This window comes from Crinia signifera, chromosome 4, assembly GCF_055691185.1.
Source record: "Crinia signifera chromosome 4, ASM5569118v1, whole genome shotgun sequence".
In the NCBI taxonomy this organism is placed as follows: Eukaryota; Metazoa; Chordata; class Amphibia; order Anura; family Myobatrachidae; genus Crinia; species Crinia signifera.
This window is the reverse complement of record NC_139220.1, coordinates 33097572-33169660: the sequence shown is the minus strand read 5'-3', so window position 1 is coordinate 33169660 and position 72089 is coordinate 33097572. Positions and strand designations below refer to the sequence as shown.

Sequence of the window (72089 nt, the reverse complement as noted above, 5' to 3'; positions counted from 1 at the left end):
TTTTGCATGTACAGTACATATACAATATGAGCATATTATACAGTACAGTTGTAGCGAAAAAGACATATAGGGGTTGCTATGGGCAACATCCAATCTTCAATAGAACTCCCATCTTAGTAAATTTAGCCCATAGTATATTCACGGTGCACACAAAGGCGACCATAGCAGTGGGTATGGGTGGCCATCCATCTGCGGGATTATGTCAGACTCCTGCCCTTGTGGATCTATAGCTGCATTTTTCCATAAAAAAAGGTAAAAAATGTATAACTACTAAATGGAGGCATTAAACTACTGTAGGTGCCAAATAGAAGGCTATTGCTAGGCCAACAACCTTCCGGGAGATTATAATTTAGAGCTCACTGTATTATAATATTTACTTGTTGCCCCAATGAAAGTTATATTTTCCCTTAATTATTTTTTTTATTTGAATGCTGATTGGGAGCAACTTAATTGTTCATTGCAGTATACTGTATTAAGCAAATGCAAGACGCTGCTGGCAGATCCATGGCCGGCGAGAAGGTACTAATTACATGGGCCTAGGACTGATGGAGGCCCTGGGTCAGACGCATCTCCGCCCCTTCCTACCTCCCGCACAACAGCAGCAGAGTGAGAGCTCAGCACAGCACATGCTGTAGTGTGCTGTGCTGTAGAGAGGTTGCTGCTGCTGAGCCTCTGCGCCGCCTGCTCGGCAGCTGTGCTTGGATAATTATTAATGTATTTTCCCGATAGCCACACCTCCCACAATTAGGTCATGCCCCAAAAATGTTACCCACAGACCTCTCAGCGGCACCGAGCACATCTAGCAAAAGCAAACATGTCAAGCACAACCGAGGCACAAAATATGCAGCCTACATACATAAAGTATAAGAACCATTGCTATACTTTAATGAACTAACCACATAGAACCATTTAAGTGATTTAGGGTGGGATGCTCTAAAACAGAAATGTGGTAAAAACCACGTCATCAGGGTTTTTACCTAATTTCCATATTCTCAAACCCCCCTCCGCAGAGACAGCAAAAGCTGTAGAAGCCTATGGGCTTCTTACCGCAGCGCTGTGTAAGGGATCCATCACGCATCCCTCCCAGCATGCCCCGCGGCCGGCCCCAACGTTATGCGCATGCGCAGAGGGACTCCGGAGTCTCAGACCCGGAAGTCCAGTGCTGGAGCCGCATCACAAAGGGACAGCTCTTATCGAATGAGCTGTCCTTGGCAGTCAAATGCATGGGTGATGTGGATTGGCGCTGGATTCAGTTTTCAAATGTCAATCTTAGGTCGATTACTTTGTAGACAATGATCTTCCTAGGAAACACACAATGGCCTTGATGAAGACAGCAGGAGCTGTCGAAACGCGTCAACGGTAGAGAGTGACTGATTTCTGGTGTCCTTGGTATCCACTTTTAAGCCAACTCGGTCATCTACTTGTTTTTTAATTAAAGATTGCTAGTTTTACTTTAGATGGCTTCCCTTCTCTTTTTATGCATTCAACCTCAATATTCAAGGATCGAAGGTTGGAAGCAAAAAGATACCTTGATAGGATTACAGCCACGATTTGTTGTGTGAGTACGGTACGCATCTGCTTATCATTGGATGATCATTCATTTGGGTATTAAGGCCTACACTCAAGTTCACGTGGTGGTCCAGTAAAAAGATACCTTTATGCACTTGGTACCAACCAGCTCATTGTGAGTTGGGTACGTTATTTTTTTCTCTTTTTTATATTCCATCGTTGAGACAAGGGAGATCATTGGCCACAAAGTAATCACCCTAAGATCGACATTTGAAAACTGAATCCAGCGCCAATCCACATCATCCATCCATTTGACTGTACCGTAGCAATGATTTCCATGGTCGGATTGCTCGAATTGCATATTGAGCTGTCGTTTACGTTAATAATTGCATATGTTAGAGTATATGCGATTATTAAGAATGCGGTACCTGGCGGAGGGGGGCAAAAACAGGCTGCAGATATTAGAACATCCCACCCTTATTGTGAATTGTGCATACCTCCCAACATTTTAGTTGAGGAATCGGGAGCGATCACTTTTTGAAATTTCACGTACACATTGGAAGATGTCCGATAATCATCTGTTTAAGTGTTTCGGGCTTCTGCACCCGATACTTAATCGGGCCATTTTCTACCAATCAGTATGCTTTTAATATACTTATTAAATCCTTTCAGCTCTTGTAATGTAAAAGTGTTTCGACTTCTGATGACCCAAGTAAAACTCAAAAATAGTTTTTAGGTATCTGGCAGATTTATTAAATCTGGAAAAGTGATGAAGTGGAAGGGGATCATATACTAGCTAAGGTACTTATATGTTAGTTGGGTGCCCACTAAGCTATTTGCTTCGTTTTCCGCATCCAGCTCCTTACTGTCATGTTACAGGGTGGTTTAACAATGACCGTTAGGGGTTGATTGGCTGCTATTTTATCATCTTCAGTTTTCTCACTTCTCCATGCTTAATACATCTGGTCCCGCTATAACAGAACTCTGGTATTTGACAGACCTTGGTCAGGATAATTCCAGCGCTGGCTGTGTTATTGACTAGTGAAACTCTTTGGAGCCGTATTTTAAATACATATATACACAAAGCTCACACAGCCATTTTTAATCTTTTCATGTTTACTAATGTTTTGAATGTGTGGCTACAGCAATCCCGTACAGTACATCTAATATAAATGGAAACTCTTCTATAATTAAACTCACATACCAAATTGGCTTTATACTGTATATGTATACATACTGTATTATGCAATAAAACCATAAATTTAAAATACCTTTAACCAGTAAAGTTTTTTTTTTGTCTTTTGCTGAGTGCTATACTATTAAATTGTCCTTGCATTCCTTTTGCCTTGTTTTCTGAGGTCATACAGCTAAGCTGCCCCCTGCAGGAGAGGGTGGCCAGACAACAGTTATGATGGGCTTGGCACAATGATCTTACTATCGTGACACAGCCTGCCTGCTGTACAATGCCAGGATTGTCCCCAAAGTAGAGACAATGCCACAATGACATAATCCAATGTGAATTGCTATGGCTTCTTTAAAAGCATTGTAGGCACTGGGCAAATGTACTGGAGCCACTTTCCACCCATTCTTGGGAATAAATGAAAGAAAAACAAATCATAAATTACCCGTCCTGCAGTTGCTATCTGTCTCTCCGCATGTTTCCATACAGTGAATAGCTGTCAGCGCTTTGATTGGTGGATAGCTCCTGCAATCCACCAATCAACATGGTGACATCTGTTCACTGACTAGCTGTAGGCTGGGAGGCAGGCAAAGACTGTTGTACTCGGATTGGTGGATATCTCCAACCATCTACCAATCAGCAAGCTTCACTTACAATACAGTATTTATTGTTTGTTTACCTATGGCCAATAAAAATATATGTGCAAACTCTACAGTTAAGCAAATCATTTAACAGACACTAAAAATACAGACAGGGGCCGAGCGCAGCACTACTCCATACTAAAATTCTGTCAATTAAACCAAGGCAGTCATCCGTGAGTGCGGCAGCTAGCCCGATACAAAGATCCAGTGCACAGGTAACCCCAAAAATCCTTTAAAAACTATAGCATACCAAGAATGCTGGAACTTGTGGTCTCCCAACAACTGGAGAACATTGATTGCAAAATAATCTTGTCAAAGTATTAATTTTTTTTTTTTTTAAAAAGCTTTATTAACATAGCAAAATAGAAAACAGAATAAATAGCACCCAGTTAATACCATTTTGATCAAACTATGGACTGATACTGATACCTCCAGTGGAACCCAGCACTCAGACTCCATAGCGCTGCGCTGCACTGTGCGGATGCTGGCAGAGAGGAGGAGGAGGTGGCCCAGAGGTTGGAGGCTGCACAAGACCCTCCTTCTCACTAAAAACATTTTTTATTTTGCTAGACACATACGGATTTCAAATACTAAGGATAAGCGCCAAAAACTAGTTTATCCACATAGACCTGTAAGGTACTGTATTAACTGAGTACTTGCTTATTATTATTATTATTATTTACTAATGCTCTCTCTCTCTCTGTTTCCTGTCCTACATATTATAGATATTTGCCAACCATGTTACTGTGCAAACAACACATACAGGATCGCTTTCAAATCAGAGCATCCATAAGCGCCAAAACCGTGGGTGCTACGGGGCCCGAGCACCCATGGAAAGTGAGGAGCACCCACGGGCCATGGCCGGAGCTCACCCGGCCGGAGCTGCTTGCCGTCAGGGATCCTGGCAGTGCCGCAGCGGGGTCCCAGCAGCGGATATGCCGCCAGCAGCGGGGGGTCCCTGCAGCGGATGGGAACTAGTAACGGTATTAATACTGCTGCTAGTTCCCATCTTCCGCAGGGACCCTGCTGCTGACGGCATATCCACTGCTGGGACCCCGCTGCGGCGCTGCCAGGACCCCCTGCCTACCTCCATCCAGGACTGGGGGGGCACCCTTGAGCACCCACCGGCAAAAACGTAAGCCGGCGCCCCTGAGAGCATCCCCTGCAAAGGAGTACAATCAAGAATGTTGAAGCTGGTTCCCCTTTCACTTGAGAAGAATGAAATCTATGATATCACTGCATTCACCGTACAATGAATAATATTAGGTCTAGAACGATACATGTATTATGTATGTTATGGGTTGGATAAAGCAAATTTCACTGTACATGACACTTTGGGGCCAATTCAGACGTGTTCGTACAGATGTGTAAGCCTACGTATCCGCCTGCATTGTATCACAGGGATTCGGACGGCAGGGTGGATGTGTGTTCGGCGGAACAGCGTTTACCTGCTCCCTAGGCAGCGAATTTATGCAGCTTAGCAAGCAGGTCTGAATTGCCCTTTATCCAGATGGAACGCCATACAATGACTTGTGTTTTTCTTGTCAGCATTAAAAGTCAGTCCTTCCCCTACCATCAACTACAAGTGGAGCTGAACTACTGGAGTAAAACACCTTTACCTACACACACATATTCCCTAATAGCAAAACTGTGGCAAAGCATGATGGGACTTGTAGTTTCACAACAGCTGGGGGGCCATAGGACATGCCTGATTTAAATGGTTAAAGCCATAAAAAAGTAATTTAATCATTAAATAATAATAATAATAATAAATATACCCCTGGATCTCAATCTGGTGTATTTCTGGGCCTGACAAGTGTCATTGTTGAAAGGCTTTTATTTCCCTGTAATAATATTCACTGCATAACACCACAGAGGCCCGGTTGCCATAGTCACCCTGCAGAGGTTATTAATTCCTCAGAAGGAAGCAGGGGGCTACTGTGTTGTTCTTGGCAAAGGCCTAACAAGGCAGCTAACTAGAAAGCAACTAGAATTGTCAACGTGAGCCCTCGGAGAGTTTGCATAAATAATAAGTAACATGTAAAACGGAGCGAGAAAACTCCGGGAAAGTTCCATGTATTTCCTGCCTTACAGTCGTAGCCATAAGGAGCAGGAATAAAACACTACGAAAAAAATGTGTTTTTATCCTTAAACATATTTGCCCCCCAAACATCACAGTATGCTCACAAGTGATCTAAGGAAAATAATTAGCACAAAGGTAAAAATAACGAGGATTTTTTTCAGGGTCGTGCTTCAATAAATTACACTTAAGTACGAGAAAAACAAAAACCCCATCTCACTAGCTAAGCACTAATGTAATTACTGTATCTGCTGGAAACATGAATAAAAATCAACAGCTACAGTACATATTTATCATTAAACTCCACACAGTCATAGGCATTCATCCACACTCACACCACTTATCTATGAAATAATGACGCGTTCAACTGAATTGGGCTTAAAGGGGACGGCTTATTTATTTTGAGCAGGGGCGGCCTATTTGAAACTAACTGACATTTACGTCCCTGCTCTAACTAAGGTGGCGGGCAAAGAACGGCATGGCAATAAAACACATCAGCTGGTAAAATAAAAAAGTAATGAAAATAATAAACTCCGGATCCAAGGGCCTCCTGCCCTTTTGCCTAGGACCGGCCAACTGCCAGCGTCCTTGGCAACAGACAACTTTATATGCGGACTTTTCCCAAAGGGCCATCTGCCCTTAAGGCCAGGGGTTGACCTTCTGCCTCTGCCCCTGACCTCGCATATATCACTAAGGCAGAGCTCACCACTCTGCCCGAGCCAGAAAAATTGGGCCACCTGCCCTGACACACAAACTGTCCGCAAAAATTTTGCCTATCCGAAGTAAATGATTAAGGGCCAGATGTGGGCCCACCTGGATCGGTGATGCCCACATCCCGACATCAACCACCAGCTAAATGTAAATACCGCTAGAATTTAAACTACCGTTCTTTCCGCCACAATAAGCAAAGAGAAAGCAAAGAGAAAAAACTGCTAAAGAAAAACTCCTAAAATTAAATAAAACTAATAATTGGGGCGAGAGGGAGGGCAACGATTCCAGAAGAAAGAGGCAGAATTTTCTGGAAGCAAGATCATCTATCAATCAATCCACGCCTCTGACTTCAAACCAGCCTATCAATGATCTACATGCAAATCAGACACCTGCCAATCAAGCAAGCCAAGCCCCCCAGCCCGACTCCAGTGTGCAAGCTAAGTCTAGTAAGCATCTATTCTTGGGTCTAAAGCATATGGGTGACCGGCTGAATCCCCCCTGCTGCCCCCCCCCCCCCCCACCCCTCCCTCCCTGAAGCCTAACCCTCCCCGCCGCTTCCTACCCTGCTGCCCAAACCAAACTACTGCCAACCTCAGCCTAACCCTGACCCCCCTTCTAAGTGACTAACACTGACCATTCATAATGCTGGCACTGATGAAATGTCAAAACGAACAGAATGTTGACAAAATGGTCCTGGTGGTCCGTTGGTGACTTATCTTACCACGGCTCTAGCATTGTCTTCTGGGTCCAGCGCTGATGCCCTTATAACTACTGGCTTACCGTAGCCCTAACCCCTACTCCTCCCCATAGGATACTCCCTAACCCTAACCTCCTATTCCACATTGGTTCCTAAGCCTAGCCTTTCCGATCCCTGCAGAATGTCGGCATTTCAGATGTTGGCACTACGAACATGTCAACATTATTCAGATGCCAACAGGTTTGATCGAGGAATTTCAACAAAGTTGACATCATAACTGTTGGCATTGTGATTTCGGCATTATGACTGCATTCCCTCAAAGGGCCTGATTCAGCAAGGCTTGCTAAGCAGCGGTCATTTGCTGAAATGCTGCCCTCCGCCTGGCCAAATGCCCATCCCCCCCTAAAGTCTAAACTGACTTTTATTTCCGGCAGAGTCCGCCGAAGAGGGGCTAGGCACTGACGTCATATGACGCCAGCCGCCTGCCCCCAGCAGGCATTGGTCCCTTTGGGTTCCCAGGCGTTTTCCTGCTCCAGCCCTGTTTCCACCCCCCGGCCCTCCCTCACTGTAATGAATGACCCGGCGGGTGTCAAGGGTTTGCACATGTGCAGAAAAGCATATGCGCAAACCCTCACCATTGGGGCTCGGGCCGAATTCGGATCGCTGTGAGCGATCCTGAATTGGCCCCAAAATGTCTGTCATACAGCAGGCACACAGAACCAGTGAGCCCTATCTATTCCTGCTCCAATTTGCTTAGTACAGGCATGTCCAAACTACGGTCCTCCAGCTGTTGTGAAACTACAAGTCCCATCATGCCTTGCCCCAGTTTTGCTAGTAGGGAATGCTAAAACTATGGCAAGGCATGCTGAGATGCGTAGTTTCACAACAATTGGAGGGCCACAGTTTGGACATGCCTGGCTTAGTACATCTCAATAGCAGCTATGTTGTTGCTAACTTTATTTATTAATGGGTGAAAAACATCAGGTTCACAATAAATCCATGAATCGTGGTGCACACAATGAGCAGTTGTGTACTCGGACATAAGCGTTAATGTGCGAAACTGAGAGCTGATTTACAGCACAGTCACCATCATCAGGTTCCACTGCGTCACCATGGGGGCTAATGGCTGAGGCACTAATGTCTTCCCTGCAGGAGATTTCAAGGGCATCATCTGCACAAGTGACAGAGAAGAGTTAAAAGCCTCTGAGGGGGAACGAGCACTTAAATAATTAATGTTGCAAGAGGGTAGATTGAGATGTCAGACTCCTGCAATGTAAGTGATGAATCGCTGCGGCACTACCACCAAATATATAATAAATAGATGGGGGAGGATGGAGGGAACACGCGGCATGCCCAGCCCTCCAACAGCACCGTCCTTGTGTAACAGCAGCTGCACAAATACACTGATAAATAATCCCTCACCATTGTAATAACAAATGATGTTAGCAATGGAGAGGCTTATAGTAAATCCAGTGCAAGGCTTTTATAGAGTACATTTATATTATACGGCTCTCAATGTTGCTGTGATATGGCTGCTAGTGGCCGTACAGCACGGCAATGTCGCACCCGCAGAACGGAATCGCTACGCTAGGCCATGCGCGTCTCAGGGAAATACATGATTCTAAGGTGCTTGGATTTGGAATGGAGCAAAGAAGCAAGTGGTTTATTAGGCCGACAATATACTGTAATAAGTCAGTAATATACTTTAATATTCCTGCAATATACTGTAATAAGTCTGCAATATACTGTAATATTCCTGCAATATACTGTAATAAGTCAGCAATATACTGTAATATTCCTGCAATATACTGTAATAAGTCTGCAATATACTGTAATATTCCTGCAATATACTGTAATAAGTCAGCAATATACTGTAATATTCCTGCAATATACTGTAATAAGTCAGCAATATACTGTAATATTCCTGCAATATACTGTAATACAGAAGGAGCCGGCCTCAGCTTTGCGAGGGCTGGCGATACAATAGCCAGCCCTCGTCAGCAGCCAGGCCTCGCAATCCGTCGGAAGGGTGCATCCGACAGAGTTACGTGCTGCCGTCCACTGCCGCTGGTCCCCGCCACCTCCCTGCACCCCCCCCCCCAACCCCGCCCGTCTCCTTGAAGCAGAGATGGACAGGGTTTCCGCTGCCCAGCCCCAGAGTGACTGAGACTGTGCATGTGAGTCGCTCACGCATCCCAGTCGGATGGAGTCCCTCTCAGCCAGCGCTCGCCAACGGGGACATTCTGCCGGGTGCTGGAGATGAATGAGAGGGGCTCTGTCAGAAACATACTGTAATATTCCTGCAATATACTGTAATAAGTCAGAAACATACTGTAATATTCCTGTAATATACTGTAATAAGTCAGAAACATACTGTAATATTCCTGTAATATACTGTAATAAGTCAGCAATATACTGTAATATTCCTGCAATATACTGTAATAAGTCAGAAACATACTGTAATATTCCTGTAATATACTGTAATAAGTCAGAAACATACTGTAATATTACTGCAATATACTGTAATAAGTCAGCAATATACTGTAATATTCCTGCAACATACTGTAATAAGTCAGCAATACACTGTAATATTCCTGCAATATACTGTAATAAATCAGCAATATACTGTAATATTCCTGCAATATACTGTAATAAGTCAGCAATACACTGTAATATTACTGCAATATACTGTAATAAATCAGCAATATACTGTAATATTCCTGCAATATACTGTAATAAGTCAGCAATATACTGTAATATTACTGCAATATACTGTAATAAGTCAGAAACATACTGTAATATTACTGCAATATACTGTAATAAGTCAGCAATATACTGTAATATTCCTGCAATATACTGTAATAAGTCAGCAATATACTGTAATATTACTGCAATATACTGTAATAAGTCAGCAATATACTGTAATATTACTGCAATATACTGTAATATTCCTGCAATATACTGTAATAAGCCTACAATATACTGTAATATTACTGCAATATACTGTAATAAGCCTACAATATACTATAATATTCCTGCAATATACTGTAATAAGCCTACAATATACTGTAATATTCCTGCAATATACTGTAATAAGACCGAAATATAAACTAATACGCCATCAACTTACACTAATAGGCCTTCAATATTCAGTAATTATCCGGCAACATACTGTAACAAACATACCTCCCATCATTTGTTACTTTGAAATCGGGAACTGCCACGCCATAGGCTTGTCCGATCCTAAAGGGGTGGAGCTATTATCCAGTGGGCGTGACCTGGCATATAAGGGTGTAGCCTAGCACCGCGACCCCTGTTTTCATCACTTTGGGCCATGCCTAGTGCACCCTCACTGCTCTGAAGAGATGTCATGCACATGCATACAGCCTCTCATCAGCGATCACCGGCTGCTCTGCAGAGTGTATGAGAGCTATGTGTGTAGGCCTCAATACTCTCTCTGCACATGTTACATCTGCCCCACCTGCAGTGCAGCACGGTTTTGTCCATTTGGGAAAAAATGTGCTTTGCGATCAGGTTTTAATTAGGCCCAATATTTTCATTTGCGGCAAAGTTCTCTCATTTAAGTGTTACAGGGTGGAATTATAACCATATAAAATGACTCTATTTCCTATTTACTTCCATAGCAAACCCGCCTTCCGAAGCCAGGTCTCAGTGGCTTGTGTGTGACTAAGGAGCGTGGGAAGGTAATGACATAAATAATAGCCAGCAAGGTCTTTAAAACGAGAAGCGAAGAATGCCAGAATGAGCGCTCTGTACTGGCAGGACAAGTACATTCTTCAGTATCTCAGTGTTGTCTGCCTCCGTACGACTCTCACTGTGCCCGGGAGCTTGCAGTCAAATGCACAAGAATAGAGGCCTCTGTTTTACATATATTGGGAAATCTTGACCAGTTTGACCTTTGCTTGGCCATTGTAATATCTAGATGACCTTGTGGCAATTTTCAGGAGGCCTGCAATCCGTGACTCAGTTTGTGCTTCCTGTCCGCTCTGATCCACGGATACATAATTATCCGGTAAGGGCTGACGTAACTCAACACTGCAAAACTCAGCTGTTCTATTTCACAGAACACTTGTGAATATCTCTGTAAGGAGACTGTTGTTCTGTGCCCACGGCAGCCTTGAGTGGGCGGATTTGTGAACCAACCTTCCTTCCTTAGCTCCCAAACTTCTATATAATTATTTCTAGAATTAGCTCCAGGAAAGATTCTTTTTTTGTGAGGTTTCGAAACCATGAAGGAGAATGGCAGTTAATGGCAAGGATGGCAAATGATTAAATGAAGATACACACAGCAGATCTCAATAATTGTCTATAGGAGAGGAACACTGAGATAAATATGCGATAATAAGTGTATGAGTCAGAGGCTAATGATGCGTAGATAGGATTTCCTTTAACCTTACGGATAATGCATGACAGCAGACTATATTGAGTTACAGTATTATTAAAAGAAGTCTACCAGGTTATGTAAGAGGAAACACTGGCATGTGTGAAAGAGTTGGGATAGTAGAGAGCAGTAGGTATGGCAAACGACCATCGATGATTCAAAATCATCGATGGTTTATGGTCGATGTAGAGCAGTTTTCCCTCGATGGGGGAGAACCAGATGGTCTCTCTCCATAAATGTCAAGCATAAAGGGCCTTATTCTAGTTCACTCTTTCTGACAAAATCCTTCTTAGATGGACAAAACCATGTGCACTGCAGGGGGGCAGATGTAAAATGTGCACAGAGAATTAGATTTGTGCGAGTTACTGTATGTTGTTTCTGTGCAGGGTAAATACTTGCTGCTTTATTTTTACACTGCAATATAGATCTCACTTTGAAGTAAAACCCCACCCAAATCTAATTCTCTCTGCACAAGTAACATCTGCCCCACCTGCAGTGCACATGGTTTTGTCCATCTAAGAAGGATTTTGTCAGAAAGAGTGAACCAGAATAAGGCTACAAATTTTGCAGCCTTCTGAGTCAATCAGAATAAGGTCCTTAGTGTGTGACTTTACCCCCCCCCCCCCTAATTTGGCTTCTCTCCATGGTCATTGCTATTTCCATGTACATTTCATCACTGACATCTTTTTCTCTAATGATTCCAAGTTAACCTTCACACTGGAACACTTTCATCATAAACAGACAAGAAGTTTAGATTTCAACAATGTATTAAAACTGAAATGTTATGATCTATTATTTTATAAATGCAGCTTCGTGCTGAAATAACATAATCCAGTTCCCTTAAATAAAGGAAAAATGACTTGTTTCAGCAAGTAGCAATGTTTGCACATATCAGCGATTATATGTGGGGCTGCTGGATGAATCCATGTTGCGACAAACAGGGCGCCATTGGTGCAGGGGCGGATTGGGTTAGAAAACCAGCCCGGGAATTTTTTGGAAGCAGCCCTAATAGGGGGCGGGGTCTGCTGAGAGGCGGGGTCTGCTGAGAAGGAAGGATGCTCCCTTCTCAAAAGCAAGAGCTTTAGAAAAAACATTAACAAATCTTTTCCTGGAATCTTACGGTATAGATATGGATACCACCATGCAGGGTGCATATGTGCAGCAAACTGTCTCACACATATATAAATCGACAAACTGCGGCAGTTGATGACTCAAATCATGGTGCATCAAAACACTTAAATACATAGCACAATATTACTACAGGGTAGTAACAATTTAACATATATTGCCTTATGACTGCTGTATAACTATGGTTTCTCTGGGTAAATTAGCCCCTAAGGCAATATGACACAATGGGGCAGATTTATCAAGCCTGGTGAAGTGATAAAGTGGAAGGTCATAACGCACCAGGCAATCAACTTATAGACTGGGTTTAAGAAATGACGGGAGTTGATTGGCTGATGGGTTATCACCTTCCACTTTGTCACTTCACCGGGCTTAATAAATCTGCCCCAATGCCCCAAGTAATAGTAATCCGACAGTAATGTTGCCGAATTGATTTGCATTGCAGAGCTTGGCCTTGGTAGCCATCTTCAGTTAAGAACAGAAGGACAAAAGGAAGTAAAGAGTTTGTATATGCGATCACTTTACTTCTGGCATGACCTGTCCCTGTGAGATCAAGCATTACACTGAACATACAGTAGATTCCATATTGCATTGACAACTAATCTTAAATATTGTGGGATGGCCACAATTAATAGGTATACCCAGTTGAATCTACTCATATCTATCTGCCTGTTCTACTGAGCAGCCTGTGCATGGATAATATCACATACAGTAGGTTACCTAGTAACCACCCTCAGCAAATTGGCACCATAGACATGAGCATTGACGTTTTCATAAAATCAATAATGCCATGGAGATCAAATAATCAATACATTATTGGTATAGTATATTGTTATTCTGTCACCCATACACAGGCATTCAGTACTTACAGTCCATTAATGTCACACCAAGCCTATGAAATAGTCAAATGTCCAGCTTATAACTAAAGGTAAACTAGCCAATTGAAAGAATTTTGAAGTTCAGACAACTTTCAAAGATTAATTAATTAATTTGCAAATCACTCCAGGTGTGCCAAAAATGTGAGCGTCAGGTCAGTAAAAGGAACTTATAAATTGCACACTTATAAATAGGATCTTACAGAGCACCTGGTGCCTATTCTTTGATGGATGCTATTTATATGTTTATCAGCTGACTGGACCCTGACTCTTTTTGACTTTCATGCATACTGATGAGGTTATTTATAAAGTGCAAAATGGCCAATTAGCAGTGCCAAACAGAAAAAGGAACATCACATCTTGCATTACCATCTTACTTTAAGGGCCGGAACCAGGATTTAGGAATCCCTTACCTCCCTGTAGTATAATTATTAATTTCACAGTCCCCTCCCTGTAGTATAATTAATATTTAATTTAACAGCCCCACCCCTGAAATTAAAATTGCGTCCCCCCCCCCCTCCCTTATAATAACTTAAAAAAAATACCTTAGATTGTTTGGCCACATGTTGAGGATCCGCACTGCAGTGACCAGACTGACGCTGAGTGCAGTGTATTGGGCTCCCATTCAGCAACAGGCAGCCTCACGATTGGCTGCCTGTTGCTATGCTGCAGCTGAAGACACTGACAGGACAGCAGGCAGAAGGACCGTCACCCCCAACATGGATGAAGATGTCGGGGCTGCATCCATGCCTGTCAGCTGTCCGTCGCCTGCCCGTCAGGTCCGTATCTCCCGGAGGCGGTCCCGCACACCCACTGCTTTAAGATAAAAAAACGGAAGTGGCAGCGGCGGTATGCGGCGGCGGACGGCAGCGGGCCCCATGGTACTGTTGGGCTCCGGTGCACACACACCGGGTGCACCGGCGGCAGTTCCCTGCCAGCGCACACACACTCAGAGGGCCGCGACCGTACATGCGCACCCTCCCGCGGCAATTAATGCTGCAGGAGAGATTAAGCTGGCCGCGGCCATCTTTTTTATGGGAAAAAGTGCTGCTGATGTTGGGCGGACGGTCCACGGCCCTACCAGGGGGGGGCGAGCAGCCACTACATTAGTGAAATGGTCCGGCCCACCGGGAAATAGCCCGGTTTCCCGGTGGGCCAATCCGCCCCTGCATTGGTGTATCAATCTGATCCATCAGCGCAGTTGAGTATTGCTCAGATATGCAAATTGGGCGCCACAAGATTTGACCGTGATCCGCTATCTGCATACCTAATACCGCTCCATGATGTCATTTCCTGCCACTGCCGCCAAGCTTCATTTGAGTTGTAGTTCATCCGGAAATCCGGAGTGGGTGACAGGAATATGAAAGGGAAAAAAGGAGATACCGACATGGGGGCCCATATATCTTATAATATCTGCTGTTAGTTCCCCGAAAACGGGTTTTCGGGATTAGCCACAAATATTAAGCATCCCCCGAATGTATGTAGGATGGACCGTGGCTGGAATCTCTGATCCCTGCTGTGAACCCTTCTGCCTTCAGCCGCTCCCCCCCATAGGTTATTATGGGGGATGCGATAGTATCCAATGTATCAACATCGGGCAACATCCCAGTGGGTCCCGGGCTACCACCATTCTGAGATGGCGCTAGCCCATTGTAGCCTATGGGCTACAGACTGCACTGCTGGTGGGGCAGTGCAGTCAGCAGGGTCAGCCGGGGGTCAGTGCTAACCGTGTATGCCCACACCCCAGCACCCGGCAAAGCAGAGTGCAGGCATGGGTGCCTTTCGAAGCACCTGTCCCTGTATCTGCATGATAATACATTCAATCAAAGTATCCCATCCAGATTGCATTGCATATGTGATCCAATGATAAATTTGGCCCCATGGAGAGAAGTGTGCCTGCTATTCCCCACTATTATATGTTAGTATTACTATCTGTGTGCCCCAGCGCTCCTCTGTCTGTATAGTACAGTTGGGACAGAAAGTGGCTTCGAAGATCTTCTTTTTGCGGAAGATGTATCGGGTCATTGAGGCACCTAAACCATAATCCTTGATAAGTGCTGGGTGCCAGTAATCTGGACTAACTGGATAGCCCCCATAAACCTACATTATTAACATTGGTAAATTACCAGTTACTGGTCGATATGAACAGGTCGATATGAACAATCAACACTTTGGAGGAGATCCTATTAGCAGTGATCATTTAAGAAAATGGGTTGTAATAGGATAGCTTGATATTCACCACCGGGATAAAATCGCAATATCTGCCCGTTTTCTTTTCATCCAAAACTGATGGGAGGTAATAGCCTACTTCAAAGATATGAAATCAAATACAGACACTGGCATTGGCGCTGGCATTTTTAGCAGATATTTTAAGGAACGCTCACAGCAACACTGGCACTCGAAGGGTCAAATATGTTTTTTTGTCCAGGATTTTGTTTGTTTTATTATCTACATCTTATCATTGGAGGGGGGGGGAAATCAGATTCCTTTTTACTCAGGGTTAATTGCTTTCCTGACATGACCTTTTGGGCTAGATCACTTTTTTTGATTGTAATGACATCTTCAAAGCTTTTACCTTAATTACACCGGCCTGACTAATACACAGCACCGGAACAGCAGAGGAGCCCTGGCGCTCAGCATTCTCTGCTTTTCTGTAACCAAAGCCTCGGAGATATTTAAAGAGAAAAAGTGCTATTTTAAAAAGACATGTTTATAAGTATAAGGGCGGGATGTATTAATATACATCGCCACCCTTCGCATGACAGCCGCCGCGATGCTGCCGCACATGTACTAACTTATGCGGCTAGCTTCAGGTTGCGGTGACGGAGACCCCCGCAATACATGTGATGTGGTCTGCGGGGGGTCTCCATCACATCCCGGCGGCTGGCAGTGTCCCCCTGCGTCTCCTCCTCCCCCCTGCAGCCGGTTGTCCTTCCGGCTGTGACACCTGCTGGGGGAGGAGGAGATCGATGGAGGACGGGAGGGGGGGTCGCGCGGACGGCGGGCGGCGATAGAAGCCCATAGACTTTTATAGGGTATCGCCACCCAGAGGGAGACGGCGCGGACAGCTAATAATTAGAGATGTGCGGGCTCGGATTTCAGAGATCCGAGCCCCCACGGACGTCATCATTCCGAGCCCGATTCCGAGCAGCGCTCGGAGATTCCCGCCTGACTCGGTCCGTCCGCGTGATTAGAACGTCATCTCCCGGCGTCGGATTTCGCGAGGCTTTATAAGCAGCTGCCGCGCCCCGCCATCTTCACTCCAGTCAAGTAGTGGGTTGGGAGAGGGTGTGTTGGTGCTGCTGCTGGGGCTTAAACTTGAGCTTGAGCTTTTGCAATCGCTGGTGCTGTCTCTCAGTGCTGCTGTGTAGTAGTCTAACTGTGTACTTGTAGTACTACTGTCTCCTCTGTGCGGTCTACCTCTGGTGTGCTGTGCTGCCTGTAATTGATTATTTTATTTGCTGGGGCTGTCTCCCTCAGTGCTGCTGTGTACTCTGTTCTCAGCTTAGGACAACAGTCTAACTGTGTACTTGTAGTACTACTGTCTCCTCTGTGCGGTCTACCTCTGGTGAGCTGTGCTGTAATTAATTATTTTATTTGCTAAGGCTGTCTCCCTCAGTGCTGCTGTGTACTATACTATGTTCTCCTCTGCTTAGAAGAACAGTCTAACTGTGTACCTGCCTGTAGTACGACTGTCTCCTCTGTGCTGGGGCATACATCTGGTGCTGTGCCATTATTATATATATAATTATTAATTATATTAAATATAAATATATATAGTCCACTGGTGCTGCACTGCTGCCTGCACTGAATCTGCCAGTCTGGCGGTCTGTGGTCTGGGGCTCACTGGCTATACTGCCGTATGTACCGTCTGGTCTGGGGCTCACTGGCTAATAAATAATTAAATACTGCCTGCCTAATAAATAATTAAATACTGCCGTATATCTCTACCTTTGTGGTCTGGGGCTCACTGGCTATACTGCCGTATGTACCGTCTGGTCTGGGGCTCACTGGCTAATAAATAATTAAATACTGCCTGCCTAATAAATAATTAAATACTGCCGTATATCTCTACCTTTGTGGTCTGGGGCTCACTGGCTATACTGCCGTATGTACCGTCTGGTCTGGGGCTCACTGGCTAATAAATAATTAAATACTGCCTGCCTAATAAATAATTAAATACTGCCGTATATCTCTACCTTTGTGGTCTGGGGCTCACTGGCTATACTGCCGTATGTACCGTCTGGTCTGGGGCTCACTGGCTAATAAATAATTAAATACTGCCGTATATCTCTACCTTTGTGGTCTGGGGCTCACTGGCTATACTGCCGTATGTACCGTCTGGTCTGGGGCTCACTGGCTAATAAATAATTAAATACTGCCTGCCTAATAAATAATTAAATACTGCCGTATATCTCTACCTTTGTGGTCTGGGGCTCACTGGCTATACTGCCGTATGTACCGTCTGGTCTGGGGCTCACTGGCTAATAAATAATTAAATACTGCCTGCCTAATAAATAATTAAATACTGCCGTATATCTCTACCTTTGTGGTCTGGGGCTCACTGGCTATACTGCCGTATGTACCGTCTGGTCTGGGGCTCACTGGCTAATAAATAATTAAATACTGCCGTATATCTCTACCTTTGTGGTCTGGGGCTCACTGGCTATACTGCCGTATGTACCGTCTGGTCTGGGGCTCACTGGCTAATAAATAATGAAATACTGCCTGCCTAATAAATAATTAAATACTGCCGTATATCTCTACCTTTTCTCTTACCTAACAGTTTCTTATATAGCGCATACAGATTCCGCAGCGCTTTACAGAGTATAGTTGTTCATTCACATCAGTCCCTGCCCCAGTGGAGCTTACAATCTATATTCCCTACCACATGTAAACACACACGCAGACATTCTAGGGTTAATTTTTGTTGGGAGCCAATTAGCCTACCAGTATATTTTTGGATTGTGGGAGGAAACCGGAGTACCCGGAGGAAACCCACGCAAACACGGGGAGAATATACAAACTCCGCACAGTTAGAGCCATGGTGGGTATTGAACCCATGACCTCAGCGCTGTGAGGCAGTAATGCTAACCATTACACCATCCGTGCTGCCCTAAATATAAGTATATCTCTACCTTTGTGGTCTGGGGCTCACTGGCTATACTGCCGTATGTACCGTCTGGTCTGGGGCTCTCTGCCTAATACTGCCGTACCTGTCTGGTGTGTGGCTCACTGCCCAATACTGCCGTATCTACCCTCTGGTCAGGGGCTCACTGCCTAAATACTGCCGTATACCATTATCTACCTGTCTGGTCTGGGGCTCTCTGCCTAATACTGCAGTACCTGTCTGGTGTGTGGCTCACTGCCCAATACTGCCGTATCTACCCTCTGGTCTGGGGCTCACTGCCTAAATACTGCCGTATACCATTATCTACCTGTCTGGTCTGGGGCTCTCTGCCTAATACTGCCGTACCTGTCTGGTGTGTGGCTCACTGCCTAATACTGCTGTATCTGTATAACTGCCTGCTGGTGCATACTCACTGACATATATAATTGCACTCCAGTGGTTCTGTTCTGTGACATAACTCCACAATAATAATGGAGATCCAAAATATGGAGGTTAACAAACAAAGGAAAGATGAAGATGCACTTCCTCATAGTTCTGAAGCTGCTGCCACTAGTCATGACATAGACGATGAAATGCCAACAACGTCGTCTGCCACGGCCGATGCCCAGTGTGAAAGCAGAGGGCATGTACAATTGAAACCAAACTTCCGTAAAAGGAATAAAAATATTAAATGTAAATCGTTGGAAGAGAAACTTAAACTTGGCAATATGCCATTTACGACACGGAGTGGCAAGGAACGGCTAAGGCCATGGCCTAACTTCATGACTAGTGGTGCAGCTTCAGATGACGAGGAAAGTCCTCCTCCTCCGCTCTCCCCGCCCAATAGGAAATCAAAGAGAGTTAGGCTGACACCGACTCAAAAAAGTCTGAAAAAATTTCAGAAAAAAAAACAGAAAAAAATTCCGAAAATAAATCTGGAAAAAACTCATCCTTCTAAAGACATATCCCAAATCCCCACGGAGAGTTCGAGGGTGGCGGTGGTTGTGATGCCGGACCTTCCCATCACTGTACGTGAAGAGGTGGCTCCTTCCACCATTTGCAGTACGCCCTCTGCATATGCTGGAAGGATCACCCACAGTCTAGTTCCAGATTTTATCAGTGAAGGTGATGTTGTACACCAGGAGGAGGATATTGATGTAGCTGGCACTGAGGAGGAAGTTGTCGAGGAGGATGGAGACTTGGTTTGCTTAAATGACGCACCAGGGGGGAATGAGGCACCTTTGGGGGAAAAAGTTGTTGTCCATGGGATGAAAAAGTCCATCGTCATGCCTGGACAAAGGACCAATAAATCCACCTCTGCGGTCTGGAATTTTTTTTATCCGCATCCGGACAACAAAAGTATTGCCATTTGTAGCTTATGTAAAACTCCAATAAGCAGGGGTAAGGATCTTGCCCACCTAGGGACAACCTCCCTTCAACGTCACCTAAAGACGCGTCATGGTTCAGTGTTTAGTCCAGAAAGTGCGGCTAGCAGTCCAGCGACACCTAAATCACTTGGTCCTCCTTTTGGAGCCAAATGCCTGAAAAGCACACCACCAACTCCCTCCTCGACAAATTCCTCCTCGATCCGGATAGGGGGGAGTCCTGCAGTCCATCTCACCTGCATGAATGACTCCATAGATTCCTCCGGAGGATCCTGCAGCACTACGCCTACTACTACTGCCGCTGCTGCTGCTGCTCCTGGAAGTCAGTCATCATCCCAGAGGGGAAGTCAGTCATCATCCCAGAGGGGAAGTCGTAAGACCGCTACGTCTTTCACTAAGCAATTGACCGTCCAACAGTCATTTTCCATGAGGATGAAATACGACAGCAGTCATCCTATGGCAAAGCGGATAACTGCGGCCTTGACAGCTATGTTGGTGTTAGACGTGCGTCCGGTGTCCGCCATCAATGGAGTGGGATTTAAACGGTTGATGCAGGTATTGTGTCCCCGGTACCAAATCCCGTCTAGATTCCACTTCACTAGGCAGGCGATACCCGTGATGTACAGTGAGGTCAGAAAAAGTGTCCTCAGTGCCCTGAAAAATGCGGCTGTACCCACTGTACACTTAACTACAGACATGTGGACAAGTGGATCAGGTCAAACTAAGGACTATATGACTGTGACAGCCCACTGGGTAGATGCATCACCTTCCGCAGCAGCAGCAGTAGCAGCAGCAGCATCTCCTGCATGCCAGCTCCTTCTTAGGCAGGCTACGCTGTGTATCACCGGTTTCAAGAAGAGGCACAACGCCGACAACCTCTTAGAGAAACTGAGGGAAATCATCTCCCTGTGGCTTACCCCCCTTAGACTCTCCTGGGGATTTGTGGTGTCGGACAACGCCAGTAACATTGTGCGGGCATTAAACATGGGCAATTTCCAGCACGTGCCATGTTTTGCCCACACAATAAATTTGGTGGTGCAGCATTTCATAAAAAATGACAGGAGTGTGCAGGAGATGCTTGCGGTGGCACGCAAAATTTGCGGACACTTTCGGCATTCTGCCACAGCCTGCCGAAGGCTGGAGCGGGAGCAAAAACTCCGCAACCTGCCCTGCCATCAGCTGAAACAAGAGGTGGTGACGCGCTGGAACTCCACCCTCTATATGCTGCAGAGGATGGAGGAGCAGCAAAAGGCCATTCAAGCCTACACAGCCACCTACGACATAGGCAGAGGAGCGGGGCTGCACCTGACTCAAGCGCAGTGGAGGCTGATTTCCGTGTTGTGCAAGGTTCTCCAGCCGTTTGAAGTAGCCACACGTGAAGTCAGTTCCGACACTGCCTGCATTAGTCAGGTGATTCCCCTGATCAGGCTGTTACAAAAGCAGCTGGAGAAAGTGAGGGAGGAGCTAAAGCGGAGCGATTCCGCAAAGCATGTCGCTATTGTGGATGAAGCCCTCCATACGCTTTGCCAGGATACGAGGGTGGTCAGTCTGTTAAAGTCAGAGGAATACATTTTGGCCACAGTGCTCAATCCTCGGTTTAAAGCGTATGTTGTGTCTCTGTTTCCGGCGGACACAAGTCTACAAAGGTGCAAAGACCTGCTGGTCAGGAGATTGTCATCTGACGGGGACCGTGACACGGCCCCAGCTCCTCCTTCATTTTCTCCCACACCTGTGCCTGTGAGGAAACAGCTGCGATTTCCCACACAACCCGCTGGTGGGGATGCAGGGCAGGCAGGAGGGAGTTTGGACATCTGGTCCGGACTCAAGGACCTGCCAACGATTGCTGACATGTCTACTGTCGGTGCATTGGATGCTGTCAACATTGAAAAAATGGTGGATGATTACTTTGGTGACAGCATCCAAGTAGACATGTCAGACAGTCCTTACCTGTACTGGCAGGAAAAAAAGGCAGTTTGGAAACCCCTGTACAAACTGGCTCTATTTTACCTGAGTTGTCCCCCCTCCAGTGTGTACTCCGAAAGAGTATTCAGTGCAGCGGGGAACCTGGTCAGTGAGCGGCGAAGGAGGTTGCTCCCGAAAAATGTTGAGAAAATGATGTTTATAAAAATGAATTATCACTTATTCAATGAAGAGCAGGAATTGCCTCCAGAGATTATAACTGGACCTGTGATTGTGGAGTCCAGCGGGGACGAATTGATAATCTCTGAGAATGAGGAAGTACACACTGAAGGGGGCGAGGAATCAGAGGAGGAGGAGGAGGAGGAGGATGATGATGATGATGAGTGACGATGAAATCTTGTTACTGTAGAGCCAGTTTATACAGGGAGATATTATGAATTGTTTTATTTTTTGTGGGGGCCCAAACAAACCAATCATTTCAGCCACAGTTTTGTAGGCCCTGTCGCTGAAATGTTTGGTTTGTTAAAGTGTGCATGTCCTATTTTCGAAACATAAGGGTGGGTGGGAGGGCCCAAGGACAATTCCATCTTGCATCACCATTCATTATTCCTACTGCTGAGAGTCATTCATATGTGGGACTTGTCTTTTCAATGCATACAACTGTTTGCATTCCACTTGATTGCTGCACCTTCATGGGTGAGAATGTGATCTCCCTGACCTGGGGGACTCAGGGCTGGGGCAGGAAGGCTCAATTACACTTCTTTTTTGGGGCGGCTAACCTTTTTTTACCTGTCTGGTCTGGTGCCCACTGCTGAGAGTCATTTTTAATGCACATCAGGGTCAGGATCAGGCACATCATAATTAATAATCAATCAATCATAATCAATCAATCATAATCAATCAATCTATCATAATCAATCAATCATAATCAGAATTAAGCCTGGGCTGCTGCAATTAAAGTTCTTTGTGGGCGGCTAAAGTTTTTTTTAGTTTTCCAGTTACTGCAGTTTTATACATAGCTTGGTTTTTGTAAGTTGAAGACTTGTCAGTGCAATTTTCTTTTACAATATCCTTTATCTTTGCATGGACTTTGTGTATTTGGTTAGCATTCTGAGGTGTACACTGACTGCCTTCACCTTGAGCATGATCAGTTTCTGAAGCAGCAAAAATCCTTTTGTTTTGAAGATAGTCACTTTCTTTGCCGTTAGTTGTACAGGCTGACCTACTAACAGACACAGTTGCTTCGGAACAAGTTGTTGGAAATTTTTTAGGAGATAAAGCTGTACAAACCTTCTGGCCCCCCTTTTCAATTTTTAATTGATTTGCAAACATTTTGTAGTATTTGTCATATGTGCATAGCCTTTTAGAGAGAACTGCTTTTTCCTCATCAGATAACCTTTGTAATGATTTGACCTACGCATCTCTCTCCTTTTTATTTAATGACAAGAACGATGAATACTTCTTTAATTTCTTAATCAACTGTTCTTTATTCATGAAATGGTCCGATAAAGCCTTTCCTCAAAACTTAAGTAAAGTTATGTTTCCTTGATAATACTTTCACAGCTCACAAAATTCTCATCACTGGCTTCCTTTTCTTTGCCACTTGATACCTTGTCTTCACAATAAAGATTGATTTATTTTTGATGACCAGTTGGGTACAATTAGTTACACATCTTTTTGGGCGGCTAAACTTTTTTGGGGGAGGCTGCATTTAAACTTCTTTGGGGGCGGCTGCAATTAAACTTCTTTGGGGCACAGGGGCACAGGGGGTATCCTGTAGTGGGCTGCCACACATTTTTTTAAATATGGATCTTTCAGCACAGAGACAAACTGCACATCAGGGTCAGGATCAGCCAGGTTGTTAAACGGGGTTTCGACCACTGTTGGAGCAGTCCTCTTAAAGTAATCTTTTCACGAGCGTCCATCACTTTGATAGGCTTGTCTCCTGCCATGATCTGTTGCTTATTCGAATTCAGCATTTCACGGGCGTCCTGCACTTTACCCCTTATGCGGAAGCGAGCATCTTTGGCCACCAACTTTTCACGGGCATCTTTTATCCCTAGTTTTTGGCGTGCATCAGTCACACCAATTTTCTGACGAGCATCAAATGTTCTCTGAAAACTGGTGGCAAGTGGACGATTGTTCACAGATGGTTGGAGTCTGGATCTCACGTTTCCTATACCTCCCCTGTTACTGACCCTGCGGTACATCCCGGTGCCCACGGACATTCCCCGTTTCCTGATCAGTTCATCCAGCGACACGTCGGCCATATTCCTCCAACCACACAGCTGCTATATCTAATTTGATAAAAATAAAAATAATACTTGTGCTGTGTGGGACTGTAAAAAAGAATTCCATGCTGCTTGTGCACTGACGTCTGCCACTGAGTGCCACGGCCAAGCAGTACCTAATAAGAAAATTAATTATTATAAATTCTGCTGGTGCACAATACTAGTATTGCTGACGTATCTACCTGTCTTGTGCCTAGTACTACTGTCTTATCTACCTGTCTGGTGCCTAGTACTGCCATATCTACCGTCTGGTCTGGGGCTCACTGCCTAATACTGCCGTATCTACCTGTCTGATCTGGGGCTCACTGCCTAATACTGCTGTACCTGTCTGGTCAGGGGCTCACTGCCTAATTTTTTTTGGAGCCTTGACACTTTTAGGGGTGCTGTACTAGCCGACACCTTTAGGTGGACTCTGGTCTGTCTTGTATCAAGCACAGTGGTCTCATGTGCATGAGATTGTTCTCTGTCCTCTTTTAAAATTGTGTCACCATCTTCATGGGTGAGAATGTGATCTCCCTGACTTGGGGGAGTCAGGGCTGGGGCAGGAAGGGTACAGGCTGAGTGGGGGTAGGGCACCCTTGTACTCTGCTGCTTTTGCCGGCTCCGGCCGGTAGCGTCTCCCTGGTGTCACGGCTGGCACTCTGCAGGGCCTCCCTCTTGCCTTCCTCATGATGCTGGCTGCTGGCTCTCTCTGTGTGCGCTGCTGTCCATCACCGCCGGGTCTCCTGCACGGAAACGCTGCCCGGCTCTCTCCTCTCTAGCGGGTCTCACTTCTGCACGCTTCCAGGCTGCGCACTCTGCTGCTCTCCTCTCTGTGGATCTTTAGGGTGCCCAGCCTGTCTTCTCTCTCTAAGCACGTGTCATCCTCTCTCACGCTGCTGCAAACCCTCCTCCGGCACAGTTTCATTTCACCTCTGACCTCTCCTTTTGCGCTCCTGTGCCAGTGCCCCTGTAACGGTGTGGTGCAAAATAGTACCTGAATCTGGAGCTGATTACGGCGGCAGCTTCTGGATTCCTCACGGCTTCTTCCGGAGAACCTGTGGCAGGGAATGGCACAACCCAAGGAGAACCCACAAAAGACAAGGCTACTACGGCTAGCAGCAACAAATATTTATTTAAAGGAGGAAACGCTGCCCGGCTCTCTCCTCTCTAGCGGGTCTCACTTCTGCACGCTTCCAGGCTGCGCACTCTGCTGCTCTCCTCTCTGTGGATCTTTAGGGTGCCCAGCCTGTCTTCTCTCTCTAAGCACGTGTCATCCTCTCTCACGCTGCTGCAAACCCTCCTCCGGCACAGTTTCATTTCACCTCTGACCTCTCCTTTTGCGCTCCTGTGCCAGTGCCCCTGTAACGGTGTGGTGCAAAATAGTACCTGAATCTGGAGCTGATTACGGCGGCAGCTTCTGGATTCCTCACGGCTTCTTCCGGAGAACCTGTGGCAGGGAATGGCACAACCCAAGGAGAACCCACAAAAGACAAGGCTACTACGGCTAGCAGCAACAAATATTTATTTAAAGGAGATATGTAAATGGGTTGCTGCAATACACTCACGTACTTATGCAAAACAGTCACTTTATATCATTCAGTAATTAAAGCTATAACTAATCAATGACCAGATTAAAGAGAGAACGATTACGCAATAAATTACATCACAACAATAACAATATGACAGAATAATATTACGTCACAACATGTCCGCCAAGTGGCGCTATGCACCCTATATACACTGCGCGGTAGTCCCTGGTGCAAAACAACACAGTTCCTGAATTTGAATAACGGTCCCGCGAAGGAAATCCTCACAAGGTGATTAGGCCATAACTTAGTGTGCACACTACTTTTATGTATAACAAAAGTGATCAAAAATCCTCTCTAAGAGGGGCAGGCAGATTCCCATCCCTTAGGGCAATCTCCTGTATCAGAGGCAAACAGGCAGTCCTGTTAGTGGGGGTATCCAACACCCCAGTACCTGAACAATCAGCTGCAGTTGCCAGCTCCTGCTGGTCACGACTCCTGGCTGGCCACTGCCTGTCTTGGGTGCTGTGTGGTCCTCTGGGTGACTCCCAGATGGGCGGCAATGTCCCTCTCTGCCAAGTGTGGGTTTTGGCAGATCCCTCTGGACAGAGCCTCTTCCATGCTTACTGCCTTCATGACCCCTATTGGGTGCTACGTCTTCCTACGCATGCCCTATGGCATCACCACGGGCAGCGAAGTTTTCCAGCGCTGCATGGAGCAACAGTTCGCTGGCTCTCCCTTTGACATCATCGCTGTCTGCATCCTCCTTATCTGCACAGCCGGGTCCATTAGTTACTGCCACTGCTGCAACCAATGCTAGTGATGGTTACGCATGCCCTATGGCATCACCACGGGCAGCGAAGTTTTCCAGCGCTGCATGGAGCAACAGTTCGCTGGCTCTCCCTTTGACATCATCGCTGTCAGCTTCCTCCTTATCTGCACAGCCGGGTCCGTTAGTTACTGCCACTGCTGCAACCAATGCTAGTGATGGTTTACATTACATTACATCTTCCATCTGCCACCTTAAAATTGATTAGCCCACTCCCCTACACCCATTAGGCAATGATTTAAGAAACGACTGGTAATTATAAATGAATAATAATCACAAAATTAAACAATCAGATTACATTATCACACAATCAAGCCAGATAGGGGTCTTGTTGGATGTTAAAGTGATCGAAACAGTTACACACTTGCAGACAAACTCTGTGCTGCACAAAATGCCCACCGCTCCTTGGCTGCACATGGTAAACAGTGCATGATCAAGCCAGATAGGTATCTTTTATGGGCCTATTTTTTTAAACTGCCATCATGTCTGCCGCTGCAGTGCCACTCTTACATGAGCCACGTGTTTGTGCCGCACACTTGTGTGGCTTAGCATAGTTATCCAGCTACCTCAGTGCAAACTTTGGCAATAAAAACAATATTGTGAGGTGTGAGGTGTTCAGAATACACTGGAAATGAGTGTAAATGAATGTTATTGAGGTCAATATAGTGTAGGAGCAAAAAAAAACACAAAACTCTGCAATTTTTGCTGTTTTTAGGCTTTTTTAACAAAAAAATCAGAACCCAAAACCCAAATAAATCCAAACACAAAACACTTAGGAGGTGTTTTGCCAAAACCCATTAGAACCCAAAACCTCAAGGTAATCAGAACCCAAAACCCAAAACCCAAAACCCGAAAAGTGGCCGGTGCACATCTCTACTAATAATACATAGGAAAATGCGGTAAAACCCCCGTTTTACCGCATTTTCCCTTTAGTACATCCCGCCCTAAAGAAGAAAAAGAAAAGTGTGCCAGCACTGGCTGAAAGATTTACAAGACTGTTTAGAAATTAAATGATTTAATTTCTAATAAAAGAATAGTGTTCTAAACAAATTGTATCACAGTAATCATATCAATACATAATAAAAAAACATACAATATAAAAAAGGAGTATTTTCTCTCTAGAGCTGTATTTGCTGTGAATGTACAGTATAAGAGGTCACACTGTTCCAGCTGGATATAACAGCAATTTGTATTCCCAATCCACGATGGTGAGTATAGGCTGCTGGACTCATTCCATGATGATGGAAGAAATATTGAAAGCTAGAGGAGATGGGAAATAGATCATCTTACGTCTGCGGACGTGTCCCTTTAATCCTCATAATATTATTAGGGGAGTGACTACCGCTGTGCCAGCTGCTGATAACTGATGTTAATAAGTATCCCTAGGGCAGTACGGATGGTGTAATGGTTAGCATTACTGCCTCACAGCGCTGAGGTCATGGGTTCGATTCCCACCATGGCTCTAACTGTGTGGAGTTTGTATATTCTCCCAATGCTTGTGTGGGTTTCCTCCAGGTACTCCGGTGTCCTCTCACAATCCAAAAATATACTGGTAGGCTAATTGGCTCCCAACAAATTAACCCTAGAATGTCTGTGTGTGCGTGTACATGTGGCAGGGAATATAGATTGTAAGCTCCACTGGGGCAGGGTCTGATGTGAATGTTTAAATATTCTCTGTTCAGCGCTGCGGAATATGTGTGCGCTATATAAGAAACTGCAAATAAATAATAAATAATCCCTAATATAGCATAGTGCTGCACTGTATAAGTGGACGCCCTTGGAACAAAGCTTCTGGTTTTGTAAGTGTTTGACCGTGGCCTATATTGCAGATGGATACTGCGATTTAAAGGGTTGATTCATCAAACCACATCCGAGCACTATGAATCACTGGCTCAGAATGGTGACTACTGATAAATGTGCTGAATTATACAGGCAATACTGGTGCTTTGTAAGGACACATAATGAGCACAAACAGCCCTGTCATTGCTGCTAAAGGCTTCTTTATCTTCTATGATGAACTGTCCAGGACAGCAGCCCCCTGACCCTGACAATTGCTACAGTATTTATGTTTAGCGAGCAGTCTCTGGATGTGATCTGCAACAGAATAATAACTGCGCTCACATTCGTCTGATTAGATAAATGACTCATGTACATTTTCCTGCTCTCAATGAAACCTGTCATCTGCCGGACTGTACTGAATAGGAGGATACAGTGCTGTATATAATACAGAAGTTCCATTCAATTGGGTGTGGCATCTACTCCACAGTACTACCCGAGTCATTGTAATAAACTGAATCACGGGAACTCGATGGGCAGATGTTCTATGACATCTGTCTCATTGTAATCTGCATTCTATCTGTGCATTCCTTCTATCTATCTATCTATCTATCTATCTATCTATCTATCTATCTATCTATCTATCTATCTGTCTCTATCAGGGACGTGCAGTCAGGGGAGGCATTGCTTCCCCTGTCATTTTGTTTAAAAATAATACAAAGAATATACCTATGACACATATTTTGTGTCATAAGTATTTTCTTTAGATTATTTTACTAGATTGAATAATTTAACCTAGTTTGGGAGGCACCGATTATCGTGCCTCCCACAAAGAACGGCAAGGGGATGAAGCGAGGGTGGGGCAAAGCAGTTGGCTAAAAAAGCCCATTAAAAATAACGCCACAAGCGGCACTTCTAGAAGTGCCTAATTGACAGGGGCTGCTGTGATTGGACAGCAGATCCAGCTGCTGTCCAATCACAGCAGCCCCTGTCATTTAAGCATGACAGTGTCACTTTGGCTCCCGAGTCCCGCTTCCCTGCCACGTGCTGTGTCCTTCTCCCCTGCCTGCTAAGTACAATTTTATGACGGGGGACAGAGGTAGCGGCGGGGGACGGCTGCTGCGGCGCTAGTTTTGGCGGCGGCCAGGTGTGGGATGAGGGGTTGGCGGGCGAGGACGGAGATGGTGGTGGGGAAAGGTTGCTGGCTGGCTGCTGCTGGAGAAGGGGCAGCGGGTGTCGGCTGTGACAGTGCCTTTCCATTCACAGCCACCACCGCACGTCACTGGTCTCTATCTATCTATCTACAGTATATATCTATCTATCTACAGTATCTATCTATCTGTATGTATCTATCTATCTATCTCATACTTGCCTACTTTTGAAAACTAGTTTCAGGGAGACTATAGTTGATAGTAGAATTTTGCACAGCGCCCCATTGAGGGGGCATGTCATGCTCCTCCCAAAGGACGTGTCTAGTTCCATATATGGAGAGATTGTGAAAAGAGATTGTAAAAAGAGATTGTGAACATGGCACCTAGAAGCGCGGGTGTGTACTGCTATATCTTAGAGGAATCTTATAAAATTACGGTACTTGTTACCTAGAACGGCGCCCACGATTTTGATCCTAGGCATCGCAAGGAAAAGAATCGCGTCGGTCGCATCGCATGCGGCCAAAAAATTGCATGCGATGCGACCGACGCGATTACCGCAATTTTACATAAGTATACACGTCCCCTCGCAGGCTTCACAGGTAGCCGCGTTCCCTCACTGGGCTCGCTGCGCTCGCCACGCTTCGGGCTCGGTGGCACGCTGCGCTCGCCACACTTTCTATTCTCAACTCCACACCGACGTGGATAGTGGGGTTATGAAAAGGTCGGAGGACGCGTACCGCTGCGCTCGCCACGCTTCGGCTTGACGTTAATCATGGGGTGGCGTTAACAATTGGAGGGGCCATTTCACACTTCAGGGTGGCTATTTTGGGTCTGTGGGCCATTTAACATTGTTCCCTATGTAAAATCGGGTCAATTGGGCCATTTAACATTGTTCCCTATGTAAATTGCGGTAATTGCGTCGGTCGCATCGCATGCATTTTTTTGGCCGCATGCGATGTGACCGACGCGATTTACCTTTTACCATTCATTTCTATGTGAAATCGCGGGCATCGCATCGCATGCCATTATAATGGCATGCGATGTACATGCGATGCCCGCGATGGGCGCCGTTCTAGGAAACAAGTACCAAAATTACTTATATCCAAATGTAGATGAGCCCCAAAGCAGTTAGTAAGAGATACTATACTTGGTAAAGTGCTGGGAAATGGTGCTGATGATTCAATGTAAATGTATCTGTCTCTCATTCCTTTTTTCCCAAAAAAATGTAACAGTGTAATTTGGGCTAGGTGACATGAGGGAGATTGCTAGACTAATGAGGGAGAGAGGGAGATTGCTGCTATTTCAGGGAGTCTCCTGCAAAATGCAGGAGGGTAGGCAACTCTGATCTATCTATCTATCTATCTATCTATCTGTCTCTATCTATCTGTGTGTCTCTATCTCTTAGGCAAATGCAGGGGGGTTCTGGTTGCCCGGAAACCCCCCTCCTCTTGGCAAGTGCCTTATCTTATGACAACAATAGCACTGGTATAGAATATGATCAATAGAGCTTCCACCACATCATGCAGTGTAAGGGACAGAGCGGAGCTGCTGCACTTGCCTAGTGTACCAGCTTCTTCTACCACCACATTTACTGTATGTGTGGATCTGAGCCCTCAAACATCACAATGGACCAGAGAGCAGCTGCCAAGAGGAAGAGACATGATCCTTACCATGAGGTGGGAGATTGTCAGCTTAGAAAGTGCAGTACTGGTTCTATTATGTTTGTGTATTTATTTATTATATGTTTAACCTTTCCCTGACCACTTATCTTATTTAAATGTTTAAAACAGCCTATACCAGTGGTTCCCAAACTGTGTGCGGTGGCACCCTGGGGTGCCTTGGGGGACTTGCAGGGGTGCCCTGGGTTGGTGGTCCAGGACCAATTCAAGTTATCTATGTCCAATATAATAGTCAAATTATGGACAAACAGAAGTCAATTTTGTACAATACCACATAACTGATCCTAAGGATGAGATATAAACACAATTTATTTAACTTAATATTTGTTTCTGACTTCCTCAATGAGAAAGTTTTAGCCTAGGGGTGCCGTGAAAAAAATTCTGATGCTCCGGGGTGCCGTGATTCAAAAAAGTTTGGGAACCCCTGGCCTATACTATAGACCAGCGGTCCTTAAACTATTTTGCTCTGGGACCCCATCAGACAATAAAAATAACTATGGGACCCCAGCAAGTTACTGCAGAAGGGCATAACATCACATGTGTACTCAGTAGACAGCACCTACATGGCAGCATTGTAGAGGCACAAAATGATGGGAGGAGTCTAAAATAACAGACTATTCAACAGATGTTTCAGACTCCTTCAATCACTGACTGAGATTAGAAAAGTCATCAGCCTGATGGTCAGCAACATGGAGTCGCGACCCCCTGCTGAGAAGGTTGGGACCCACCTTGGGGTCAGGACCCACAGTTTGAGAACCGCTGCTATAGACCATAAGTACTGATATATTCCATACAGTATCCAGTGTATAAAAAGACCAATTTTCAGGACTTTTTTTTACCAATTACCAATTTTACCACTTCCCCAGACTCATGTGTGGCACCACACTACAGGGTAAACCCCTGTGCCCCCCAAAGGGACATCACTGTACAATTGAGCCCCCTTCCATCTGACTGGGAAATGGAGGGTTAATTCTCCTTCTCCCAGTGAGTGCTCCGGCTAACCTGCACGTGAGTAGAGCATGCGACCCTGCTGATTGGTTGCCCTGCAACGGATACAACTAACGGATACAACTAATGGATACAACTTACTATCATCATTTTGACATCAAGAAAGGGGACCATGACAAACCCCGGGCACCTCATATCTGCGTCAATACATATTCTGTGATACTACGTGGATGACTGTTCACTGACCTAGGGCGGGATGTACTAAGGGGAAAACGCGGTAAACCCCCGTTTTACCGCACTTTCCTATGTATTAAAACCCTGCCACCAAGATACCGCATAGTAGGGTATCACCACCTTTGGGTGGCGATACCCTATAGGAGCCTCCGCTGCAAACCCGCCGACCCCCCTGTCTTACCTGGCTTACCTTACCCCCCTGTCTTACCTGGCTTACCTTAGTCCAGGTCCTCCTGGACCCGGAAGATAAGCCCTTCCTCCCCCTAGTAACGCAGCCGGAAGGACGTCTGGCAGCAGGGGGGAGGAGGAGGTGCTGGGGACAGCCAAGCTGAGCTGTCCCCAGTGTGAGGGGAGCAGGAGGCGGCAGGGAGATGACAGAGACACAGTACAGTACAGGTATCACCGCACCGCAATGCCAGACGCATATGTTAGTACATATGCACTGGCATCACAGCGGGTGGGCGGCGAAGGGTGGCAATGTATTTTAATACATCTCGCCCCTGATCCGCAAAAGAGTAAGTGTAACTATATTTAGAAAAGAAGAAATGTAAAAGTATTTCTATGAGTGTGTTGTGTTTATGAGTGAATGTGTGTGTGTGTGGTTGTATGTGTTTGTGTATGTGTGTATATGGGTGAGCACTGCTACAATAATCCCTCTGTTGGATTGCAGTGCATATCAAAGTGTTACACACTGTGTATAACATCAGGGTTGCCTACCTTCCAGATGGTCTGGGAGGAGCCTCCTGGCCCCCCGGTAAGGTGGGGCAAACCTCCTGCCGGCTCACCCACTCCCCCCCAGTCCCAGTGTTTAAATACCGCTACGCAGCTTTTCATGGAGGGGCGAGGCTAAAATGACATGATTTTAGAACGGCCCCCACCAGGTATTTGAAGGACTGGGGGCAGGGCTTGATGATGCCAATATCAGGCCCCGCCCCCCACAGTTCTGCTGACAGTCTCCTTTCCAGGCTTCTCCCAAATAGGAGACTGTAAAAGTATGCAACCCTAGTGTATAACATGTACTTATCTTCAGGGACCCCTTGGTTCTCCTGTGGCTGCATTCCCTTCCCACCCAGCAGCAGACGCAGCAGCAGCAGCTGCAAAAGCTGAATCTGTCTGTGAAGCTGGAAGACAAGCAGTCACACATAAAGGACCCAACTACCAATGAGCGGCACTGTCTCCAAGGGCTCTAGTTATCAATTAATGTTTGTGGCTATCCCTATAATCATTTGGGCAAATGTTAATATTTTATTGCTGAAAAACCTGTGAAATTTGGGTTCATACAAAGCATCAAATAGCATATATTAATAGGGAAATCCTGCCATGATAATATATAAGATTCTGATGTGAATGTCATAGTTTTAAATATGGAGTGAAATCACATTTCCCTTAGGTCAGTCATGCTAAAGACAACAGGAGCTGTGATGTCATAAAGGGCCTCAAACAACAAAGAGCCAGCCCTGGCCAGTCAGGTGGGGTCTGTGATGTCATAAGGCGTCTAATGCATTATTGAGATGAACCTTTTCTTTCAACTTAAACCTTGATTACCCCTAGCAGTAAATCACACGGACACATGACCTGAAATAACTCACACGGACACGTGACCTGAAATAACGACACGGACAACCACTGCATAAGTTTAAAAAGGTAAAGGGTATTTATTGTGGTATGACCCTATTGAAAGGGATGGCCTAGAGAGCGCTTGGAGACCAGCCAGTCATAAACGTTAGCAATGGCGGCGACTACAACGCCCCAACTTGTAACTAGGGCGAGGAACCGCCCCCATTGAATTCAAAGCCAGCCTGCGCTGTGACTGTCTTGCCGCCCCTTCTAGGGCCTAATGAGGACAGTTCTAAAAGTGTCCTGCGTCCCCCCTCGGGGGCAGAACTCACCAGCCTTCCTGGCAGAGGGTGGCAATACCTCACAGTGACCACCTGTACTTCAAACTGGACTGCTGATCGAGAGCGCCCTCCCGCCAATTAATATTTAAATTAATAAGAGCCAAATTTGGGTGACGGCCGAAAGGCCATGTGGTAGGTTAGCACAAGGGAGGGAGGGTGGGAATCCAGACTCAAGAGGAAGATGGATCACCTGACTACCTCTTATGTACCTCCACCTAAGCTACCACCCCTTCTACACCTGATTGGCTACCCCATCTACACTGCACTTCTATGGGTAAGTGACACTCTGATTTCTATCTTTGTCATACCATCCCAAACTGCACCGACTCTTATATTCCCTCATGCCTAGGCAGCCCTCGCTCTCTCTAAGGCGTCTAATGCATTATTGAGATGAACCTTTTCTTTCAACTTAAACCTTGATTACCCCTAGCAGTAAATCACACGGACACATGACCTGAAATAACTCACACGGACACGTGACCTGAAATTACGACACGGACAACCACTGCATAAGTTTAAAAAGGTAAAGGGTATTTATTGTGGTATGACCCTATTGAAAGGGATGGCCTAGAGAGCGCTTGGAGACCAGCCAGTCATAAACGTTAGCAATGGCGGCGACTACATTGCCCCAACTTGTAACTAGGGCGAGGAACCGCCCCCATTGAATTCAAAGCCAGCCTGCGCTGTGACTGTCTTGCCGCCCCTCCTAGGGCCTAATGAGGACAGTTCTAAAAGTGTCCTGCGTCCCCCCTCGGGGGCAGAACTCACCAGCCTTCCTGGCAGAGGGTGGCAATACCTCACAGTGACCACCTGTACTTCAAACTGGACTGCTGATCGAGAGCGCCCTCCCGCCACAGCTGGGTTCAAAAATTGCCACTTAAAGACAATTACTGTAGAACCCAAGCCCGCCAAACCAATCAATAACTAAGTCAACCAGAGTAACACAAACCTAATCCCCTATCTGCAACAACTGAACAAGTCCTGAAGTAGAACGGCCATGCCTGATTCCGACAAATGTACACCATCACTTCTGTAGAAGGATGGGGTCTCCAGGGCTAAAGAGGAGTGTCTAACAGCTGTGCCTCCCATGGACGTGACCGCTTTAGAGACCGCAAAGTTGACCTTGCGTCTGATCTTCTCTAATGACTTGGGGTTCCAGCAGCCTCTCCAGTTGAAACGAGGCACTATATCGGACCAAACTATCCGCAATCCAGGCCAAAGGCCTACCAGAGTCTTAAGATCAGCCTCGATCCTCAAAATGAGGCCTATGCTGGTTCCCCGGCCTAAGTCGTTACCTCCTAGGTGTACCACCAAAACATCCGGGCGACCCCAGCGACGCTCTTTATCTGACAATAATGGTAAAAGACCATTCCACTGGAGACCCCTGACACCAAACCAATGTACTGCCTTCGCCCCTAGCTCTGCCTGGGCCCTGACAGCTAACTGATGGTTGGATGCCCAGAAAATGTATGAATGCCCGACGAACCAGACAGTGGCATGACTCATTGAAGGGGGGGGAAGGGCTGAAAAAGAAAACCCTAACCGGTTAGCATTCAAACTTAAACTGTATAATGCACAACGTAGGGTTAGACATATAATGCACAACATGAATTAGTACACTAGAATCCAAGTGAAGGGGAAAACCTTAAAAAACCTCCGGTGGACTTGAGGGGGGGGGGAAGCCAATTGTAATCAGCCCACTATCGGAGGAAAAAGTAAAAAATTCCCTTCACACCGTCGATTCCGTAACGCTGCCGTTACAAAACCGATTGTAAACATAGTTTTTGGATCCAGCGCCGAAGGCGCATGCTAAACCTTATCTAAATGAATATAAGATTTATAAGCGGAGGACTTCCAGCGGCCGAGTTCTAGTATGGCATTCACTGGAAGACCCTCCGCTGCTGCGTTGGTGGCCGCACCAATACAGAACGAATGCGTCCCGCAATCGGCGACCTCCAAACCCAACGCAGCCACACAACGCTTAAACACAGCAGCGCACGGTAAGCGCGTCACGGCCATGTATCAGCATGTGTGAGGAACTGGGCCGGAGCGGCAGGCCTCAAAGGCAGATATGCCGTGGCCAGCCGCACGGTGCAGATCCCCTTTCCAGCTGGGACTTAAGGGATACCCAGCGACCTCTGCCCAACTGATCGGTCTCAGACCGGCGGAGCACACAAAGGACGACCCGTCCTGGAAGACCATGTCTTCGAACCGCACCTAAATCAGTGGCATTCTTGCTGGCCGCAACCAGCTCGCTGACCCTAAAGTCCCTAAAGAACGCAAAAGAGAACGCCACCCGAAAGAGTGACGTCTCTTCTGTGCTCTCCGCTACGCTCTGAACACAGGCTACAATTTCCACCGCGTCTACAGCTCGATGGACTTGCGGGAATCCGCTGTCATAGTCTGTACTCTCGCCCACCAATCAAAGCCCTTGCTAGCGCAAATGCTTTGGTGGGGTCCTGTTCTCCGCATAACGTAGCACGGAATATATCTCGGCTAATGCCGCAGCCATGGCAGATGAACATGCCCACGCCATAAAGCCCACGCCCGAAAACAGCAACGGTCATCGACCGACTTCCGCTGTTCCCCGAGGACTCCTAAAAAGGCCGCCCAGTCCTGCAGCGTGGCTGCATATGCCCTACTGGTGGAGGGGGCCAGGGATGGCAAGGTAATCCACCCATGTCTGCTCTACGGTCTGACCTGCAGGACCTGGCTAAGAGAGCCCAAGGGGCGCAGCGATCCGTACCAACTCGCGAAACTTCGCCAAGTAGAACCGCGACAGGGCCTCGGCGATGCCATGGTCGACCCCTGTAACGTGCTGCGCCATGAAATGTATGTTGCCCTGCAAGCAGCGTGATACCATATGTCTGAGCAGTGTCAGGGGTGAAAAAAGGTGCCCTGGTTGTTAGTGGGGTGTACCCCTCCTAGGTTATATCACCATAACCTCCCGTCTGGCTTGCCAACATATAAGCCGACCATCCCACCTCTACAGTGATGGGAAAGAACTCTAATAGCAGCAAATTGGCCGAGAAACCCCTCCCAATCCATGATTGAGGCCATGGGGGTGCGCGCCATTCGCCCTGAAAAAATGCACCGAAACCCGGGAACCCCGGGGCCTGCGTAAATAACTGAAGCCTGGCCATAGGCGAAGGCTCTTCAGTCCAAAGAAGCTCCCCATTAAAGTCCACCAGACATGGAGACCAGACGACCAGGTCGTAGCACCTCTCCCGGGACAGCCTAACCATGTAAGGGGAGCCTTAGTCCCCGCTGTAGCCCCTACCCGCTTGTGGCAAAACAACGCCCCTGGGGGCGGCCCAGCACTCAAAGTTAAGGGACCCCCAGTAATGACTGGACCTGCCTTAGATTGGCCTTCTTCTTGGCCCGGCAGCCCTGGATAAGGACCTGAAACTTGCAGGCTCGGTCAGCCGGCAGGCTACAGCCGCCGGCCGCAGTGCCAATCTCTAAGCACGGCCAGATATGACGCATGTTGGGCCCTCGGTCCTGGCATGAGCCACCAATCCCCTAAATTAGGGTGTCACGGAAGGAGGCAGAAAGCGGACTCCATGCCCAACTTGGCCCTGAGTGCGCAGTGTCCAACTTATGGACTAGCCAGTGTATTTTATCAAACAGCTGATAACGCACTTGCACGCCTACTCAGTAATAGCATCTTTAATGGCTGCCCAGCGAGGGCAAGCGGGTGCTGGATTAACCGGTATTTTCCCAGAGCCTTCTTGGGTACTACTCCCAAGGGTGAAAAACACCTGTTGGGCAATGGTACGGAAGTGGTGACTGGCCCCCAATTCCAGGATACGCGGCGAAGACAGCATTGACGCCTCTATCGCCCTTTTAATCCTTGAAGGCAAAGCACTGGCCTTTAGCGGCTGGCTTCGTACCCTACTTGCCAGGGGAAAAATGGCTTCTTGGGATGGTGCTCAGAAATAGCGTGGCCTTTACCCATGACCTGCAATCATATCCTGACGCGCTTAAGGCCCGCGGGCGTAACCCGTGTGTTGGCGTGGGTCAGACGAAATTTCTCGTCCTAATCCCTCCGAGCCGTACCCTTGTAAGCGAGACAAACCCGTGCCCAAGGAAAATGCATCGCCTAACGCTGTTGCGCTCCTTGAGTCTAGGGTTAAAATAGCCAGATGGAATATAAGGAACTGGTTAAGCTAGGGTGAAAACTATGATATGGGTTTTCACCGACACCGGCCGATTTATTGGCCTTGCGAAATCAGTTACATGTTGCTAGCAACTTGAAACATCCACGAACTCCCCCTTGGCTATTTTACCCTCTGTGCCCATATGAGACCCCTGGACCCTGCAGTGTCGCCACGATGGACCATGTCCGAGGAAAGCTGGGGACTCAGCAAAGGATTTAGTCTTGCTAGCCCGCCAACCCCTTCCCCTGCTTGCTATGCCACTGCGCGCGCTAAGCTTGGCAAACCTGCGGGGTGTCTAATGGTTCCTGACTCCTCGCAGCCGGCATAGGAATGGCCCAGAAAAGACTCAGAGGTATCATAACCTTCATGCTCACCATCACCCGGAAAGTCGACAGCCTCCCGAGGCCTGGCCTCATGCGACGCCCCTGCTGCAGCTGCCTGGAGAAGTGATCGCAGTTGTTGCCTGTTCGCCTGTCGACCACACTTCAGCGTCTGCGGCACCTGCCGTAACGTTCTCTCCAGAATGATGATCCTCTTCCGTGGCTGCCCTCCTGGCAACCGATGAGCCCTTGGAAGAAGCATGCAAAGTGGTTAGCGACTCACTCGTAACTCACGCACAACCAACCCCACCCTGAAAAAAGTGGGGGCAAAGCCACCTGCCATGGGTCTGACAGTCCGGGACCATTCGGACGGGGTAAGGCCATGCCGGAGGCATGTGGTGCCGTAAGCTAGGGGGAACGCTCGTGGGAACCGGGCCCGAAACCGTGTAAAAACCCGGATGAGGTTACACGTGAGGGCGTGCCGCCCTATGGCGGTGCCTACGATGCCCCCCCAGCCCCGATGGGGGCAATGTGGAATTTGATGGTGGGTACCCCTGCCATGGAGATATTGACACTGCAGTGCCTTGGCCGGGTACAAAAAACCCCAACAGGGGAATACGGCTGCCCCTACTGCATGTGCAATGATGCAAGGCACCAGCAGGGGGCGCAGCGCCCCTCTGCTGGTATGAAACAGCCGCCGCCGCCTGGGATCCAGGAAACCCTGGTAGCGGGGCGTCCCAGATCCCCCTGCTGTGCAGCCCGGGCACCGATTGCGGCGCCCCACTGAGGGCTTATGGATACCCTGGGGGGGGGGGGGGGCGCCATGGGGATTCGTTTGCCGGGGCTGTATTAGAGCTGGGCAAAACGGATATTAGGCTGAGACAGGATCAGACGGATTCCCCAGTGAAAAGATACAGATCTTTTAGACAGACCCTCAGTTCGCTTTAAAACAAAGGGCGATATACATGACCGAGTAAAAACACTGATCGATGGCTGGGTGCAGCATCACCATCGATAGCGTCTGCACCGATGGCCATCCATCCATCACTTTTAGACACAGCACTGTACTCAGTTTTTTTTTTTTTTTGTTTAGCCAGTAGTCTCAGCTGCCACAGGTGGCAGCACTGAGACCAGGAGAACGTTCTGCAAACTGAGCCGGATCACCACGTCCAGCGAGTTGCTGAATCGGATCCGGCTCAAAGATCCGATTCAGCGCGAGCTACCCGGCTTTATGCAGCACGATGACCCGCAGCCTCCGCCGGGTCCTGTGCACTTCTGGCCGCGGCGGCGCTGGGGAGAGGGATGGGCGGATGGATGCTGCCAGAGAGCCGGGCGGGGGAGAGGGGACCTGCATTAGCGCAACCATGTGCGCTGCCTGTCCCCCGCCCGGAGGAGGACCTTGCGGACAGTAGCGCGGTGAGCGTGGCGGGGGAGAGGGGACCTGCAGCAGCGCCACCGTGTGCGCTGCCCGCCCCCCGCCCTGAGGATGACACCTGAGGCGGGAGGTGCGCTACGGGGAACAGCCTGGGTATATGCCGCCGGCGGGGCTAAGCTGCTTGGAGGGTGAGCCCTGAGCAGGCGAGAGGGGGTTAGTTGTAGATCCTGCCTGCCGCCACCACCATATGCCGCAGCAGCAGCGGCGGGGGGGGGGGGGGGGGGGGGTGTGCGGTGCGGTGCATAATGGCGCAGCAGAGGGGCAAAGAAAGGAAGGGAAAAATGTATGGATCCCCCATTGCTGCACTTATCTCTTTCAGGCTGCTCAACATGATCCTCCCAGCAAATCCAGACTCAAGAGGAAGATGGATCACCTGACTACCTCTTATGTACCTCCACCTAAGCTACCACCCCTTCTACACCTGATTGGCTACCCCATCTACACTGCACTTCTATGGGTAAGTGACACTCTGATTTCTATCTTTGTCATACCATCCCAAACTGCACCGACTCTTATATTCCCTCATGCCTAGGCAGCCCTCGCTCTCTCTAGTGATGTCATAATAGGGAGTGCCTAGATCAGGGCTGTACTGATGCTGTCTCACTCATTCACCTCACAGGACTCGGGCAGTGCGCAGCTCACCAGCAGGAGGACATACTCACATAAGGTTAGTGACTGGACAGAGATAAGGGCAGATGCGGCGGCAGACTCGGAGCGTGACTACTGTAATATATGACTGATCACCTGACCGACAGGACAGTATTGGATAAAAACAGAATCTCACACCTAGGGAGGCAGAACCGTACCTAGCAGCCACTAGGGCTGTGACTGGGACACCTAAGGGCGGTGTCTGGATGGCGCTGGATAAACCCTGTATGGAGCGGTTAGGACGTGTCGCAAGGCACTAAGGTGTTCTATGCTGCATCAAGTCCCCCATTCGGATCCCTACTTATTAATGTGCAGGAGTGTGAGAGATGTATATTGTGCTTTAGCCATTACTTTGTTATTATCTGATACTGTTGTTATAGCTTTATCATAGTTTGGGCTCCATGTAAGAGTGATACTAAATTCTGGCAGCATATTGTGTTAGTATCAGGGTGATACGCACGAATATGCCGCTGGTATTTACCATCACATACAGTATCTGTCCGGCGAGGACCAGCGGTGTCCCCTCCTCTGCTGCATCCTCTGCTGTGTTGCTGGCAGCCTAATGCTGCTGGCAATGGGTTACTGACTAATGCACATACATGACGGCTGTCTGTGTATGTGCATAGAGCTCAGACCCAGTGGGGACATAGGAAACAGAGTTAGAGCTGTCCTATATATATCATTGCAGCCCTAACCCCTTATAGCACCAGAGACGAGTCCTAAAGGGGTTCTGGCTGTTTCTTACATGGAGTCCTAATACCCAGTGCTAGGGTTCTCTCTTCTTCCCCCCTCTTCCTCTCTCTCTCTTTCTCTCTAATTTTCTCTCTCTGTCCCTGTGGACATGCGCGTGTGCCCCCCCCCCCCCCCCCGCGCTTGGTGAAAGGTCAGAATGCAGATTTGGGGTGACAGAAGGGATGACGGGTTATACAAGGTTAGTGGGTGGTTGGGTGGTTTGGGCAAACTCTGCAAAGTCTCTTAATGCCTAGAGGGACGGGCAGTCCGTCAGCCATGGGTCCCCAGAGGTTTCCCCCACAGGGGGTTTTCCTCTCCTGAGTGCTGATGGATGATTCTTTATGAGTCATGAGGCTTCCGCCATCTTGTTCCTCTTATAGGACAAGTGTGTAAGAGTTCTGGAACAATGTTTTTCCAGAATTCTCTATTTTTTAATGCAGAGTAAAAATAATATATACATTTTACTTAAAATAAAAGTTTGAATTTTTTTTTTTTTTATATATTTTGTGTGAATTTGTATTTATTTGTATTAATAAATGCTTCCAAGGGTGAGGAAGCCGCAGTATGGGATGGTGGCGTAAATGGGAGCAGAGGTGGGAATGGAAAGTAACATAGGGGTGGGGAGGCTGAGAGGATGAATGGTCAGCTTAGATAGAGTATAGGGACAGGTGTGATATCTGCAGGCTTACACCCTGATCACAGAGGAGACCATACAAATGGGAGGGGCTTATGGAGTAGGTTTACACCCTGATCCCTGAGGTGACCATACAAATGGGAGGGGCTTATAGAGTAGGTTTACACCCTGATCACTGAGGTGACCATACAAATGGGAGGGGATTATGGAGTAGGATTACATCCTGACCACTGAGGTGACCATACATATGGGAGGGGCTTATGGAGTAATTATCAAATGGATGAATGTCTCTGAGTAATATGCATATCTCCCAGCATTGGTGGTTTAGAAACTGGACACTGTGCTGAAGGAGGGATTGTGCAGGACAGGTGGAAGGTATAGTAGTAATATTTTACCGAGAATTGGTAGATAGACATATTTGTATGTAAAAGATTCATGCACAACAGTAATATCATATACGGGTGATAAACTCCTGATGAACAAGAAGAAAAAGAAGAAGATGAAGAAGAGGAGGATGAAGAAGAATTATATGTATACAGCACTTTTCTACAATAGGACTGAATGTGCTCTTCAGATACTTTTAACATAATACAGAGGTTTAAATTTGCATGAAATACATAAACAATAAATGTACTATACTAAGGATGTAACAGCCATTTTGGGTCATCAAATCCAAGGATTATTCCTCCTACACACAATGGGAGCAGGAGATTTCCTACCTACATCATCAGAACCAGTCACTGCTCATTCTACACAAGAGAGTGCCAGGTGGCGGCCATCTTGGGTGAGCTATACAGGTTACAATGTGTGATTAGCAGTACATGGAAATAAGACATACAAGGGTAAAATTATAAGTAACAGGATTCCCACTGCAGGATGAGGAATATGGTCTGAAGGTGCATACACACTGGGACCTGGTGATGTCACTGCTCATACTACACAAGAGTGTCCCAGGTGGCGGCCATCTTGGGTGCGTTATATAGGTTACAATGTGTGATTAGCAATACATGGAAATAAGACATACAAGGGTAAAATTATAAGTAACAGGATTCCCACTGCAGGATGAGGAATATGGTCTGAAGGTGCATACACACTGGGACCTGGTGATGTCACTGGTCAATAGTGTGTGTGTATGCGCTATATCATTCAGCCAGCGGCACAGCAGATATCATTACCTATACCAGCGGTAGCTGGAAACACCCGCTATGTACAAACCTTTACACTGTGATTAGTTACTCCCTCAACTCATTTATAACAATGTGCTGAAGGGAAATATCAAAAGAGGTTCCAGTCACAGGCAATCAGGGCTATTTTTCAGCCGGAACGGTCCGGAACGCCGTTCCTGAAGTTCAGACGAAAAATTACATCATCAGGAACAGCGTTTCGGAACCTGCTGCAGCTGACATCTCTCCCTTGCCGCGTCAAGCCCGCAGCCCACCGATGGATGAAAGGGGTGCCCGTGCCCCACACTCACCGGACTGCCTCAGTGGCCTAAAAGAGAGGAGCCACAATACTGAGGCTGAAGATCAGATGTAGCGGTCAAGTGCCGAGCCAGCCCTCAGCACAGAGCTCCGGAGGCAGCAGGGCAGCCAGAGCAAGATAGTAAGCAGGGCAGTGGTGAATTTGCACGGCTCTGCTCCCGGCAGCAGTGGCGTCTCGAGCCGGGTGTGGGGGCCGAATTGTGCGTAACCCTTTAATGAGGTGACACTATGCTGACTGTACCCCCGCGCGCATGCCATCACAAATGTAAGAAATGATGACTGTCACTGCCCCCGCAGATGCCGCCCGTCGCCCGCGGTGAGCTTCCATGCAGGCACTTTTCCTCCCATCTGAGATGGCCAACCAGAGAGGCCATTTCAAATGCAGCTCCAGTCGCCAGCCAATCACTGCTCGTGTACTGGCAATCGCTGTGATTGGCTGCCAGGCCGTGAGCTCGGTTTGGCTCACCAGCAGGGCGCCATATTTGAAATTGCTGCGGGAGGGGTTAGAGAAGCCTGCACCCTGCGCACAACTTTCTTCTCCCCTCAAGGAGGACCAGCGTCAGCAACTCTAACATGGTGGTGGAGGAGAAGCAGGACAGCTGCATACGTTAGCACCAAATCCTGGGGGGGAATATGATGGGGAGCCAAGTGAAGCAGTCCATTAAAGGGGCTGCTGCCCACTGCCAGCTGCCACAGCAGACAAGCTCTTCCAGATCGGGACCCAGCGACATAAACTGGAGGTAATGACAGAGGGACTAGAGGGCACTCACTGCTGATAATACAGTGACTATGATGGGGTGTCCATCTGGCACCATGGCACTGGCACTTGGTTGTCCAGAGACTACCATCCCAGCCCCACTGCCACAGTGTTCCCCATTAATAATGCATGTCATGTATGTTTCTTTACTGTAATTATTATTTTGCAGGGGCAAAGGGAAGCTACAGCAATCTTATTGGTGGGGGGAGGGTACTTATTTTCCCTGTGCCTCTCACAAGGTTTAATATAGTTTTATTGTAAAGGAGAGAATGGTTGGCGCTACTTCCTGTGTGGGCAGTACTGTAGTTCATCCTTTTCACCACCACAGACACACCACTAAGTCTCCTCCCGGCTGGGAGTCGAGCGCGCAGCATTCATACAGACGGACGGACCCCGGCGGCTAACTCCCGCGAAACGCAACCCCGGAAGTCCCGTCTGTGTGAGGCTGTGGTTACCGGCGGATCGAGCGGTCAAGGCGCCGATCCAGCCGCGGTGCAGCAGAGCGGACGTTTGGAAGGAAGATCAAGGACCAGCATCACCCGGCCGGTGAGAGCAGGTAAAAGTGCACTGCGGGCGGGACGGGACGCCAGCCCCCCGCACCATTTACACCTGCACGCTTGTGACTTTATCTCTCCCATTGACTGCCTCTTTCCACCACCAGTGTGTGCTTATTCCATCAGCACCACTGAACCCCCCCACCTGCGCTCAGGGTGTGTAATGAAAAGATGATGACAAAAATGTGTTGGAATAACTGAAAGTTTTATTCACTGACAGTGTAACCAATATACCAGTCCTCCTGTGCCCCCCTCTGCCAGTCCTCCTCTATTCTCCTCTGCCAGTCCTCCTCTATCACTGTCTGCCATTACCAAAGTACCCCTCTGTGCCAGTGTTACAGCCCAAATGTTGACATTTAATAAAAAAATCTATAAACACTGTTCGAAGCCCCACCCCCCCACACACAAAAGCTCCGCCCACTCTACTCCTTCCAAGAGAGTTCCTGAACCTATTTTTCTACAAAAATAGCACTGCAGGCAATAATATACTTCTGAATTCATAACTGTTCTCCAGCAGCAGCAGTGCTTTATGTGCAATGAGAGATTTACCTTTCAGGATCACACAAAGCCGTATTCCGCATGATATTTTCTTTGTATTGAAAAGAGTAGACTTTGATGGGCCTAATTCAACTTACATCGGAACGGGATGAATTTGGCCCTGTTCCAATGGTGGGTGGGTTTGCCCATGCGCGTATTTGCGCATATGCAGACCATGGGAGTGAACGTTTTTTTCATATTTCACACTCGCCGAGCAGTTCGCTCCAGAGGTGGAGGGCGGGGGCGGACATCGTGCTGGAGCATGGGAACGCTAGGCTTTTTATGGGCGTTCCCATGAAAATGCTGGCTGTTCCCCTGGGAACGCGGATGGGCCGATGCCCGACTGACTTGTATTTTCGAAGGGGAAAGAAATCAGTCGATGGTCGGCAATCATCAAATGACCTCTCTCCCCTTCGGCTGTAAGCGAGGGGGATGTGTTCGCATACATCCCCTCGCATGGTACTGAGGGGATTTGGCGGCGGGGAAGGGCAGCCGTTTGACTGTACACGGGCGGCGTTAAGGCATTAAACGACAACTGCTTAGCGAGCGTTCCTGAATTACCCCACAAATGTGTAAGGCGGAGGAATTAGATACATCATTTATAATACTTGGTTATGATGTCATTGAGTTCCTACGGTATATACTGATGCTATCTGAGATCCGTGAGCGATAGGAATACGTTAGTAGGCTGAGGTGGCAGCTGATGATATTGGTGGGCAGAGCCCCTATACGACTTGTCAAAGCAGGTCGAAACTTCCCAGTGCAATGTGCCCAGGCACAGAGATGGCATTACATGACGAAGGTGGTGAAGCAGATGATATCAGTGGGCAGAGAAGAGTAAGTATATCAGAGTCATATGCCAGGAGACAAACATTTCCGTGAATGATGTCAGTTTTAGAAATGAGAGCACTAGATTATGCGGCGTGTTAACGAGTGCTGAATTAATTGGGATGTTTCATGGTTTCGGGCTAAATACATATTTCAAAGTATCACTTAACACATAGGAAATGATCTGCGCTTCCTTTAATCCAATTTGATTCTGTACATAATCTCCGTTGCTGATTGACTTGCCCTACACTGTATATAATGCAGATTTGCTGTAGTTGATCCAACAATTACTGTGGGGTATAATTAGTATGCATTCAGTTCTTCTGCAGCTGGGTCGTTTCGTACAGACAGAGCAGAGAAAGGCACATTCACCAGTAAACACATTTGTTAGACTGAAATGGGAAGAGGATGTGGTATAAAGTCAGGGAAATAGCAGATTTAGGAGATGTATCAAGCTTTCTAAAGAGGACAAGTTCAGCATACGCAAAGCTCCCAACATTTGACTGCAGCCTGGAGGGACGGAGACAACATTTTGGGGGCGTGCTCTAGTTGCGAATAAATAATATTACATTCAAACAATTGGAACATTGTGAGTTGTTCTGTTTTGGGTTTTATTGGTCACCCTGCAGTAAGTTGTGTGACCAACATACTGTATTGTAGGGTGAATGGAGAAATATTTAAAGAGTTTGGCAGAAACCATGGGATTGGCTACGATGCAGTGCAGGAAGGTGTTTTGGGACAAGATTTTGGTTATTATCATGTTTTGTTTGTCCCCACAATAGTAAGCATCAGATGACTTGTTGCCAGGTTCAGGGACAGTATCATGTTGCCAGTATCATGTCCCCAGTAGTGCCAGTTACAGATGTCCCCAGTAGTGCCAGTTACAGATGTCCCCAGTAGTGCCAGTTACATACTGTATCATGTCCCCAGTAGTGCCAGTTACATATCATGTCCCCAGTAGTGCCAGTTACATATCATGTCCCCAGTAGTGCCAGTTACATATCATGTCCCCAGTAGTGCCAGTTACATATCATGTCCCCAGTAGTGCCAGTTACATATCATGTCCCCAGTAAGGCCAATAACAGAAGTCCCCAGTAGTGCCAGTTACAGATGTCCCCAATAGTGACAATTACAGATGTCCCCATTAGTGACAGTTACATATCATGTCCCCAGTAGTAGTACCTTTATTTATAAGGCGCCACAAAGTGTCCGCAGCGCCGTACATAGCAAACAAAAAACAAATTACAAGGTAACGTACAGGATGTGTTGAAAAATACAGTATAAATAGGGGTATAGCTGGTAGAATTAAAATCAGCATCAGTTCAGAAGTAGGTGTCAAAATTGTCGAGGAGACTGAGGATGAAGTAGAGGAAGGGAAGAACAGGACAGGAGCACAGGTGAGGTAAAGAGGTAGGGTGAGTACGTGAGGAAGGAGGACCCTACTCATAAGAGTTAACATACTAAAAGGAGGTGGGCGGACGAACGAAAAACAATAGGAAAGTAGGAACGGATGGGAACGGAGGCAGGATAGGAGGATCAAAAGAGGTTAGGAGGAGGGATAGGCTAGTCAAAAAAAGTGGGTTTTGAGGGAGCGCTTGAAGGAGGTAAGGGAATCAGAAAGCCTGATGGGTGGTGGGAGGTTGTTCCAGTGCAGGGGGGCAGCGCGAGAGAAGTCTTGGACACCGGAGTGGGAGGAGGTGATTAGGTGAGAGGTCAGTCGGCGGTTAGCGATGGATCGTAGAGGACGGGAGGGAGTGTGGATAGAGATCAGCGAAGAGAGGTAAGGAGCGGTGGAGGAGGAGAGAGCCTTGTAGGTGGTGGTGAGGAGTTTAAAGAGAACTCAGAAGGGAATGGGGAGCCAGTGAAGAGATAGACAGAGGGGGGAGGCGGAGGTAGAGTGGCGGGAGAGGAAGATGAGCCTAGCAGCAGCATTAAGAATGGATTGGAGAGGTGCGAGGCGGGTGAGAGGTAGCCCAGAGAGAAGGATGTTGCAGTAGTCAAGGCGGGAGATGACAAGAGAGTGAACGAGAATTTTGGTCGCGTCAGTGGAGAGGAATGGTCTGATGCGTGAGATGTTGCGTAGGTGAAAGCGGCAAAACTGTGAGAGAGCACGAATGTGGGGGGTGAAAGAGAGGGAGGAGTCAATGATGACACCGAGGCAGTGCATTTGGTCGGTGGAGGTGATCTCTGTTTCACCAATGCTGATGGAGATAGTGGGAGCAGAGGGGATGTTCGGGGGATGGAAGATAAGAAGTTCAGGGTACTTATGTAATATCTGGACTCCCGTTTTTCTTATGAGACCGCGTCCCCTCGCCACGCTTCGGGCACGGTGGCTCGCTGTGCTCGCCACACTATATAAAATCAACTCCATGCGTAGTTGGATAGTAGGGGTATGAAAAAATGGGGTGCATTTAACATGGGAGTCCAGATAATACATAAGTACCAAGTTCAAGATAGATTAGGGTATCATCAGCATAAAGGTGGTAATGAAAACCATAGGAGCTGATGAGGGTTCCCAGAGAGGTGGTGTAGAGGGAGAAGAGGAGAGGGCCAAGGACTGACCCTTGGGGAACACCGACTGGCTGCGGGGTAGTATGAGAGGAGGAGCTCGGAGTGGAGATGGAGAAGGAGCGATCGGAGAGGTATGAGGTGAACCAGGAGAAGACCGTACCAGTGATGCCAAAGGAGCGGAGGGTGTTGAGCAGGAGAGGGTGGTCAACAGTGTCAAAGGCAGCCGACAGATCAAGCTGGATGAGGATAGAGAAGAGGCCTTTGGATTTAGCCAATAGTAGATTGTTAGTGACTTTGGTCAGGGCAGTTTCAGTGGAATGAAAAGGGCGGAACCCGGATTGGAGGGGGTCTAGAATGGAGTTGACAGTAAGGTGGCTTAGGAGATGATTATAGGTCAGACGTTCTAGGAGCTTGGAGGCAAAAGGGAGGAGGGAGATGGGCCTGTAGTTGGATGGAGAGTTGGGGTCCAGATTTTTTTTTTGAGAATTGAGGACACAAGAGCGTGTTTGAAGGAGGAAGGGAAGATCCCAGAGGATAGGGAAAGATTAAAGAGGTGAGCCAGGTGAGAGCAGACTGACGGACTGAGATGACAGATAATATTGGAGGGGATAGGATCGAGCGGGCAGGTGGAGGGAGAAGCGGATTGAAGGATAGAGTTGACTTCAGCGGCAGTGGTGGGGTAAAATGAGGACAGGGGTTGGAAGGAGGGGAGTGGAGATGTAGGAGGGGAGGAGGGAGAGGGTGAGGTCTTGGCAGCAGTGATGGATAGTCCTGAGAGAGGAGATTTTGGTTGAAAAGTAGGTAGCAAAATCAGCGGCTACAATGGACGACGGAAGAGCTGGAGGAGGGGGAGAGAGCAAGGAGTTGAAGGTCGTGAAGAGCCTGCGGGGATTGGATGATTGGGAAAGGATGAGGGACTTAAAGTAGGATTCCTTGGCCAGAGCAAGGGCAGAGCTGAAGGAGGAAAGAATGAATTTGAAATGGAGATAATCCGCGAGGGAGCATGATTTCTTCCAGAAGTGCTCAGCAGTTCGAGAGCACTTTTTAAGGAATCGGGTGATAGGCGAGTGCCACAGTTGGGGGTTGGAGCATCGAAGGGGGATAGAGGAGGGAGGGCAGGCAGAGTCCAATGCCGAAGATAGGGTGTCATTATAGAGGGAGGCGGCGAGGTTCGGGCAGGCCATGGCGGCGATTGGGGCGAGAAGAGGACACAGCATGTTTGAGAAGGCAGCAAGATCAAGTGTGTTGACGTTATGCCGTGAGACAATGCGCTTGGGAGGGGGGGTGGGAGAGGGGGAAGCAGTGAGGGAGAAGGAGATGAGGTGATGGTCAGAAAGAGGAAAAGCCGAGATAGTGTAGTCAGTAAGGGAACAAGAGAGAGAGAAGACGAGATTGAGGGAGTGTCCTTGGATGTGGGTGGGAGAGGTAGTCCACTGAGATAGGCCAAGAGAGGAGCAGAGAGAGAGAGGAGTTTGGAGGTGCCAGGATCAGCGGGGTTATCCAAGGGGATGTTAAAGTCACCAAGAATGACAGATGGCAGGTCAGAGGAGAGGAAGTGTGGAAGCCAGGCGGCGAAGTTGTCAAGAAATTGGGAGATAGGGCCAGGGGGGCGGTAGATTGCAGCGACACGGAGGTGGTAGGAGTAGTATAGACGGATAGAGTGGGACTCAAAGGAGGAGAAAAGGAGAGAGGGTTCAGGGTGAATGACACTGTGGGTGCATGAGGCTGAGAGGAGAAAACCCACGCCGACACCTTGGCGACCGTCAGGCCTGGGAGTGTGAGAGAAAGAGAGGCCACCGTGGGAGAGAGCAGCTGGAGACACAGAATCAGAGGTGGAGAGCCAGGTCTCGGTGATAGCAAGGAGGTGGAATGCGCTAGAGATGAATAGGTCATAGATGGCAGGGAGTTTGTTGCATATGGATCTGGCATTCCATAGTGCACAGGAAAGAGGGGGGGGGGGGGGTTGTGTATTTATGTGGACGGGGGGGGGGGGGGTCGTTGGGAGGGTGGGGGTGCGGGGGCGAGTGGTCAGGATAGGTATGGGATGGGAGGGGGGAGGAGCGGTTGGAGAAAGTGAAGTTGAGAGATTAACAGCCATGAGGACCAGAGGTGAGAGGGTAGGTTAGTGAAAGCAGACAGAGAGGGATTTGGGAGGACAGACAGCGTCTGTAGTAGATTTGCGAGGATGTGGTAGGAAACAGAGTGAGTGAGCTTGGGGTATGAAAGAGGAGAGAAGGTAACAGGCAAGGAACAACTGTCAGAGAGGAGACAAGTGGGTAAAATCAGGTTGATTGAGTAATCCAATTAAGTATGAAACAACAACAAGTGAGAGGATGAAGGGAACAGAGAAGGTCAGAAGTGAGGCAAATGTGAGCAGGTGTGAAGAGGGAAACAGAGTGCAATAAATGTGTGGCAAAGATAAGAGAAAATAATAGTGAATGAGTCAAATGAAATACAATGTTGGAAAAAATATAGATAAAATGAATTAAATGTCAAAATTGAGCAACAGGTTACAATAGGATAGAAAGAAGATGAATATATTTCAATAAATTAGAATATGAAAATTTACACTGTGTTCAAACTCACCTTTTTCAGTATTCTAACTCACCTGCTTCAGTTTCCAACTCACAAGTCACTTAAGTAATCAAGCTTCACTTTAGTGGCAGTAGTGCCAGTTACAGATGTCCCAAGTAATATCAGTTACAGATGTCCCCAATAGTGCCAATTACAGATGTCCCCAGTAGTGCCAATTACAGATGTCCCCAGTAGTGCCAATTACAGATGTCCCCAGTAGTGCCAATTACAGATGTCCCCAGTAGTGCCAATTACAGATGTCCCCAGTAGTGCCAGTTACAGATGTCCCCAGTAATGCAGTTACAGATGTCCCAAGTAATACCAGTTACAGATGTCCCCAGTAGTGCCAATTACAGATGTCCCCAGTAGTGCCAGTTACAGATGTCCCCAGTAGTGCCAGTTACAGATGTCCCCAGTAGTGCCAGTTACATACTGTATCATGTCCCCAGTAGAGCCAATTACATACGTCTCCATTAGTGCCAGTTACATATTATGTCCCCAGTAGTGCCAATTACAGATTTCCCCAGTAGTGCCAGTTACATATCATGTCCCCAGTAGTGGCAGTTACATATCATTTCCCCAGTAGTGCCAATTACAGATGTTCCCAGTAGTACCAGTTACAGCTTATGTCCCCAGTAATGCCAATTACAGAAGTCTCCAGTAGTGCCAGTTACAGATGTCCCCAGTAGTGACAATTACAGATGTCCCCACTAGTGCCAGTTACAGATGTCCCCAGTAGAACCAGTTACACATCATGTCCCCAGTAGTGCCAATTACAGATGTCCATAGTAGTGCCAGTTACAGATGTCCCCAGTAAAGCCAGTTACAGATGTCCCCAGTAGTGCCAGTTACAGATATCCCCAGTAGTGCCAATTACAGATGTCCCCAGTAGTGTCAGTTACAGATGTCCCCAGTACAATACAGTATGGGTTCTTGGAATTATTTGGATAAGAGATATCCGGATAAGGGATTCTCTACTTGTACAGTATTTTGTCTTGTTTCGGAATGTTCCGTGAACCAAGTAACGTTCTATGTGGGTTAGTGATAAGACATATATTCATTAAGCCAGTTTTACAGTATATGAAACATGCCAGTGTGTTTTTGTAGGAATGACCCCGACCACCTTTATGAAACCTTCTAAATTCTAAAATTGTCTTCTGTAGGAAAAATCATCATTGTAACATGAATGTAACATCCTCCCAATGCATTGTTTGTACAGTAAGAGAGCGGGCATTAGTTGCGTTATGGCCTAAGCCATTCTGTATACTTACTTATTCATTTGGAATTTTAAGCTTCATTTCAAAAGCAAAGTTGAAGAACAGCTAAGAAGGCTGTGTAGGGGGACTGGCGTTCTCCCAGTGCTCACATTACTCACAGCAACCACGCACAAGCAGTAAGCTCCTACCTCATCCTACGTTCTCTGCAGTAGAGTCACAGTCACGCAGGAGGAAATCAGTCATAAAAATCTGATTTAATCATTAGGAGCTGAAGAGTGCAAAATAGCTTAGTGACCCAAATAGCCATTGACCCAATCACGATTTCAGTGCTGCACTGGTAGGGGAATATAAGACCTGTATGAATACACAGCTAGCCATGCATATCCTAAGGTCCCTCTAGGCCATGGGAGCAGCTTGGCTTCTCGCCCCATCCAATTCCTCATCCTGTTCAACAAGCCGGCAGATGGAAAACATATAAAAACATGAAACATCTTATCTATAATATTCTGCTAAGTCGTCATTTTACAGTATTCGGTCTGGTGTCAAAATACAAGTGTAGCCTCAAAGGACATTGGTGGGTCTACTCTAGACGGATTGTGAAGATCAATATTGAATCACCTAGTGCTGCAAATTGTCCAAAATTTCCACAGACGGTCAAAGTTTTTGAAACATGTGGATTTTGTTTGACCACGCACCATAGAATGGATAATTACTGGGTGCTGTGATGGCTGTGGGGAGATCGTGGCCGCTGATGGCATCAGCGCCCCTCCCTCCCAACAACCAATGCCATCTGTGTTTTTGTGCGGCACTCTCACAAACACCGGCTGGCTGTTAATCAGCCAGGGTACGGCCTACGATCACAGGCTGTCACTGGCTGTGGCCACAAGGAGGGCTCTGCGGACCATGCATATCTTCGGTTCTCTGATAATTGCCAGGGCTGCAAAATTTGCAGCCCATCAATCAGGGCGAATCAGCCCCTTAGAGCGAACATAGGGAAAATATGGTTGCAAAAAAGGTATCATGTTTAGTTAGCTATGTCTAAATATTGGGGCCGATTCATACCTACCCCCAGCAGTCCAAATCGGGCCTCTCCTTCGATGGTGGGCCACTGTGCATGCGCATTGTCGCTAATGTGTATGTACAAGGCCGAGCTACGAACACCTTTGGCAAATTTCTCCCTTGCTGAGAAGCTCACAGCCTGATTGACAGACGGGAGCGTCCCGGGGTAAACCTCCGTTGTGTAACGGGTATGCCCACAAAAACGCTGGGCGGGCTCTGTCAGAATGCAGGCATTCCCTGCCGACTCCTGGGTCACGCAGCGGCTGTGAGTGCCGGGCAGAGGAGGTTAAATCCTTCAATGGTAAGTAACCATTGATGGAATTTTCCTCTGTGTGGGCGCTAGCAAATTAATGTGTACCTGTACACATCCGTTTGCAGCCCTGCATATGGGCTTGCACGCGGGGGGAGGGCATTCGGCGGGGGGGGCATTAACCTGCTCACTGAACTCCGAACACACGCAGAGAGCAGGTCTGAAGTGGGTCCATTATACAGTAATGGTGGGTTTACATCTATATAATCAACAGCCCATATTGGGAGAACGTGACGTCCATTGTATAGGTGTGTACTCTGTGGCATTGCGGTAGCGTTAGCTGGTAAATGGTTTGTAACGCTCCCAATCCCCATAGATGATCACCCCACTGCTGCCCCCCTCACAGGAGATCACAGGGACGGCTGCAAAAAGATGACAGTTTACAGACGTTTGGCGGAAGGGGAGAGGGGCAGCGATAGCTTCAGGTTCCATTTTGAGAAAAGCTGACGCTAGGGCCTTCATCTTCCTATGGCGATTTATCTGCGAGGGAGCTGCACGCGGCCGATTCTATTGCATGTGATCGGTGCTGCCTCCAAGTAAGAAGGAGCAATGTTCATTCCCTTCACATCTGAATCACCTACCTGTGTGTCTGGCACTTGCACCAACCGTATGGAAACAGCCTCCGCCATGAGTTGTGTAAACTACGAGAGTAGAAAATGACACGCTCAGGACTGACATACAAAGAGTTAAATATAATTGTGTTTACAATAAAATTGCATGAATAAACTGTGAATAGCAAACAATTAGTGAAATAAGCAAACTCCATTTAATCTCCAAATCTGCCTTTTCTGGGACAGGGTGTTCTTTGTAACCGATACACAACAGCACAATGTTCCTAAATAACCGATTGTGACTCTGGTGCTCATACTGTTGTCCAATCATTTAAATAATATTGAATCTCCGAAATACGTTTTCCTGGTAAAACACTAGGCGGTCCCCATCTAATGCTGGCATGGCAATGCTTGCTTGTGGTGGGCGTCTGGCGTCACATGTCAGCGCCCACCCCGAATTGGGAGGACATCAGCCATCTAAAAGGTAGTTTAGTAATTACAGAACACTTGCTGTTCCCTCATTTATCTTGTCACAGCCCACTTGCTTGTATGTTTTATATGCCCATATGTGTTTTATGTAAATAAAAGGAGTATTGCAGTATATGCATTTCCTTTATACATTTATTTCATACAGTATACACTGGACGATATACCCTGAGAACAGTTCAGGACTTCAGGACACATTCTAATGTGAAGTTTGTCTTTCTGGTTAACCCCTGATTGACCCACACGGAGAAGAGGAACGGTACTTCCCTATAAGGGATGCACATTTCTTTATCTATTTCCTCTCCTCATCAGTGGCGCCGGTAGTGGGCTTATCCCAATCTTTTCTTTCTTGGCACTATCTTAAAACAGGTGGGAGAGCACCTGAAGGGATTAACCCCATTGGCAGCCTATTGCGCACTGGGAGGGACCCATACACCTCTTTTTGCTTGATGTAAAAGGTAGGTATAGACTTTTCAGGTTGAAAAAATGATTTGATGGTGAGTGACCACTGAATGATTTCTCGCATGCAATGTGTTACCCTACACATCCCCATGCATGCTTTCGTGGAGGGAGGGCGTTCGGCTAGTGGGCGGGCAGCGTTTACCTGTTTGCTAGGCTGTGAACAAGTCTGAATAAGGCCCTTAGGGCGGGATGTACTAAAGGGAAAATGTGGTAAAACGGGGGTTTTACCGCATTTTCCTATGTACCATTACCCGACCGCCCCATCTCCGCCGGGCAGGGTATCGCCACATCTGGGTGGCGATACCCTATAGAAGCCTATGGGCTTCTATTGCTCCCTGCTGCCTGCCATCCGCACGTCCTCCATCGATCTCCTCCTCCCCCAGCAGGTGTCACAGCCAGGAGGACATCCGGCTGCAGGGGGGGAGGAGGAGACGCCGGGGGACACTGGCAGCCGCCGGGATGTGACGGAGACCCCCGCACACCACATCATAGGTATTGCGGGGGTCTCCGTCACCGCACCCTGATGCTAGCCACATATGTTAGTACATATGCGGTAGCATCGCGGCGGCTGGGCAGCGATGTATATTAATACATCCCGCCCTTAGACTGTAAGCTCTTCTGGGCTAGGGAATGACTGAACATCTTCTGTAAAAAGCATTGCACATTGTAAGCTCATTTAATGGATCTCAGTAGATATAGTTCTCGTTCCAATGATGTTCCAGCTTCTTGGCTGCAGAATGGGAGATCCCTCTGAAGAAGAGAGCAGGCATTGATTGCTGTTATATGACATTATCCCTGCAGGTCACCCCGCTCGTCAGTGGTTTCCTATTAATCATAGAATAACAGTGCCCTACTGAGAGCTCAGGGTGCCTCATTGTTATCAGCAAGCTGAGCACAGAATGACTGCGGATAGGAAGGGTGCCAGAGCCACAGCACCGGGAGTGAGTTATGGGAATCCCGCGCTGACCTTCAGCAGTGTACTCACCCCCTTGCTGCAGTGCGGATCACCTTCCTGTGCCAGGACTGTGTTTATTTCCCAATATGCCGACTGCTGTCACAGGATAAAAATGTCACTTTTGTTCTCGCGTACAAGAAACATTTGTGCTGTAATCTGCAGGGACCTTGAGATACGAATATGAGATAAAATTAAATTACCTGACAAATTTATTTTTTAATTAGTACGTGTCTCATGGCTCTCTCTGCTATTCTCTTGTCCCCCATCCGTCTTCTCTCTATATTCTAGCTTCTGTGGTCAATAGAACTGAATGGATACAGAAGACAAAGGGACCCAATCATTGAAGGGCTGCAGAACCATTAAACCAGGGGCAGATTGGCCCAACGGGAAACCGGGCCATTTCCCGGTGGGCTGGCCCAAAACTCATTAAAAAGGGTCTGGCTGCGCTCCCCCCTGGGCTGGCTGGGCCGCGGGCAACGGCCGCAGCACTTTGCCCAAATCCCAAATGGCCGTGGGAGGGCTGCTGCGCATGCACGCGCAGCACCTCCCAGGCTCCCAGCTCCCGTTCCAGCAGCAGCAACAACAGTTGAGCCACCCGCCGCACCCCACCCCGGCGCACATTAGTGCATACCGCCGCCATATTATTTAACAGGTGCACAGGTGTGTGACCAACAGTCACATTGTACAGATGACCTGGTGACCTGGAAAACATGAACTGTTTGGGGTAGGGGGGGTAGGGGGGCAGAGTTTGAGTCCACAAGAGACTGGCTGTAGTGTACATCAATGGGTGTACAGATATGGGGCGAAATCACCAAGCTTTTCTGTTTTCAGAGATTTGGCCACTTACAGCATCTGCTCCAAGCCCCAGATTGTGATATATTCTGGGGCTTGGATGCGGTGGGTTGCTCAATAGAAGCCTATGGACTTATACTACTGATTATGCCTGCGCTATATAAATATGTTTACTATAATAATGTACAGGGCTTAGAGAGAGAACATCTCTGTGGGAGATGTGACAAATATCAGCTTAAAATACCAGCGTTGCTCATATTTGTTATATAAATTCAGGTACTTGTGTATTATCACGGCACCCATCGCATCCCACTAATTAAGGTATGCGATGGCATGCGATGGACCCGATTTCAGCCTTTTTCCGGGCTGAGTATACAATTTTAAAATCGGGTCACATCGCATGCCATTACAATGGCATGCGATGCGATTTGCCATTGAGTCCCATGTTAAATGGCACCCCCAGACCCGATTTTTTATTGTATACCCACCCTGGGTAATAAATATGTAATATGCCCCAACATTGTTAACGGCCCCCCCCTATCAACGCCAACCCGAAGCGTGGCGAGTGCAGCGAGCCCGCGAGGAGCGGCGGTACGCGTCCTCCGACCTTTTCATACCCCCACTATCCACGTCGGTGTGGAGTTGATTTTCTAAAGTGTGGCGAGCGCGGCGAGCCACCGAGCCCAAAGCGTGGCGAGCGCACGCGCATTACTTCACAGGTATACGTGTCCCCTCCTCTAACAGGCTCAGGCATGACTAGTGTTTTCCCAGACACTCCCAGTGTTTTCCTAGGCTTCTTTTTAGCCCAGCCCCCTCCGCGTACACCCACGAATACCGGTATTTACCTGGTAGGTTAGGAGAAGGAAGGGAGGGGAATGCGGGGGTCCAGGGGCTTCCGGGAGGATTACCCACACTCCCGGAGGGACTGGGAGGGGGGCCTCATTTTTTAAAGCAAGTATGCCCTACAGATGGAGCCATCCACCAGCCTTCACCGGCCGACAGAAGGGGGCATACGTGCATGAGCCACTCGCATGCCCCATTCCATTGGAAAATATATGAACACTCACATCAGTCCCTGCCCCAGTGGAGCTTACAATCTATATTCCCTACCACATGTACACGCACACACAGACATTCTAGGGTTAATTTTGTTGGGAGCCAATTGACCTACCAGTATATATTTGGATTGTGGGAGGGAACCGGAGTACCTGGAGGAAACCCACGCAAGTACGGGGAGAATATACAAACTCCGCACAGTTAGGGCCATGGTGGGGATAGAACCCACGACCTCAGTGCTGCGAGGCAGTAATGCTAACCATTACACCGTCCGTACTGCCCTAATGGAGCTCCTCTCCGCCAGCCTGCGCCAGCTGAGGTATTCTGGCGCTTCCCTGCGCTGGCTGAGAGACGTTCCATCTGTATGTTGAATCGCAGGAGGGGCAGATATAAAATATGCAGAGTGATTTAGGTACAGGACTGGTGTGTCCTATATCTGGGATGCCGTCAAAATCCCGACGGTCAAAATCCCGAATGGGTCATAATACAGACAAGGACAAAATCCCGACACGGTCAAAATCCCGACATTAAAAATCCCAACAAGGACAAAATACAGACATATAGAATGTACAGGTGAAACAGTCAACATGACTTTCCGTCGACAGTCACAGGTCGCGAGGTCGACATGGGTTTTTTCACTGTTTTTTGACCCTACATGTGCCGACAGGCGGTATTTCATGCCCTACCATCCACTAGGGACGTGGTGGGAGAATAAAATAGTGTGCCCGAAGCATTGCGAGCAAAGCGAGGGGCTGCGGTTCACTTCCAACTGTGTCCATGTCGACTGTGTTGACATTCGGGTAAAAAAACAGTGAAAAAACTCATGTCGACCTCGCGACCTGTCGACGGAAAGTCATGTTGACTGTTTCACCCGTACATTCTATATGTCGGTATTTTGATCCTGTCGGGATTTTAAATGTCGGGATTTTGTCCTTGTCGGTATTATGACCCATTCGGGATTTTGACCCTGTCGGGATTTTGACTGTCGGGATTTCATACCGAATCCCTATATCTATCCTAAATTGTGGTGTTAAAGTAAGTCCAACATTTGGGTGCTACATGCAAAGGCAGCCAGTATTTACCCTGCATGAAAGAAAATAAAAGTGCAGCCACCCATTACAGATACATCAGTCTTACACCACATTGCTGGATAGATCACATTTCCTCTTTAAGGGCCTTATTTTGGTTCATTCTTTCTGACAAAATCCTTCTTAGATGGACAAAACCATGTGCACTGCAGGGGGGGTAGATGTAACATGTGCAGAGAGAATTAGATTTGGGTGAGTAATTTTGTTTCTGTGCAGGGAAAATACTGACTGCTTTATTTTTACACTGCAATATAGATCTCACTTTGAAGTAAAACCCCACCCAAATCTAACTCTCTCTGCACATGTTAGAAAGAATGAACCAAAATAAGGCCCTAAGTCACATGTTTCTTGCAGATTGCTGGGAAGCGACCAAGGATGCTAGCAATGCTATTAGAGATGCACAGAGCTCATTCTTTGTGTTATGGTTATCATCAGGAACAAGACATCTGACATATATATATACTGTACAGCATTCATTGGCTGCTTCCACTCTCTCTGAGGTCAGATACATTAGCTCACAAACCATAATTTAATGAACTCACACAATTGAACAATTGCTGCTCTGAATTCTACTTCCGGAAACGGGGCTGTCAGATCCCGGCACCTAGACTGCAGTCCTGTCATCCGCTAACAAACACTGGGGGGGGGGGGGGGGGGGGGACAGACCTGAATACAAATCTGGGATCAACAGGACATAGCAGCTAAATAAATCCAGCTGCTTCCCTTGTACCTTATTTCTTCCTTAATATTTATGGTAAAATATTTAAATGTCAGCTTCCTGCGAGGTCCTAGCCCCTGGGTCTCCGGCCAGATAAAGCCTTTCCTGTTTTCCCTGTAATTATCAAACATGTCATGTGTTATTGATCACGGATGGCGGAATACAGCAGAGCATTGTCCTTTTGTATCAATTTTTTTTTTAAACAGGAAATAAGGAATTTCTATAAGAAATTTAAGAAAACATCCACGTTTCGGTTCTATTAGAAAATAAAAAGTGGGGGATTTTTTTTTTTTTTTTGGCTGTTAGCGCTTTTAAAAATAAATGATCACCCACAGACGAACGGCGGGCTCGGTCCCCCTGGCTACCAACAAAAGTGCAGATGGATTAAATAGCATTCTGCGTGTTAACAAGCGTGCAGTACAGCACACTACCCACCCTTGCTGCAGCGACTGAGGTTTCAATGTGAAACCTTTTGCTGGAATTAGATTTTAGGTGGATGGATGAACGCAGTTCCCTGCCCCCAAAGCCTCTGTCTCGACAGGAGACTCGTAAACAGACATACAAAACCCTGCATTAATGAAACTGTATATAGCACAGTAACCCCTGTATTCCCTGCTTGCGGCAGCTGGGAGTGTTATCAAATCCTTTCCTCTATGTCCATAATAAGGAAACAAAAGGAAGCGGTTCTGACTGCCAAGCGCTAATATTGGCCATTTGTTTTGCTCCGTCCAGAGAAGCCCAGAATGACAGGAAGCTGCAACTGATGCTGTCATCACCAAAATAAAGGATGTTAACTGGGGAAAAGGATACTACCGACATAGACTATTCCTTCCTCTCCTCCGCGAATAAAGGGTTAATGCGACATGTTCCGCAGCATCCTGCGACTCCCCGTTGTCAAGGAAACGACTAGGATGAAACCTAAATCTATACAAGCACATTAGAACATCTGTCACTGATTTAAAGCTCAACCAAAAAAAGACCTAGGCATTGGCAATGGCACCATCTGCTGACCGAAAATGGGTACTGCGATTGACCCAGATTCTTTGGTTGGACATAAATAATGAAGAGATAAATGATAAACATAAAGTGCATTGTTATGGTCATGTGCGGCGTAAGGAAAGCGGAATGTATATACATTAACACTGAAACAAAACATACTGCCATGTTGACTCCTGTATAATGACTCTGATTTCTTCCAGACTCTGCAGACTATTTTAGGGAGAACCGATTTCACGGGAACATTTAGCATGGTGACCAAAGCCAGATTCTATCCTGTTGCATTTGTGTGGTCTGAATTCTTTATGTAGCAAGTAGCTGAGGATCATGGGTAACAATTTTGGATACATTAATGAATTATGGGGAATTGATCCAAATAATTCTAATTTTCTAATGCACCAATAAGAAATTAAGGATTTCTTAGTAGTATCCTGAATCACATACATGACTGGGGTTGTGATAGGAGCTTGTACTTGCGATGCGAAAGAAGTAAAGTGGTTAGTAATATGATGATCACTTTAATTCCAGGCTCAGGACTAAGCAGCGCTACTGGACTGCACATGCGCCATTAGTGAACGGCGCACGTGCAAGCACAAAATGTGGGGGAAGGACCCTTTGTATCCCTCTCCAGGACAAAGTATGGGGGAAGGATCCTTTGCGATCCATCTTCTGGAACTCTTTGAAAAAGGTAGGCCACAGGCTTAAATGGTTAATACCAGCCAATGATTAGCTACGTAATTGTAAGCGATGAGTCCAATCATTAATGCCGCACCAATCAGCAAAGACCTACGGAGTTATAGGCTTGTGTGCGGTGCCCTCTTATTACTTTGCTTAATTGTTATCACCCAGTTTATTCAATTGTAATCTCTATTTTCATTGTTTGCGTTAAATCTTTTTACTCTCTGCATTACTTACATGTATAACTGAATTATAAACCTGTAAATATAATGCATTTTGGTACACCTGCTGCTTTAAGTCTTTTCAATGACGTTCTTGTAGCTTATATAGAAAGTCATTAGGAAATGTAATATGCAGTGTTACAGGAAGTAGGATATTTACACGGATGAGAGACAGAGGGATCTGTTTCCTTGGACAAAGGACGGAGTCAGCAGATGGCCTTCAACATCAGGAAACCACTGGCTTTGGGAATAACAAGTTGCATTCTCCTACGCCGTGGAAATATCTTTTGTGTGATCTGTGTTTATATCAACAAGCTGACACTTTCTTGCCCAAGAAGTTGTTTGTGGACTATGGTCCTGCTGTTGTAACACAAGCAGGCTGGTTGGAATCAGCTATGTTTGAAAAATGCCAGTTAGGAGTTGACTGGTTGGTGCGTTCTCACCTTCCACTTTATCTCTTCACCAGGCTTAATACATCTGCCCCTCAGTTACGTTAAGGGATTCTCACTTCAGTTTCTATCATAGATTAGATGACCATATAGCGCATCAGGGAACCACTTAGCACATATAAACATACATGTTATCATGTATGTAATATACTGTATATGTGCTGACTGGTTTCCCAGAATGCCGCATGGCTCCAGATAAAATCAGCACATCCAATCTCTGGGGGGGACCAGTCAGCAGGTATAATCCAATCCAATCACAATACAGCAAACTGACAGTATCTCAGTCTCAGCCTACTGGGGCCAGAGATATCTATGACATCACCGAGGGTCAGGTGTGAGGTTACACAGCTAACACAAAACCTCTCCAGTATTTCCCTACTCAACATTGAGGTATTATCAGTTGTTTATATAGCGCACACTTATTCTGTAGCGCTGTACAGAGAGTAAGTATAATTGCTTTACCTCAGTCATGGCTCCAGTGGAGCTTACCGTCTATATTCCCTACAATACGAAAGCACATACACACAAGGGTTAATTTTTATTTTTTTGTGCCAGAAGCTATCGTATCAGGGTGTTTTTGGAGTGTGTGAGGGAACCGGAACACCTGAAGGAATCACACCCAATTCTACAAGCTATGACTGTACAGTTAGTGCCTCGTGAGGAATTGAACTCATGACCTCAGTGATGCATAACCACTGTGCCAACCATGCTGACTGAGTTACAGACCTAACACAATGTCGTTAAAGTGATAGAATTTGCCAAAAATGAGAAAAAATGATATGAATACTTCTACCCTCAGCGTAGACTGTTCTCTTATTACTGCAGAGGATGCTGGGACAAAGGTCTGATTAAATTCAGATGTTCCACATTCTTTTCAATAAGAAAAGCATTTCTGCCTGGCTGACGTACTGCAGCTCAACATCTCAGTGTTACTGTCTCTGGTCCCAACAATATGGAACTAATAAAACCAGTCTGACGATGCTGAATTTTAATCTCCCTTCTGTCTCCGCATTTTTGAGTTCTAAAACAAAAATGTAATACAGCTTCAACCCTAATCTATTATCGACAGCTTTCTTTCTCTCTCTCTTTCTCTTTTTTTCTTTCTTTCTTTCTTTCTTTCTTTCTTTCTTTCTTTCTTTCTCTCTCCTCCTTTCTTTCTTTTTCTCTCTCTTTCTTTCTTTATCTTTCTTTCTCTCTCCTCCTTTCTTTCTTTCTCTCTTTCTTTTTTTTCATTCTTATTCCTCTGCAGAGGATGTTGCCTGGCGGATGATGACCATATTCCCAGAGGAACTGACCCAAAGACCTTTAACACTCTTGTGCTGGGAGAGTAGGCTGGAAAAAACAACATGTGCTGTTCCCAAAGAAAACACTTTTTATGACCTTCATTCCTGCAGGATACCTCAGATGTCTTCGCTTTTGGCTTTAGCAAGAGCCTGTAAATGAGGAAGCTTTGCAGTCCTGGCTACACAGAACAATCCAGCACAGCAGTCATGTCTGCCATATAGGTATTAAGCCAATACATATCTATGCTAAGCTCCTGTGTGTATGGCGGCAGCATGCAGCACCGCACAGTGTGCAGCAGGTGCAGACGTGCACAATGTGCTGCGTTGAACCACTGAGCATATTACATCACAGTAAGGGGGAGCTGCACCTTCTAACACACCAGGCAGCGGTGTAGCTAGGTGCCATGGTGCCCGGAGCAAGGGCATATTTCGCGCCCCCCCCCCCCCCCAGTAATGAATTGGGGGCGTGGCTAACGGAATCTGCTGCACTATATAACAACCTGTAACGGAATCTGCTGCGCTATACAAGACCCTGTAACGGAATCTGCTGCGCTATATAAGAACCTGTAACGGAATCTGCTGCGCTATACAAGACACTGTAACAGAATCTGCTGCGCTATATAAGACACTGTAACAGAATCTGCTGCGCTATATAAGACACTGTAACGGAATCTGCTGCGCTATACAAGACCCTGTAACGGAATCTGCTGCTCTATATAAGACCCTGTAACAGAATCTGCTGCGCTATATAAGACACTGTAACAGAATCTGCTGCGCTATATAAGACACTGTAACAGAATCTGCTGCGCTATATAAGACACTGTAACGGAATCTGCTGCGATATATAAGACACTGTAACGGAATCTGCTGCGCTATATAAGACACTGTAACGGAATCTGCTGCGCTATATAAGACGCTGTAACGGAATCTGCTGCGCTATATAACAACCTGGAGAATTAGGTTAAATGCTAGCAAATGATACAGTATCTAAATAGGCAGAATGGTAAGTATAATGATAATGTATTGGTGAAGATAAAATAACACATTTATTATGTGCTCATAAAGTACAAAACATGACATACATGCATAGAAATGCTGATACTCGATGAAAGCTGAATTGATGGTGTTATGGGGTCAAGGCAGTTTTTTTGTGCAGTCTCTCAGTGATGATGGCCAGAGAAATAATAAAGGGATGCGTTGCTGGCGTCCCTACCCCCTACAGTGCACAATACTCCTTTGCAGACTTACAGTCTTGTGACAATGCTCACTGAGATCCCCCGTAGTGTGACGGTCCCACGGAGCCGCTTCCACTTAGCTGAAGTGGGTACTGCGGGATCTGTGAAGACGGCGCCTCTCCTATGGTATGCCAGTCCCCTCTGCTCGTCTCCAGGGGATGGTGCGTCTCCTGGAGCTCACACACACAGCGTGCAGCAGCTCCCGGGACGCTGGCTGATGATGCCAACGGGGGCGCAACCCGCCGTGGAGTCCCGGTCTGATGTGCAGCACCGCTGCCTTCGTTCAGGGGCTTGCTGTGGAGCCGCGCAGTCTGTGCTGACGTGCAGGGCGCTCCAAGATGACGGGGCTCCCAGCCTGGTAGATGATTCATAGTACTATACTAACGGGCAGCATGCGCAGCGCTGGTGGCTGCCATGATGCTTGAACTTGTACATGTACAGACTACAGTGGGATGGGATCATTTGCGGAGGGGGGGCGGGCCGGCGGCGCCACTCGACCAATCAGCGCCCGGAGCATGAGCTCCGGTGGCTCCGCCCTCCCTACGCCTCTGACACCAGGCGGCTCTGCTGGTTGATGGCTGCCTTTGCAGGTGGTGTGGGGCCCCGATGTTGCTGCTCCAAGGGCCCTGTACCACTTGTGCATCCCCAAGGCATGGCTGTGGCAACTATTATAGGGTAGGTGCAAGTGTTGGCACTGTTAATGACTAGTAGAAACCTAATACAGTATGTATTGATAAAGGGCAGGAGCACAGCAATATCCGCACAACTCTGCATAGTGGGGAATATACAACAGACATAGGGGCAGATGTATTAAGCCTTAACAAGAGATAAATGCAAAGGTGATAAGGAGAGATAAACGTCCAGCCATCAGCTCCTTACTGACTTTTTTCAAACACAGCCTGTAAAGTCCCCCATACATTATACGATTTGGGCACGATTTCACCTGATTCGGATTAATCGGGCCATGAAATCGGCCCAAATTGCACCTATAGACATCCCATCCGACCCGATTTGCGGTCCTGTCAGGAGGTCGGATGGGCTGCACATAAGAATTGCTAAATCTTATGTGTGGCCCAGAGCTATGTGGGAGATGCTGGCTACCAGGGAGCCGGGCGGGGTGGAAGCTGCTACCATCAGCATGGGAGCTCGGGAGGGGGGGCTCAAGGAACTGGGCAGGAGAAGACACTGCAGCGGCACAGCGCCAGCGGCAGGAGAACAGGACTTCAATAAAAAAGAGCCCATACAAATGAATGGGAAGCCCAGCGATTGGCTGAGAGAGGTCTCAGCCAATTAGTGGGCGCCCATTTATTTGCCCGGCACCCTGCGCCGCCTCCCTCTGCCCGTGTAAGAGGGGTGTTGGGGGCGGTGCGGTGTGGTGCCTGTTGCCGTACAGGTGTCTTCGGACCACTTACCTGGTGCCGCACTCTGTCACCTTTAGGCTGTGCCAAACCACGGTCCTGGAAAACTCCGGCACCCGGACACGATGGACTCCTCCCGATGGATTCCCCTCCCGGTATTCTTCGCCGTACTGTCAAGGACAAAAGGGTGGTTAAGAAGGCTCCAGAATTCAACTCACAGAGGGTTGAATGTGAAGGGGGTTGTGGGTGGCCCCGACCTTCACAGGCTTGGTGAATGGTCATCATCGGCCAGAGCCTCAGCTCCAGCTTCACCTATTGGCACTCACGCGCCTAGGTGTTTAGTTAAGGGACTCACATGTCCGTGTGTAGTCCCTAAGCGGTACGTAAGGGAAGGGGAGACAGACAAAAGTGAAGACTACTCACTCCCAGGCACTTGACAGGCGCTCTCTAGAACCTGTAGGGGAAACACAACCTCCCTATCCTATAACTTTCCCTAACACGGGACTTACTGACCTACGCTCCCTTAACAACGTTACATTAAAGCTGCAGGTATCTAATCGGTCAAACAATTAACTAATATGCAAAACAGTAGATGTCAAAAACACACAGACAATAACATTAAGCAACAGAGAATACAATCAGTGGGAATTTACTTATCACCCTCCCCTTACCTACAACCGGCCCTACTCACGAACAGCCGTTCACGGTGGTGTGAGGGGAACAGCCGTTCCCTTTTCCCTACTCAATCCTGACCCCGGGAAGAGCTGCCACAAAGCCGACTGTTCCCAAATTCAGGACCCTTGGGGAGTGAAAATCACCCCCATACATAAAGGAGACGCAGGCCTAGGTAGGCCTAAAACATTTCACAGGCCTTAAGAGGCAGAACAGACAGGCCATAAGCGATTGCGCAGGCCTAGAGCCTGACTAATCAATTACACCAGTGACTCTAGCCTAGTGCCGGAGCCACTTACCATTCAATCACTCCTAACTGTGGCTCAGGCCTAGTGCCTGTCAGTAGCCACAGGCCTATTGCCTGAATCAATAGCCCCCAGGCCTAGAGCCTGTCCTACCAGGCCTCGGGCCTTACGCCTGGCTATTGTGCCATGGGCCTAGCGCCCGATTAATTGGGGGGCCTTGGGCCAGGAAGGCCCGACTAACAATAAACAGGCCTAGGGCCCAACCAGAGACAATGGGCCAGAAGGGCCAAACAATAACATGCCCCCGGGCCGAGAGGGCCCGACTAATATGAACACAGGCAAGAAGGGCCTGACTGTGCCCACGGGCCTAGTGCCCGACACCTGGTGGTCTAGGGTAGGGGTAGGTGGCCTGGGGGCCGCGTACCTGGTTTTGGGAGAGTCCAGGAGGGGGGATCTTGGCGCCTGACTTCAGACACGGGGGGTGGGGCGGAGAACGCTGCGTCCGTCTCCTATTGGCAGCCGATTTGGGACCTGTGATTGACTCCTGAATGGCGGGTAATTCAAACTGCCGCAAGCGGCGCTTTGGATTGGTGACCGCTCCGTCCACACTGCCGCCCAATGCCACTTCGCCGCCCACACCATAGGCGCAGGGATCAGATTGCTGATCCTCCCGACAGGGGGAGCCGTGCCCTGGGGAGGGCACAGCTCACTCTCCCTGTGCCTACACTGCTCCGGTGGCTCTCTGATAGCCGGCACCCCCCCCCCCCAATGCCATCCCCGATCAAGTCGGCCTAATAAATGTATGGGGGCCATTACATGGCAGTTAGGAGCTGATTGGCTGGACGTTTATCTCTCTTTATCACCCTTGCATTTATCTCTTGTTAAGGCAGGTATCGAGATTCCCTCCTAGATACATTTGGGGGATACTCAATATTTGTTTTTGGGGAATTAGCCACAAATATTAAATAATAAATGGGCATTACAAAAAATGAGATCATTTTTTTTAAATAATCAATTCAATTTTTACTACATAAAATCTCATTTTTAAATTTAAAAATAAATAAAATAAATTCTTTCATGAATATATAATTTCCTTCAATGAACTGTGCATGGCCTTTATAGCACTAGTTGCCATAAAAATTTACTTACAATGACAGATGACCAATGCAATTGATTATAGCACCGTGTCTCCTCACACACATGGAATGAAGCAGTGCAGCACATGAGTTACTCCTGTACATCACGCATATACTGGAGAACAATGCTACTCATAGCTTACAAGGCGATCTGAGCGACCGTGCAGTGACATTAGGCACACATGTTTCACATTACACAGCGGAACAAATCCCGAACAATTTTCACACAAGCTCTACAACTGGGAAACCACGTGCCTCTCGGAGCAGTTGTGAGATTCTGGGAAAAAAGCAAATACTTAACCTATAGATCCCTGGATAGTTTACCCTACCGCATGGAGCCAAAAGCTATGGGAATATCCGCCAACGTGAACTGAACGGACATGCATCTTCAACCACTGGCAGTGTCTTATGTTAGACAGTCTTTAGTCATCTGTGTTCAAACTAATGGCAAATTCCTTATGGGTGCACCCATTTTTGAATTCTTACAGTTGTACACATAAGTTTACATACCCTAGCAGAATTTTTTATTTTCTGTCCATTTGTCAGAGAATATGAATGATCTCACATACCTTTCTTTCACTCATGGTTAGTAGTTGGGTGAAGCCATTTATTGTCAAACAACTGTGTTTACTCTTTTTAAATCATAATGACAACAGAAACTACTCAAGTTGACACAAATGGGTTTGAATGGCTACTAAAGGTAACCATCCTCACCTGTGATCTGTTTACTTGTAATCAGTGTGTGTGTGTGTATAAAAGGTCAGTGGGTTTCTGGTCTCCTGAAAGACCCTTGCATCTTTCATCCAGTGCTGCACTGACGTGTCTGGATTCTGAGTCATGGGGAAAGCAAAAGAATTGTCAAAGGATCTGCAGGAAAAGGTAATTGAACTGTATAAAACAGGAAAGGGATATAAAAAGATATCCAAGCAATTGAGAATGCCAATCAGCAGTTTCCTCACAACCTGTCGACACATAGTCATGTTGACTGTTTCACCTGTACATTCTATATGTTAATATTTTGACCTTGTCGGGATTTTAAATGTCGGGATTTTGTCCTTGTCGGGATTTTAAATGTCCGGATTTTGACCTTGTCGGGATTTTGTCCTCGTCTGTATTTTGACCCATTCGGGATATTGACCCTGTCAGGATTTTGACCGTCGGGATTTTGATTGCATCCCCTCAAGAAAGCTAAATCTACTACAAGGCTTAACGTATGTGAACACCTTTATGTTCTTGTTGAACATCTCATGCCATTAATATGTAGTTGGTGCTTTCCTCTGGTACACTCCTCCCCACATCTCTGGGAAGATCTGGAAATGATAGCATAAGGAAAGCAACTGCCAGCAACGCACAGCTATAATGAGAGTTTCCTGTTACTGATGAAACTGATGCCAAGTCATTGAAACGCATCAAGGGTTTTTCCTCCCACTGATCTTTCACAATGCAAACTTTACATTACCATGCATTACTGAAATGTGTTCAGTATGCAGGTAATTTCTACCTCATTTGCATTGGACAACAACCGTGTTTGCTTTGCTGTAGTATATAAACCTCCCATATACCATCAATACTTCAATCGGCATAACTGCTTATATTCCAACTGTGGATCTCAGCAAATGACACTGGTGAGACTACAACATATGCTAGCACTAAGATACATGGACCTTATTCTGGTCTGTTCGCAGGCCCGCATACGTTCGCACGGGGCCATTGTTTTTGCATCACGCATGCGCATTTCTGCGCATGTGCTTGGTGCGTGCGTCCATGACGACCAAACCCATGCTTTCGAACGGAGGGTGTGGGGCTGCGAATTGGACCATTACCATATAGGAACGCATTGCCTTTCTTGGACGTTCCCATTAGAACATCGAAAGATGTCGGAGGCTCCCAGTGGCATGCGAATGGATGTTCTTGTAAAACATTGTACCAAAACAACGTATCAAGGCGGGATCTGGGTCGCTCGCAAGGATGCAAATTCACATCTGAGCCAATGAACCAGAATACCCCCCCATGAACTGGAGGGAGTGTAATTTTCCATATAGTAGTACAGATGGAGTGGGTCTCTTCTTTGCAGGGGATGGCGATGGCGAAGCTAGCCGCCATCCCCCGCCACCCGCCATCTGTATCTGCGCGTCCCCTTCTGACGGCTTCCCCCGGGTCCCCGCCGGCTTGCCTGCGGTCACCCGGGGTCTCGACCGCCTCCCCGTACCCCCCTAACCCTTTCCGTCTCCCTGAAGCGGAGACGGACAGGTTTCCGCCACACGGAAACTGAGACACGTGTGCGCGTGAGACGCACGCGCGTCTCAGTCAGATGGAGAGCCGGGCTGCTGGCGGATCGCCAGCGGTGACGTTCTGGCGATTCACCAGCAAGAGTTTTTTCTTTAACGCTTCTGGTGGTACTAACTGTTTTGTTTCCGACTGCTCTCTTATCTTCCTATGAGACAGGGAGAAGTTTGAACAGTGCGTGATTAACCAAACTATTCCATGGTGCCATTGATGTTCCAGTTGCGGGCATAAGCAGATAATAAAGTTAGTTGGGCAAATGGTATGCACGATAAAGACCAGTCATAACAATATTTTCATGCGTTTCATCCAGTACATATGCACTATAAGAGGGTATTCAATGATGTACCTATTCAATGCGGCCATTTTTGGATGTTTTTTCAGCCGATGCAGGTTCAACTTTGTTAAAAAGTCAAATCTGCATCAGTGAAAACAGTCGAAAACTGATGCATTTTCAACTAACGCACATGGATCGGCGAGTAATATACTCAGCCAGGGCTAGGAAGCGTGCAGGAAGGATTGTGTCAGACAAGCTGCACCCAGGTTACAACCTGTTTGAGATTCTAACATCGGGAAGACATTTCAGGTCTGTCCCTGTGAGGACTACCAGAGCTGCAAGAAGCTTCTTCCCATTAGCCATCCACCAACTGAACAACTGCGTCCAAGCAAGCGAAATCCTGAACTCCGCCTGTTAAAATAAAATAAACTTTTAGCTACCTGTCCACTAAAACGTACCTTAAGGATGAAAATGCTTATAATGTATGTAGCTCCCCCCCCCCCCCCCCCCTCTACTCGTTCTCATACTGGTGCTGCTGTGTTGTCCACAAAAAATTCCTAGTGTACACATGTATACATGGCCAATAAAGTTGATTCTGATTCTGATCCACGTGTTTTTTGACACGGGTTAAATAGGTTGAATTCACCTGAAAAGGAAAGTGCTGATTTTCTGACTGTTGGAAAAATCGTCACAGGTTGAATATCCCCCTATATTGTTATTGTGATTTACACTCCTCTGCAAATAGTGATTGACACTGTGCATATTAAGAGGTATATTCAATGCTGGCCCTGAGACCCTGATGGCAAGCAATATGGCGAGTATGATGTCATGACGCAATGTGACATCATGACTCAACGTGATGTCCGCCCACCCGCATGGCTTCTCTGGGAATGGAGCCGAAATCAGCCTCCCAGCATGCAGCCGCAGCCAGGTTAGTCAGTAGCGGATGACTGCCCAGCGGCATTAACTTAGGCAATAAAATGTTTGCATAATGCCCTAAAAAAGTGGTGGGTCATAAATCACTGGCCTACTGGTAAATACCCGGGTTCCCCGGCGGGCCAGTCCAAGCCTACTGTTATCTCTAACATTGAGTGAGACATTCATTATCAGTGTGTCCATGCACACAAACACACACACACACACAGATGGGATTCAGCCGGTTCTCACCGGTTCTGCAGAACCGTTTGCTAAAGGACTGCTGTGGACGCTCGCAAGGTACTTGTGGTGACATTTCACTCCCCCTTGACAACGAGCAATTTACTCCCCCTTGGCAACCAGCATGTATTCCCCCTTGACAACAAGCAATTTACTCCCCCTCGACAACCAGCATGTATTTTCCCTTGGCAACGAGGATGAAGCCCCCTTGGCTTAAGCCCCTGACATCAAGCAAAACCCCCCTAGCAATGAGCCTGTAGGTAAGTGGCACTTATGTTTCAAATATG

General features: G+C 47.3%; 1 protein-coding gene across 1 annotated transcript; it reads left to right on the top strand.

Annotated features, from left to right (window-relative positions):
- The first annotated feature begins 13883 nt into the window (after positions 1-13883).
- LOC146073925 (uncharacterized) lies at positions 13884-41372 on the top strand. Its single transcript, XM_083181505.1, has 3 exons — positions 13884-13999; positions 40184-40321; positions 40484-41372. Exons 1-3 carry the CDS (start codon positions 13940-13942, stop codon positions 40598-40600), a joined length of 315 nt encoding a protein of 104 aa, XP_083037631.1. The 5' UTR covers positions 13884-13939; the 3' UTR covers positions 40601-41372.
- The last annotated feature ends 30717 nt before the right edge of the window (positions 41373-72089 follow it).

Bases quoted from the DNA above. Each gene is read 5' to 3' on its own strand.
- LOC146073925 (XM_083181505.1), top strand. From the start codon at position 13,940: ATGGATGAAGATGTCGGGGCTGCATCCATGCCTGTCAGCTGTCCGTCG. The intron at 14,000-40,183 runs GTCCGTATCTCC...TATCTCTTTCAG, and splicing joins GTCCGTCGCCTGCCCGTCAG to GCTGCTCAACATGATCCTCC. The intron at 40,322-40,483 runs GTAAGTGACACT...TTCACCTCACAG, and splicing joins TCTACACTGCACTTCTATGG to GACTCGGGCAGTGCGCAGCT.